Source organism: Equus caballus, chromosome 1 (assembly GCF_041296265.1).
Source record: "Equus caballus isolate H_3958 breed thoroughbred chromosome 1, TB-T2T, whole genome shotgun sequence".
Classification (NCBI taxonomy): domain Eukaryota; kingdom Metazoa; phylum Chordata; class Mammalia; order Perissodactyla; family Equidae; genus Equus; species Equus caballus.
The window spans coordinates 144,744,692-144,816,780 of NC_091684.1; the positions used below are offsets into that span (position 1 = coordinate 144,744,692).

At 41.7% G+C, this 72,089-nt stretch overlaps 1 long non-coding RNA gene across 5 annotated transcripts; it reads right to left on the reverse strand.

Moving 5' to 3' along the window:
- Nucleotides 1-318: 318 nt before the first annotated feature.
- LOC102149689 (uncharacterized) lies at nucleotides 319-28,272 on the reverse strand. 5 transcript variants are annotated; one of them, XR_011439911.1, is made up of 7 exons: nucleotides 27,972-28,272; nucleotides 27,234-27,283; nucleotides 23,986-24,162; nucleotides 21,155-21,204; nucleotides 19,884-20,680; nucleotides 16,359-16,469; nucleotides 6,500-6,723 (listed from the first exon to the last, which is right to left on the reverse strand). It is a non-coding gene; the product is annotated as an uncharacterized lncRNA (long non-coding RNA). The 5 variants fall into 5 exon arrangements; XR_011439912.1 differs by lacking the exons at nucleotides 6,500-6,723; nucleotides 16,359-16,469 and adding an exon at nucleotides 814-1,289; XR_288983.4 differs by lacking the exon at nucleotides 16,359-16,469 and having other exon boundaries at nucleotides 6,468-6,723; nucleotides 19,884-20,102.
- Between the last annotated feature and the right edge of the window lie 43,817 nt (nucleotides 28,273-72,089).

The window sequence follows — 72,089 nt, forward strand, 5'->3', positions numbered from 1 at the left end:
CGTTTTCCTCTTGTGACTACTGAGAAATCTGGTGTGGGAGAGCTAGTACTTTGACACCAGGTGAATGTAATTCCCTATCAACATTTCCCCTATTGTCCATAAATGATTCTTGCTTGAATCTACTATTTCTTTAGGGATTGCCAAGTGGTGATTTTCTAATTTTACCATTTCTTCTACATTTACTACTCAGTATTCATCCATAAAGAAGACCATACCTCACCAACTGGAGCTTAATGCCTAAAATAGAGTTATTTACCTATTTTCAGAATAAGGAGTTGGTGTAATGGCAGACTCCAATTATAACAAGTGAGAATCTACTTGCTTGTTTGCTTGCTTTCTCTTTTTGAGTATCATTGTGGACTCATGGATTTTTAGATATTCAATGAGCTTCAATCCTTTACAATCAGTTATTCATTTTGATGCTTAAGCTGTCCCAGCTTTGTGGGTGTCCCTTCAAGTTGGGTCAATATTTGAAGACAAAAAGTGCTGGAAAGACATCCTCAGAAGAAAAGCTACCTAAGAATTTGGCTGTGTCTGGTATTGGGCTAGATGTTGGGCACAAAGGGCCACATTCAGACTTGGGTTCTTCTATTGACACTTAAGACAGAAGTCTTGAAAGTCTTAGTGAATAATCAAGAGCAAACTGCGGAGTGAGCAGGTTTGCCTTTGAGTGTGTCCTCCTTCACCAGGCAAAGGGAGCAAATTGAGTCAGCCACGGCGCCCCGAGGATACAGTCAGGTAGCTGGTTCAGCAGATGGTAGCCAATGACTCAAATCTACAAATAGGTAAATCAGAACCGAGATGTGGGGTGGGTTTCAATTTTTCTGCGTGTGTTCTGTTTCAGCTGTTCTCCTAACTGCAGTTACAAAAACGAAATCAAAATGATTTCCGCATTGGAGGCATCAGAGTTGGGACGAGGTGGGCTGGAGGTGAAGGGGAATTGAGAAACACAGGTGTTGGGGAAAGAATGCTGTGTTCTTCCCTGAGTACTTATAAGCTGTGTGGCTGAGGCAAGGCAGCTGGCTCTCTTCTCTGGGCAGAGCACCAGTTCTCCATCCACAAAATGGGCCTGAGGCCTGCCTGACTGAGGCTGCGGCGATGGCCAATGGCCATATAGCAGATGTGGGAAGCGTTAGACTAATTGGAAGACTCATTATTGTTGGATAATTATCAGTAGGAGGATCCTGGCCAGTTGTCCTGTAGAATGTATCACAATTCTGAAACTGTCTGATGTTTTTCCCCTGTAGTATCATTTATCTTGTTCTTCTAGCCCTTGTATGTTCTGAAACCTGCAAGTAGGAGCAAAAGCTTGGGTAAATTCTGGTGAAGTGTTCTTTTTTTTTGTTTTTTTAAAGATTTTTTTATTTTTTCCTTTTTCTCCCCAAAGTCCCCCAGTACATAGTTGTATATTCTTCGTTGTGGATCCTTCTAGTTGTGGCGTGTGGGACGCTGCCTCAGCGTGGTCTGACGAGCAGTGCCATGTCCGCGCCCAGGATTCGAACCAACGAAACACTGGGCCGCCTGCAGTGGAGCGCGCGAACTTAACCACTCGGCCACGGGGCCAGCCCCTCTTTTTTTTAATTGAGGTTATGATAGTTTACAACACTGTGAAATTTCAGTTGTACATTATTATTTGTCGGTCATCTTACAGGTGCACTCCTTCACCCTTTGTACCCACCCCCATTCCCTTCTCCCTGGTAACCACTGATCTGTTCTCTTTGTCCTTGTGTTTGTTTATCTTCCACATATGAGCAGAATACTACAGAGTTTGTCTTTCTCTATCTGGCTTATTTTGTTAACCTAATACCCTCAAGATCCATCCACGTTGTTGTGAATGGGATGATCATTTATCATTTTTTATGGCTGAGTAGTATTCCATTGTATACATATACCATGTCTTCTTTATCCAGTCATCAGTCGATGGGCACTTAGATTGCTTCTATGTGTTGGCTATTGTGAATAATGCTGCAGTGAACATAGGGGTGCATGACTCTCTTTGAACTGCTGATTTCAAATTCTTTGGACAGATACCCAGTAGTGGGGTACCTGGGTCATATGGTATGTCTATTCTTAATTTTTTGAGAAATCTCCATACTGTTTTCCATAGTGACCGCACCAGTTTGCATTCCCACCAGCAGCGTATGAGGGTTCCTTTTTCTCCATAAGCTCTCCAATACTTGCTATTTTTTGTCTGGTTTATTATTGGTGAAGTGTTTTTGACAAGAATATTTTGAAGGCCTAATTACCTTTCAACTTAAAATAATAACAATAGGTACTATTTCTTCAGTGCTTAACTTATGTAACCCTTTCAACTACCTCTTTAATGTAGATGCTGTCGCTATTCCCATTTTACAGATGAGAAAATTGAGGCACAGAAAAGTTAAGTAACTTGCCCAAGATTACACAACTAATAAATGAAAGAAAGAGAATTTGAACCTGAGTTTTCAGGCTCCAAAGTTGGAGCTCTTAACTGCTCTGCTGGGAGAGAATACTTTCTGGAGAAACCTGTAACAGATGTCTGCATCATTTGATTCCTATAGCACAGATTGGAATTTTTAATTTGGGCTTCTACAGAGAAGAAGAACATTGGAGTTGGTGCTTCAGCCAACAAGAGGACCAAAAGCAAATTGTTCCATCCAAGATGAGGCTGTCCATATCTTTTTTTCGCCCTACAGTCACCTTGTCGAGTGGGTACCTGGAAGGTCTTGACTATCTGCCTGGAAAAGCAAAGCTGATGCTTTCTGTCATTTGCTATAATTTGGAAGACCCAAATCCATACTTCAGACAGCTTAGTCTGCCCTCCACAGACAGGAGCATCTCATTTCGGGGCAGTATCGTCCAGTGGTTACACACACAGGCTCTCCACAGAAGGTTTGGGGTTGAATGGGGCTCTGCAGCTTTACTTGTATTTTACGTTAGAAGAACTTGTCTAGGGTAGTGTTAAGTGTGTGAACTTGAGAGCAAGGCTGCCTGCGTTTGCAAGCGACACAAACAAAGCTTGGTGCATGGTAATCACTCAGTAAAGGGCTGCTATTGTTACTGGAATGAATGGCTTTCTTAGCTCAAAAGGAGGTTATGAAGAGAATCTTTGGGCTCCTCTCTAGAGATTAAGACCAAGACACACTAGGCCAGAGATTCTCAACGAAGGTTCTAATACCACCTGCTGGGTGCAGCCTAGTTCAGGCGGGATGCAGAGTATTCAGAACAAGGATGAGGAGCTCCCCTCCCTCAGCCCTGCACACGTGTCACACCTGTGTCCTGGGACAAGCTGGTGGTAATCCCCACTCCCCCTGCCAAACAGCGAGTGTCTTTGAAGCACAACTTCCTGTGGATCCTGCCTGCTGTGCCGCTCGGTGTCTTGAAAAGAGCTTTTAGTCCCACTGACCCAGCTTGAATCTCAGTCTCCCCACAGAGTCACTGTGTGACTTTGGGCAACTTATCCAGCTTTTCTGAGCCGCTTCTCCCCATCTGTAAAAGAGAGACAATACCTATCTCATGGGTCATTGTGAGCACCAAGAACTAATAATACATAAAACACAAGAGCTTGGACCTCCAGAGGGTCCCTCCTCGACTATAACCACCTGCCAAGACTGCTGAGAGCATCTGGGAGACACCCAGGAACAAACAAGTCATCTTGAGTGCTATTTTTAGCAGGCAGAGTTGAGATCTTAAAATAGTGAATTTTTTTAACTTACTTTTTTCAGTCTGCTAAGCATTTCCCCCACCAGACACCCTAAACAGAAATGAGATAGTGTGAGAATCGCTAATTTCGGAACCGGAAGATTCCAATAAAGGCACAGTTGATTCTAAAAGAGTAATTTGTTTATCCTTTTAATCTTAAAACATGTAAGGTTGGATTTTTTTTTAAATGCTCAATCTAGAGTAGTCAAATTCCTAAAGACAAAGTAGAAAGGCAGTTGTCAGGAGCTAGGGGTAGAGGAGAAAGGAGAGTTCTTTTTTAACGGGAACGGAGTTTCAGTTTAGCAAGATGAGGAGAGTCTGTGCATGGAAGCTGGTGATGGTTGCACAACAATGTGAATGGACTTAATGCCACCGAACTGGACATTTAAAAATCGTGAAAATGGTAAATTTTATGTTGTGTATTTTGCCACAGTTAAAAAAAAATGTCAAAACATGAGTGGACATAATCTTAGTTCACTAAGCCTCTGAGTCCTGACAAGGCGGCTAGATGGAGGCACATCTGGCTCCGTGTTCTAGATTCTAAAAGCGCCAGTCACAGCCGCTTTTCAGAAGCAGCTTTCCTGTGTGTGGTCCTGGGGCGCCGGCTGCGGCCGGTCTCGGGGCATTCCAGGGATCTGGACACTTTTGTTTCATTTCTAAACCTGAGTCCCGCTGAAAGGAAGAAACCTATTTGTTGAGGACTGTGCTAAAATCAGGTTGGGGAGAATTTTCAGGGAAATAGCTCCATAAATTGTGCGTAGATGCAAAACTAACAGGCACATGAAAGATTTGTATTTTGAAAACAAAACCCCAGTGGGATTCTCTCAGCAGAAAATGAAAAGGTCTTCTTAACATTCAGTTGAACTATTAGAGCCATTTTTGCTGTTGCAAGCACTAATGCAGGTACGGACACTGCCGCGGCCCCAGATTGCAGCGCCGCAAATTAGCAAGGTTTTAACTTGGCTGCAAATATCAAGCTGGCTGCTTGTCATTATGCAAAAAGGGATGGGGGTGGGAGGGGGACCAGCACCTAGCGGCAAAGCACATTATAATTGTTTAAGCAGGCCCCACAAGTCATGCATTTCAATTATTTGTTCAAAGCAGCCTGCAATTAGGAGTTGCAAACAAGGCTTTTGAATGCAAAGTCAGACAATTAAAATGTTTCATGAGTGCATTAGAGAAAGAAGTTCTGAATTAGCACTTTGAATACACAAGACCTCTTTTTCTAATCTCTAGTCTCTTTCACCCTTTGAAGAAAAAAAAAAAAAGAGAGAGTGAAAGGGGAAAGAGATGTTTTGGGTTGTGGTGGAGGTGATTTTGGTGTTTACTTATTTATATCAAATGCCTGACTAATCCAGGGAAGATCGAACCATCCTAATCGGCCCCTCCTACATTTCAACGTCTCTTGTTACTTGCCAGATCCCGGTCCCGAGCATAATGGCCCAGGTGCCAAAACCCCTCTCCCAGGGGGGTTGTAAATCACTTTAAGCATCTCTCCTCCCTCTTCCCTCACCACTCCCTACTCTGTTCTTTGAAGAAGCGGGTCTATTTGAAGCAGTGATTTGTGACTTTCCCATATTAAGGGCACAACCCTGGGCTGGTTGCACTGACACACAGGATGGGAGGAATGAGCGCCCCGGACAGTGTTGGGATCAGGGAGGAGAGAGGCCGTGTATCCTGGGGTTGCTGGTGAGCAGAAGCTGGTGGCTCTGGGGAAGCATGAAAAATACACTAACCTGCCTTCCTTCTTTGAAGGAAGACCAGCTGCTAAATTCCTTCCCCTCCCCCACACGCATCTCCACCCACACATCCCCTTCCCCACACCACAAATACCCTACTGATATTTAAATTTTATTTTATGACTTATTGCACTGTAGGGCATCTTTAAATTTTTTTAACCAGAGAGCACACTTTTAGGAGAGGGAGGGTATATCTGACATAGGGAAAAAACGTGAACATTCTTCTTTCAACCCGTTTTCCCATGAAATAGTAAGACTTCCTTGAAAGCAAGCAAGTTATTTGTGCAAGGAATCAACTGCGAGTACAAAGCAAGTGCTTGCAACCCAAAGCACTTTATGCTATTGTTCAACGTGTGAGATTAACCAGGAAAATCCAGACAATTTATGGTGAAAATGGCCAGCATATCAGTAAAATGTGTGTATGTGTCTGTGCATCCAGTTTAAGTCTGGTGAGTGGGAGCCTTAATTTATCATTTCCTCACTGTAGCTGATTTATGAAAACATCCCTTAAATAATCCTACTTATCTTCTTTTATAAAGAAAACTTTTTTTAAAAAAGTTATGTAGTTTGGGTTGGGGACAGTTCTTGAAAAAAGAAAAAGAAAGCGCACTCCCTATATGGATATTTTGAATATTACTTATGTAATTCTTTTTTAATTACTTTGCCTCCAAGCTATGACTGAGGATTCAGAGCACTGTTACAATGGCAGGTTTCTGATAGGCTTGATGAGTCCTTGTATGATCAATACATTCTGTTAGTTGGAAAATTATGTTTTTCCACGGGAAGTATTTCTATTTATGTAGGTCTATGTAAAAATAAGTTGTTTTTTCAATTAGGGCATGCATAACTAAGGATGCTGACATGATAAGTATTAAAATCATGTCATTTTAATATTTGAGATCTTTAGGTACAACAAAATAATTGCTTTGTTTTTTTAGTTGGCACGCTTTCAAATCTCTGGCTGGCTTGCTTTCTTTTTTTTACAGCTCTGACATTTTAAATTATCTTTGAAAACGCTCGGTGATAGATGGAATCATTTCAGATTGATTGGATTTTTGCCAATCTGTTTTTGAAGGAAGTGCCTTAAAAAAAAAAAGTCTTTTATTTTAAAATCAAAATAGCTACAGATCCTTTATCATAAGCTTGTCTCAGGTACTTTACAATAGAAAGGGCAGCGCGGGGCGGGCAGCAGCTGTGGGGAAGCCCTGCATAAAATCATTCTTAGGAGCAAAATGATTCTTCTCCCAAAATGCTCTGAACAACATCTGCCCAGTGGGAATCTTGAATCTGAAGGTGAAATCCGCTGAAATAAATGATAGATGATATGTTAAACTATTGGAAAATAAATTATATCAGATTTGATGATTTCTGTATTATTTCACAACTTTTGGACCTGCTCCTTTGTTTACTCATCAGATTTATGAGTACTACTTCTAGAGCTGGTTCTTCTTCTCTAAAGAGGTAATTCAATCAGATGGGGTCCCTACAAGGTGTACCAAGACAGCTGGAGTTAAACTCTAAGCCTGAAAACCAGCTTTCAGGCGTCCTTGATTTGACTGGAGGTGGGGGGGCGGGGGGGGCAGGGAAGAAAAGAAATGTCCGCCAAAATATTTCCCTCTCAGGCTACTGTCACAAGTAGATAGTCCTCCTGAGGGTGAGCAAAAAATAAAAAGCAGTTGCTACTATGAATAAGGAAGAGAGAGAGAAAAGACTTTCTAGTTTCTGCTTTTCTAGAATTTGTTTGAACTTTGAGCCTGGCAGGTAAGCTGGAGATGCAGCCAAGCCTTTTTCAGGAGGAAGCTAAGGGGAAGCCACCCCCCTGTCCCCGTATTACCGCCATTTACATCGAACGTTTCACTCCAATCCATTTCACCATCAAGAGGTAGTGGGAATCTTGCCACTAAAATGCCACCATCTCTGGAACTCAGGGCTGGAAGCCAACCAGCCCTTTGGATATCTCAGTAGGAGGCAGAGAGAAGTTTCTGTTGAAGGACACCAGTACAAACGCCTTTTATGCAAGGGGACATGGGAATACTTCAAATTATCTACCTTCAAAAGCCGAGTGTTTGAGTCGCTACCCGAGAACGGATTCCTGAGTCTGTGAAATGGAAAAACAAAGGTGTTCAGGGCTGGGTAAAGGGACGAAGGCTTTTCCCAGCTGTAGAATTCAAGGATGATGAAAGAGAGATGCAACAGAATATAAAACAAATTGTGCACTGGAGGGTGGAAAATACAGATTTGAAAGTTAAGTGTCTGGAACAAGAGAGAGATGAGTCACTGGAATTTACAAGTTACTATAGGAAACAAAGATAAAGAGATCATGAGAGGAGTAGTAACGCTGGTAGCAAAATGGCTTTTTGTTAACTGCAAAACTAGATGATGGCAGAACCTGTTCATCAACCAGGAGAGGGGTGGTAATTATGGAAGACAACAGCAGATAATAACATTTACGGAGTGACCTACAGGGACAAAATTGGGTGTTTGGCAATTATGTCAAATGGTAGCACAGATTTTTCTTCCCTTTCAAAATGGTAAATCAGAGAAAATTAGGTCTGGAGGGTGTTGTGTGTCTCGCAGGGGAGACAGCAAAGCTTGGTTTGCTCCAAGGCAATGGTGTTGCAGCCACAGGGAAACTGTTTTTCTCTGTCCCAGATAACATGTTTCTCTTATGTGAAGGTAGAAAACACATCTGGCTTTTTGAACTTGTGTTTGTGGATGTAAAATGTAATACACGGGAGGAAAAGTGCATAAACACCTGTATAAACCACTACTCCGGTTAAGTAACAGAACATTGCCAGTGCCTCAGTGTATCCTTCTCAACCCCAAATGCCTCCTTTCCCCAGAGGTACTATCCCCACTTTTATTCTAAGAATTCTTTTGCTTTTCTTTATATTTTTATTACCTATGTATCCTCCTTAAACAATATATTTTAGGTTTGTCTATTTTTGAACTGCATACATCTATATAGATAGAGATAGAAATGAATCAGGTCTGCGTTCTTTTGTTCACCATTATTTTTGTTAGATTCATTGACATTGTCGTGTGTGGGTGTGCTTTGTTCACTTCTATTGCCAGATCACATCCCGTTGTATGAATGTATCACAATTTATCCATTCTGTTGTTGGTGGACATTTTGGTTTGTAGCAGAGATTAATAGCTAATCAGCACCCCCGTTTTCTCCTGGGGACCTCTTCTTCCTGGGAACATCTGGACTACATTTCCCAGCCTACATTCCAGAAAGGTATGGATGTGGGTTCTGGCCTGGCCCGTAAGAACCTGCCATGTATGATTCTCCATGGTCTTTCCTCACCATCTAGGCTGGAGATGACCTCTGGTTGACCTTGGAAGTGATGTGTGGAAGCCACAAGGTAGAGAAACCCTGGGTTCCTGAATCACCATTAGGATGAGAGCTGCCCAGGAGAGCTCCCTGAATGGGAGCATCCACATTGGGCTATTATGGGAGTAAGAAATAAACTTTTATTGTGTCAAGGCCCTGAGATTTCATGGGTTTATTGTCACAGCAGCCAGCCTCACCTTGCTTCCAGTTTTGGCCATTATAAACAACGCTGCTATGAAGAGTCTTGAACACATATTTTACTGTGCATAGTCTGCATTTCTGCAGTGTATATACTTGGAAGTGGAGCTGCTGGGTCAAAGACTATGCGTATCTCCAACTTTATGAGATAATGCCAAACTCATTCCAAAATCGCTGACCAGTTTACACTCTCATGAGCGGTGTATGAGAGTTCCTGTGCTCTACAACCTTGCCAATGCTTTGTATGGTCAGAATTTTTACCTCCTGCCAAACTAAAAGGAATATAGTAGTATCTCACTGTGGTATAAAATCTGCATTTCCCTAATTACTGAGATTGTCCACATTTTCATGTGTTTATTGGCCATTTGAATTTCCTTTTTCTGTAGTCCCTGTCCAAGTCCCCCCCCCCCCCCCCCCGCTTTTTCTCCCCCAATCCTCCCAGCACATAGTTGTATATATATATTTTTTAGTTGTGGGTCCTTCTAGTTGTGGCATGTGGGACGCCGCCTCAACGTGGCCTGATGAGCGGTGCCGTGTCTGCGCCCAGGATCCAAACCAGCAAAACCCTGGGCCACCAAAGGCAGAGCGCGCCAACTTAACCACTCAGCCACAGGACCTGCCCCCCATGCAAGTTTTTGCCAAATTTTCTCTTGGGGTGTCTTTTTCCTGTGGTGTGTAGGATTTCTTTATATAGTCTGGATACTAAGTCTTCATTAATTTTACATATTGGTGATTATTGTCACCCATTCTGTGGCAAAAACTGTCTTTTCAGTTTTTTTATGCTGTCTTTGCTAAATATAGTTTCAATGTAGTGGAATTTATGATCTTTTCCTTTATGGTTAGTATTTTTTAAGTATCTTGATTAAGCAATCCTCCTCTATCCTGAGGTCGTAAATATGTTCTCCTATATTATCTTATAAAATCTTTATAGCTTTGTCTTTTACGTTTAGTTTTTTAATCCATCCATAATTATTATTTGCATGTTGTATGAGATAGGGATCCAGTTTCACTTTTTCCCAAATGAATACACAGTTGTTCTAGGATCATTAGTTGAAAAATTCACCCTTTTCCCACTGCTCTGCTTTGCTACCTCTGCCATATTTCGTGTCCATGTATGTAAGGGTCTGTTTTGGAGCTTTCTAATTTGTTACAGTGGTCTCTTTAGCTCTATACCAATTCCACTATATCTCAATTGACATAGCTTTATAATGCCTTAGTGTCTGGTATAGCAAGACGTCCCAAGAATTCTTTTTTTTTTTAATTTTAACTTTCTTTCCTTCTTTTTCTTTTTTTTTTTTTCAGGAAGATTAGCCCTGAGCTAACTACTGCCAGTCCTCCTCTATTTTCGCAGAGGAAGACTGGCCCTGAGCTAACATCCATGCCCATCATCCTCTACTTTATATGTGGGATGTCTACCACAGCATGGCGTGCCAAGCGGTGCCATGTCCGCACCCAGGATCCGAACCAGCGAACACTGGGCCGCCGAGAAGCGGGAAGTGCAAACTTAACCGCTGCACCACTGGGCTGTTCCCCCCAAGAATTCTTTTTTCAAAGGTATCTTGGATTTTTGAAGCCCTTTGTATTTCTATTTGAATTTTATGATCATCTTGAATTATTCAAAAATAACCTGTTGATATGTGAACTGGGATATCATTAAATCTGTAAATAAATTTAGGGAGAATTGACAACATTATGGAGTCCTCCAACTCATGAATATGGCATATTCCTCCCAATTTAGATCATCATTAATGTCTCTCACTTGATTTTTGTGGATTGATTTGTATCTAGAAACTTCCCAAAGTCATGTTAATTCTAATAATTTATCTGTAGCTTAAAAAAAATTTCTACTTAATCATATTATCCTCAAATAATGAGCTTTATTTCTTCCTTTCCAATCCTGATAACTTTTTCCTTCTTTTTCCTTCTGTATTGTCTAGGATCTCCAGTACAAGGTTTAATGGAAGTGTTCATAGCAAGCATCCTCATGTGATTTTCAATCTCAAATGGAAAGTATTTAATATTATACCGTTAGATGTGATGTTTGCTCTAGGATTTTTATAGATAGCCCTTATCAGACTAAGGAGTTTCCCCCCTAATTCTGGCTGGCTGAGAATTACTTTATCAAATGTTAAACTGGCATGCTGGTATAAATCCCATTTGCTCATAATGCATTATTAGCCTCCTCAAATATTGTTGGATTTTGCTTACAAATAATTTTACAGGAAATTTTGCCTCCATGTTTATGAGTGAGATTGGCCTATGATTTACCTTTCTCGTCTATGATTCTTGTGAACTTTTGGAATCAAAGTTAGACTAGTTTCATATGAGCTGGGGATGTGCCCTCTTTCTCTATTCTCTGGAGGCTTGTATCAAAGTGTAATTATATCTTAATTTTGTGTTTGGTAGAACTTGCTGCAGAAGCCAGCAGGGCCTAGCATTTTCTTTATTAGAAGATATTTTGTTTTGCTTTCCTCCCCAAATCCCCCCAGTACATAGCTGTATTTTTTTTTTAGTTGTGGGTCCTTCTAGTTGTAGCATGTGGGATGCTGCCTCAACATGGCCTGATGAGCAGTGCCATGTCCGCACCTGGGATCCGAACTGAGGAAACCCTGGGCCGCCCAAGTGGAGCGCACAAACTTAACCATTCAGCCACAGGGCCAGCCCCTAGAAGATTTTTTAAACTATTAATTCAATTTATGATTTTGCAGCTATTCGGGTTTTCTATTTCTTCTTGAGTCAGTCAAACTTTTCCAAGACTGTATCCATTTAATATAAAACATCAAAAATATAGGCAGAAAGTAGTTCATATCATCATTCTCTGTTAATTGTCTGAAGAATACAATTTCATCCCTCATGTTGCTTATTTGTGCCTTTTCTTTTTCTTGATTAATCTCAGCTGTGACTTGTCAATTTTATTAACCTTTTCAAACAACCCACTCTTATTTATCATTACTAGTGTATATTTCTTTTCTATTTCATAAATTGTCCCTTATCTTTATTAATTCCTTCCTGTTGCTTTCTTTGAATTTATTTTGCGATTCCTTTACATTTGTTTTTATGGCCATTATTTATCTAATTTAATACTCACTTGGTCAAAGGAAATAATAGTGACATCATCAGCTATCTCATGGGGTTGAGGAGAGATGAAATCTTGCTTAGCGTAAACTCTCGTTAGAAGTTGTACAAATGAAGAATCATGAGCTCCAACATTGAAGATGCTCATTCAGATATCATTTATTTTAAGAATAGATGAGAATAAATTCAGATGTCATTTGTTTTAAGACTTAGAAAGGAATACAGAAGTCCCTCTGCAGCTTAGGGGTTCGGTTTCTGATCATTGCTATTGTAAAAAAATTAAAATTAAGAAACTTGGGACTCAAGGTGAAAAATATGATGGGGAGGCAAAAGAGGAAGCAAATCTATAAAAGCCCACTAAATAGTAATATATTCACTAAGCTCAAATGACAGAGACAACACCTTCAATAAAGACCATCTCAATGACCTTTTACATACTTCAACTAGTAATAGTGAAATTGTATCATTGGTTTCCAGTGACTATCTCTTGTTCTGTAGAAACTTTTTTTTTTGCAGTTTCAGTAGAATACTTGTAAATTCATTATGTGTCTGTGACCATGTCTCTGTGTGTGTGTTTATAGATATGCATACTAAGCAGTCTTTTTTCCTGGGTGTTGTACTTCTCTTAACGTCTGATGCTTTTCTGAATTCATTGTTTGGGAATTATTGAGTTCACCTCCAACAAGTGCTCTTACATTTGTGACTCCACAGACACTATTGGAATGTATATATAAGCCCTTGGTTGATTGGCTGCTTCCTTCCTTCTTTCATTCCTTCCTTCCTTCCTCCCACAAACACCAACTGAGTGCCTACTATTTACTGTCCAGGCATAGTTCAAAGGACTGAGGATATAGCAATGAACAAATCAGAAGAAACCCAGCTCTTATGTAGCTTACAAATCTAGTGGGAGTAGGCAGACAACACCAAGATAAATAAATAAGATATAAATGTCAGAGGGTGATGAGTGCTATGGAGAAACATCAATCTGGTAAAGAGGACAGAGGGTGCCAGGGAGTGGAAAGTGGGGATGAGGTAAGTTTGCAATTTAGATAGTGTAATTGGGGAAGACCTCACTGGGAAGGTGACATTCAAGTAAAGGCTTAAGGAAAATGGAAGAGGAGCATATGGGGAGTCTGGTGCAGGGAACATTCCAGGTGGAGATGACAAATACAAATGGCAGGTCATGTGTCCTTGTGGACTATTATAAGGCTTTTAGTCTGAGGAAGATGGGGGGTCATGGGAAAGTTATAAGCAGACAAGTCACATGATATGACTTATGCTCTAAAAGTATTGCTCTAGCTATTATGTTGAGAGTAGGCCAAAGGAGGGCAAGGATGGAGGCAGGGAGACCAGTGAGGAGGCTGTCAGGATAGAGTCAGATTCTAAATATATGGTTTGAAGAAAGAGAGGACAGGATTTATTGATGGATCAGATGAGGAATGTGAGACAAAGTGTGAGGTCAAGGATTGCTCCATAATTTTTTGGCTGGAACGATTAGAAAGATAAAGTTGATATTAACAGGAATGGGGGCAGCTGCGGAAGGAGCAGGTTTGGAAGAGTAGATCCGGAGCTGGGTCTGAGATAGGCTAATTAAGGATGTAAAGCAACGAAGTGAGACAACTGGATATTTCAGTCCAAATCGAAGTACAATGTAGGTGGTCACTATAAATTTGGGAATTATAAGCATATAGATATTTTGTCCAGGTTTATTATAAAAACGTGTTTTCCTTCTCCATCAATGACTTTATCTCACAATGTTTTCCTCCACGTTTCCACCTTCCCGTTTTTTCTAACTATCTCGAAGAAGAATGACTTTACTCTCCTGGAAACAAAAATCTGAATGTGGCTATTAGATAAGAAACAGTTCAAATGTTCACCCTACAATATCAATTTCCTAGAAAACATATGAATTTCCCATCATAGAAATATAGATTTAAAAAGTAAACCATAGCAAAACAAATATGTAATTATCAATTATCTACAAATCCGTTATAAACTTAACTTTAGTCAGTAACATAAGGAGCAAGAATTTAGAAACTCTAAACTCTCAGGCTCATTTGGTGCCATCTCTCTAATTTCAACTTAATATCAGTCCCTGCTAACCTCAAAGTTGCTTCAAGAAGAACCTTTACATTCCTTCATCTGTCTTGCTCATGGTTTTTGCATTAGTTTTTCTTTTCTCGGCCTCCGGAGGACAAGGCTACCTGATTCAACTGTGGAGCCAAAAAAGTCTTTGGTTCTTCTCCCCCCACTGCTCACACTGTATAAAATGTTAATCACACGTGACTCACTCTTAGCTCTCACTCAATCAACACTCCAGATAAAACTCCGCCTTGCCATTCTCTAAGTCTCTTTCCTGATGTTGACCAAATCAGAAAAGTCAGAGGAAAGATCCAAATATTCTCCTGTCTCCTCATCTGCCTAATGGTGCAGCGGTGATAGCCTTCTAATCACGAGATATACTGGAAATATTTCAATATAACATCTTTCTATACTTTCTTCTCTATCTAGGTAGTCTACTTGCCTCTCCATCCATCGCTCTATGCTTCCATTTATCTGTCCACCTACCCACCCATCTATTGAACAACAATCCAAGGTTCTTTATAATTTCCAAACTGCTTTTACTGTGGTCTTCTCACAGCAATGTACGAGATAAAGGAAGAAAAATCTGTGTATTTGTGTGGCCTAGGCCCGATGAATATACGAACAAAACTGATTATGTATTTCTACTCATCCTCCCTCTAGTTTACTCCTTCTCTCTCCTTTCAGATGACCCAACCCCTAGCATATCTAATCCTGTTCTTTTTTCCAGGTTACATGGTATGTTCTAGCCATCGCCACAGACACCTTTTTAGAATTTACTACTTTATCTCCATGTCCAAAGTTATACCCAAACTCCCCCAAAAAAGATCTCTAGGGGCCTGAAATCTTGCAGGTACTAAGTCTGTCATGTAATCTTCAGTAAAAAAAAATTAAGGAAAACTGGAATCTTACTTTAATACTGAGATCCCAGTTCCCTCTGATCTCAAAGCCTTTCCATGGTAATTCTCACCTTCCTCCTTTTGTCTCGTTTTCATGATAGGTGTCACTCACCATGCCAAAGCTAATCCCTCCCCATGGTTTTGAGCCCACACCCACCTCTTCTGAGAGTTTCTCTTACCTCTTCTGAGATTCTCTCTTACCTTCCTTGCATCTTGAATCTCTCCTCTGCTGGCTCCTTTTCTCTGGTCTACAACATGTTTAGGTGTCTCCAACTCTAATACATACCTTCTGTGTTAGTTCCTGCTAGTGTCGCCATTCTTGCCACACACATTACCTGCTACTGCAACTTGCCCACCGTCTTGTCACTCCTTACCCCCTGCAGTTGGGCTCACACCTCACCACTCTCCTGACTGCTCCTTTCCAAATTATCAGAGACCCAATGCAAAGGCCTTTTCTTGTGACTCACTATCCTCAACTCTGTAGCATTTAATACCAGTTAGTTTGACAGAAAGAGCTGTTGACAGTTAAAGCAGAGTTTTGGTGGGGCAAGACTGCCAGTTTGGCAAAAACTTGGTTTACTTATGATGATCTGGTCCTTGGTATTATACGAGAAACTAGACTTGTTCTATGCACCCAGAGATGAGAATAGCCTTGAAAAGAGGTTGACACTCACTAAACTCCCAAGTGGTATGGAAGGCCAAGTTATTAACACAGCAATTTGGTAGGGGGAGCTTCTTTCTCTCATGGAATTTAGCATTCAACAAATATAGTCACAATGTGCCTTGTAAACATTAGCTGCAAGGTGCTGTAGTGGAATGGAAAGGCTGTAAAATTAACTAGACCTGGGCTTGAATCTGATTCCATTTCATTGGCTAGTTATTTAATTTTGGAGATTTGTTTAGCCTCTCTGGCTCTCAGTTTCTGTATCTGTAAAAATAAGTGTATTATCGATTTTGGAGGATACTTGTAGAATTTATCAATAATTTATCAACATATCACTGTAATATCACATGAAAGGTGCCTAATATCATCACCATTATCACCAACAAATATTTGAACACTCAGGTGTGCCAGTAGCTGACTAGGGTACAAACTGCGATTAGTGCATTCAGCCTGTGTTCAAGAAGTCTTCTGTATAGTGGGGATGGCAGAGTCAACCAGTCCAGCACCATGTAGGAACTTGCGTGGAATACGTCAGTGGCCTTATGCATGCACAGAAGAAGTACTGCTTATCTGCTTGGGGTTTCCTCTCATCTTTGCTGGACTAACTCATGCCATCCTCCACATCTCAGGTTAAACAGCCACTTTGCCTGACGCGATTTGCTGCCACGTGCTCCTGTACTTACTGTTTCGTAGTATTCAGCATGCAGGTAATTATTTGTTGAATGTCTCTTTCAGACTCTTAGCTCCATGAGGTCAAGGACTCCTCTCTCTTGTTTATTGTTGTATCCCAATGGCTTAATGAAGTGCCCAGCACATAGTAAGAGCACAAGAAACATTGCATTTTAGTTGAATTGAGAAACTAAGGGGTTTGGTGGTGCTGTATGAGGGAGTGATTGGAGATAAGTGAAAAGATTTAGGGACAAGATAATGAAGAGCCTTTTTTGCTATAAAGAGTTTGGACCTTATGTAGCAGAGAATGGTGAACCATTGAAAGGTTTTAAGGAGACATGGATCAGACTGGAGTTAACAAAAGTTCAGTTAGGTACTAATGTGATGTGTTATGGGGCGTATGTGTACATGGGTGAGGGGAAGACAGGAGTCCAAGAGTTCAGTTAGGAAGAGCTTGCTGAAGACCAGATCCTGGAGACCTAAACCAAGGCAAAGGCAGCGGGGATGGAGCAAGATGTTTGAAGGTCAGAATTAATAGGATTAGTGAACAAGTAGATGTGAGAGGGAAGGAAGAAGAAAAAGTCTAGGTTGACTTCAGGTTTCTAGCTTGTTTGGTGGATGGTGGGGGAAGAGGGATTCATCGTAATCAAAAGGTGATTACAAAAAGACGTGACATTAGCCTTAGTTTTCCCATCTGTAAAATGAAAATTTTAATATCTCCCTTTGGGGGTTGGGGTAGTATAAAGTACATGACACTGAGCAGAGACAACACTTAAGTTGGTCTCTCTGTTCCAAGCCCCCTATAACCAGGCTCTGGCAAAAAGAAGAAAAGTAGACTCAGTGGGGAAGACGGAGGTTTTGGTTTTGCAAACTTTGAGTTTTAGACCTCTTTGTGGTAGTTACATTTAGAATACACAATAGCAGTTCTTTAAACCAAAACTAGGTCTTACGATGTTGTAGGTCTCTATAGCTCTTTGTTTAAGAGATTTTTCTTAGAGAAGTCATGCATTTTTTTCCCCTTCATAGACGTTGAAACAGAGTTGCCCTGTGGAATACTAGAAAGAGCATAGACTTTGAGATCAGACCTGATAGAGAAGGAATGTCTAATTCTGACTTAGATTCATCACTCAAGAATGGAACTGATGATTGTTATCACTCAGGATGTAGAAGGATGAGATCCTTGCAGGAGGATGCATATCAGGATGCTTGGACTGCACAGCCAATCAATAAATGTTAATTTCTTTCCTTTATAGTCCTAAACCACAACACAATTTTTTTGTTTTTTGCTGAGGAAGATTTGCCCTGAGCTAACATCTGTGCCAATCTTCCTCTATTTTGTACGTGGGTTGCCACCACAGCATGGCTGATGGGTGGTGTAGGTCCACGCCCAGGATCTGAACCCACAAACCCAGGCCACCAAAGTGGGGCATGCCAAACTTAACCACTATGCCACGCGGCTGGCCCCATCAACCCAAATATTTAAAAAAAATTTTTAAGAACCACTTAAACTCCCAAAGGCTGACTTGTAGTCAGTATGCACTCTTTCAGCCAAATTTCCACTTCCTCCAGCTACACTACTCAACAAAGATTGTTTATGATAATGTGTTGACCAAAGGCAACGTAAGAGATGGAATCAAAGGCCAACTCACTAACGTTTGGGGCAAATTAGAATACTGAAATAAAAATGCGTGTTCAAATTCAAATTCAATACGAGGAGTTAAAATGGAAAGCGTAATTCAATTATCTCTCAATTACCCAGAACACAGTTTGTCACAGGGCCTCCTGACTCCCCAGCCTACTTTGCACAGCTGAGACTAGAGGGCAAATCTGAATGAATCTGCTTTGCTGCTAGTTTTGTTTGGTGACAGCATCTCTAACGTCATCCTTATTACAACGGTGCATAACTTTGCAGAAGACACACTTTTCCAGCAGGAAGAGAAGAATAACTGGCTTTTTTAAACCTAAAATCTTTAGATTTTTAAAGTTATGAACTGTTACCAATTATCACTCTTTAACCACCTATTCCTGTCTTAATCCACCGTAACCAAGGGGTCAGCTGTTTGTACATGAACTTTTGACAAGTTTAAATTCATATCATAAAAGTCAAATTAAACAATAGATGTTGCTCAATGATGCCATTATTTTTTTGTTTAAGAAACAAAGAAAAGATATATGACAGTGAGAACTATAGCATTTTCACTGGAATCGCATGTAAGCAAACATTTTGGAGCATATCACAAATAATTTACTTTGTGGTGGAATTATAATTCTGTTCCTTAGAGGAGGCATTTCAGGCAGAATTAGGCATTCTCTCAGTCAAATTAGTCGATTCTGGAGCCTCTGTTCTTTCTAAGACATTACAGGTTAAAGATGTTTTAAACATGTTTTAAACATGTTTTCTTCAAAAAAGGTTTCAAAAATCTGCGTATGTGTGTGTGCGCGCGTGTGCGCACGTGTATGATGTGTGCGGTGAGAGGCATGGCAGGCCACGGTAACAAAACAGTCCTTTTATGAGTAGATTAAATTCAGTTACTTTGAGGAAAATGAATAGTTTTTCAAAGATTAAATTAAGTTTTAAAAATAAATCTAAGCTTATAATTTCTGTGAAAAGACACTCTTGGTTTGAAATGGGGTAAATGGCCTAATTTTCTCGCTCTCGTTAGTAACACAATATCACGGTTACAATTTTATGAACTGACGAGATCCTGACATAGGAGAACAGACGTGGATTGGCCAAAAAGTGTCTAAAACTAAAGCTGCTAATTTTATTATGGCAATTTTAAAAGAGGTATCAAAAATGGCTGTTATAATTTGACTTTGTGATAAAGTAGTTGAACTTTGGTAGTAAACAGAAAAGTCTATATGTAATACTGCGCCAATCTGACCCCACTTCTTATATCTCACTGTCATTTCCTTTCTTTATAACTCGGGTGACCTCTGCCCTGGATGGCCTGGGACTTCCCTGGTTTTAGCACAGAAAGTTTCTCTCATCCCAGGCAAATAAGGATGATTAGCCATCCTATTTATAACCCTAGATATAAAGTAGTCAATGCCTCTTAAAAAGCATTTAGAATATTATCCAAAATCTCTTTTTTCAGAAGGAGAGGATGATAAACAATGTTTTTTCTTTTTTTTTTGGTGGGGGGGAGGGTTCCTAAAGTATTTGTCATTTGAATTTGGCACTTTATATCAAAATAGAAGACATAATATTTGCTTTTCAAATCCGAATATTCCTGATTTTGAATCAGGCGCGTCACTCTATGATCTGCCCCCATAACCCTTCCTCTCCCACCACCCCCGTTTTTATGATCTCATTTTCTCATGAAGTGTAGTCTGAGATACAAACTTAGCAAAGTGACTGAGATGGGCAGGCTCTCGAATGCTCTGTTCATAGAATGAGAAAACCAACATCACAGGCAGTCGGTCATCAATTCTCTGCCAAACTTGCAGGACCTCATCAACCTGAGACCCCTAAGGCGGTGAGCTGAGACTGGGCACTGAGGAGACCTCTCAGTGCGCCAACAAAGTGGTCAAATCACCTTCGCTGGTGAGTTCCAGCTCCTCGAGTTAAGACTCTCGTCCCCGTCCATTTTGGCTCTGAGCCCCAGCTGCAATTCTCTCCCTGGTTGTGCGTCCCTTTGCTCCGGAGCGAGTCCCTGGTAGGCCCTCTGTTCAAAGCGGCCGCCGGCTGGGAGTCACAGAGGTTTATGGTCCGTCATTGCTGGCATGCCCTGTTCTCCCCAGCGGCTGGAGCAGCGCTAGGGGCAAAAGGTGACTAGGTCACTTCTACTCCACCTGCTTCTGTTGTTGTTTCTTTTAAATCCTCTTAAATGGACTTTTAAGTGTGAACTTTGCAACCACGTCCTGGCCACAGAACAACCTCAGAGGCAGCTGCAGCCTGTTCAAAGAGATGGGCTCGTTGGGAACCCCGGCTCCCGATTTCTGTTCACAAGCTCTCACTAAGCTGGCAACAGGCGGTTCGTGCCAGTGTTAACTGTGTGCCTCGTGAGTGCGTTCCTTTACCCAAAGGTTGGCTGCTGGAACCACTGAAGTCTGAATTTCTCCCTTCCAGGGATACACTGGGAAGTCAGAAAAATGCCAAAGCTGGGGTGGACTTTGCAGATGAGCTAACCAGAGCCACAGCAGTTCCCTATAAGACAGGCTGCATGAGTGGCCAATTACTGAGTCACAAATTGCCCCTTTTATAGTGAAAACTGAGACAGTGTAGTGGCTCCAAGCAAGGACAGTGGAGCTAGTCTGTCTGGGTTCAGTTCCTGGCTCCCCTACTTATTAGCTGTGTGACCTTGGACTTCTCTCTGTGCCTCAGTTTTTCCGTCTGTAAAATAGAGATAATAGTAGTAGCTGTGTCAGAGGCTTCTTTCTGAGGGCTAAATCAGTCAATATCAGGAAAGCACTTAGAATAGTGCCTGACATCAACAGCTACGTAATCCTTAGCTAATATTAGTGTTATTAGTTACCAACCTAGCAGCCCATCAAATAACCTGATACGGGCCTCAGTTATTGGGATAACATTCATAAAGTTTGCCACTATGGATCCTCATTGCTGCAATGGGCTGAATAAATGTTTGTGCCCCCCCCCCCCCAAATTCATGAATTGAAACCCTAACCCCCACTGTGATGGTATTAGGAGGTGCGGCCTTTGCAGGTGATGAGGTCATGAGAGTGGGGCCCTCGTGGATGGGATTAGTGCCCTTATAAAAGGAACTCCAGAGTGTTCTCTCACTCTCTTTCTGTCCCGTGAGGATACAATGAGAAGTTAGGAGTCTGCACCCTAGAAGAGGGCTCTTACCAGAACCGGACCATGCTGGCACCCTGATCTTGGACCTCCAGCCTCCAGACCTGTGAGTAATAAATTTCTGTTGTTTATAAGCCACCAAGTCTTTAATGCTTTGTTCTAGCAGCCTGAACAGACAAAGACAGTCGCCAGTATTTTTGCTCTTCCTATGGATCCAATTCTAAATAAACATTCTACACATTTTATCTCTTTTAAACTTTATAAAATCCAGTGAAATTGGTGCTATCATTATCTCCATTCTAAACAGGAGGAAACAGGCTCGGCCAGGCTAAATATGATGCCCAAGTTCACCGGCCAGTAAGTGACAGAGCTGGGACTCACCCCTAGGTGTGATTTTTGGATGAGTTGATACCACAATGGGTTGAAATTTTAGAGGATATTATGATGGGGTGGATTTATTCTGCATCTGGGATGAATGTGACTCTTTGAGGGTTGACTGTAGGAGCTTGAAGAACAGTCCCCCAGTGACATCAGGTCCCAGTCCTTGGAGGCTGTGAACGCTACCTTACGTGATAAGAAAGGACATTGCAAGTATGATTGAATCAAGGATCCTGAGATCAGGCGATTGTCCTGAGTTATCCAGGGGGGCCCTAAATGCAGTCATAAGTATCCTTATAAGAGGGCGCAGAGGGAGACTGGCACACAGAAAAAGAGAAGGCAATGTGAGCACAGATGCAGAGATTGGAAGGATGTGATCACAAGAAAGCCAAGAAGGCTGGCAGCCACCAGATCCTGGAAGAGGTAAGGAACAGATTCTCCTCTGAAACCGCTGGAGAGAGCGTGGCCCTGTCATCCCCTCGATTTCCACCGAGTGACACTGATTTCAGACTTCTGGCCTCCAGAAGTGTGAGAGAATGAATTTCAGTTATTTTAAGTGACCAAGTTTGTGTTCGTTTGTTACAGCAGCCGCAGGAATCTAATACAAATGGTTAACTGACATTTTGATAATCGACATTTTGATCTGCCTTTTTGATAGAATTCCAAGGATGTGGATGTTGAATAAAGCTTTCTCCCTCTGCACGATTGTGCCTAAGTGAGCGAGAAGTCTGTTACACTCAGCAGTAGTTCCTAGACTTAGCTGAACACTGGAGTCACCTGGGGAGATTAAAAGTCCCTAATGCCCTGCCACAACCCTGACCAATTTCATCACAATCTCTGGAGGTGGGACCCAGGCATCACGACTTTTTAACACTCCCAGAGATTCCAAAGTGCAGCTTGTTTGGGAACCACTGACTTCAAAGGCAGATACGTCTCTCTTTCTGCTTGGACCACTGCCTGTAATTCTGGGTGTGAATTTCCGACGGCCTTCGCAGTGGCCTCACCTGGTTTACCGTGCACCTCAATCTAAATGCCTCAGAAACAAGGCCCCTTCCTTTCTGTCTGCAAACTTGCTCCCCATCCTGTGTGCCCAGTGTGCGTACGGGCACCGCCAGCTTCTCTGGGGGTGACCTTGACACTATGTGATTCCTCATTCTCTACTCCCGACCTTGCTCCCCCCACCCCCAGACAGACGTTCCTCCCATCTGAGGCCCTGGGGGGAGAGGGGAGCGTTTGAGTGGAGGGGACCGGTGGACTCAAAGTTGAAGGCTTCCCAGCCATCACACAGAGCTTCTACTTTTTAAAAAATATCTGATTAATAAAGTTCTATGAATCATATCATTTGAAAAATGAGTTCTGCCGCTTAAAAAAAACAGAAAAAGAAATGAAAGCAGTATAGTTGCATTACACACCCTGCATCTCAAACAGAAGACATATTTTCATGGGAACTGAAATATGGGGAGCTGCTTGGAATGGTAAACTTGATAACTTACTGTATCTGGCCAAGCAGCAACAGGGAAGCTGTAGGTGGAGGTTCAGACACAAAGCTGTAAGAAGTCTGAAGGAGAAGATCACATTCAAAGCCAGAAGCTACTCCTCACTACAAAAACAGGAGATACCCCTTCCTTTTCACATATGAGTAAACTGAAGCTCAGAGAGGTTAAGACACTTGTCCAAGGTCACACAGCTAGTAAATAGTGGCTCCTAGATTTGAATCTGGATCTTGCTCATCCCCAGGCCCCCAGGCTTACACTCCTAGTTTGGTCTTTCTATTTTCATCCAACCCAGTGTTTCTCAAACTTTGGTGTGTGTAAGAATCACCTGGATTGTTTGTTAAAGATGCCAATTCCTAGGCCCAGCTGCTGGGAGTTGTTACAACAGGTCCAGAGTGGGGCCCAGGCACCTATGTTTTTTTTCATCAAGCATCTCAGGTGATTCTCATGCAAGCAGGATACAGACCACGCTCTGAAAAACCTGGTGTCTGTTTCTGCAGCATTTGTGCATGGGGAAGATGCTCTTGGCTTCAAGAACCTGTTGAGGTAGAGACAATGAGAAGCCTACCCTCCATTTTCCAAAGAGAGCGACTTTGGGGGCTTACGCTGGCTGCAGGGTTGGAGGACGGGGCTTCTGCTGGCATTCCAGCAAGATCCTACCAGGGGCAGGAGCAGCTGGCTGACCCACTGGGAGCACCTGATTCCTTCCCACCCCCTTCAAAATCCCATCGAGCCCACATTCTGTAGAGAGGGGGTGAAATGATTTTAACATTATCAAGAGGACCGAATTTTAGGGTACAATTTTGCAAGGACGGCCAAATGCTGCTGCAGTGGCTGCAGTCCCCTTTGCGGCCTGCCTGAAAGAGATCATTAAGAACTCACTTATCTGTTGATCTGGCTCTCAGCTGCAGGAGCCTTCTGCTACGGAGGCTCCTCATGGCAGCTTTGAAGTCCAGCGCAAGTGTGAATTTATTGTTTTGTAAAGACCAGATTCCTGAACAGGTCATAAATTACCTTGTTAGACAAAGGCTTCTGGGGAAATGTAATGTGTTGAAATCCTTCAGTGGGTGATTATCCTAACACATTGTTGGGAGAGCAAATAACTGGCACACAGACACCAAAATCCAACAGCTGCCAACCTCCAGAGATGCTCAGCCAGACTGGGCTTTGAAATCCTAGTTAACCTTTTTCCTAGGTGAGAAAGAGGGAGAAAAGAGAGAGAGAGAGAGAATAGCAGTTTAAAAGAATTCCTTCCCATTCCTGATCGTGTTTAGAAGTCTGTTTTGGGAATCCAGTGAAATATAGCTAATGACCATTAAACGGATTTTGGTGGTATTATTCTCCTGGATGACAAGAAGATTCCATTTCATTGTTGGTTCATTGTCTTCCTGTGCTCACACTTTTCCTATCAGTCTAGGTGACCCTCCCAGACTTATAAATGGCACAACTAGCTCTGTGACACTGGTCACTGATTGGTCGTGATCGGATGAAACTTAGGGCCACCTCTCTTCTCTCCAGACCTAGTGTGAAATATCAGCCTCTGTTAGGAACCTCATCAGCCTCTCTTCTCTTCTACAATAGAGTTTTTGCTATTTCTGGCTAGATGCAGGGCCTTCAATAGACTCAATGCAAACTGAAAATAAAATCAGGTCAAAATCTCGATTGTAGTCTTTTAGAGTAATATTTAAAAATGTGATTAGAAAAGTAACAGACGCTCATTGTAGGGAATTTAGACAACACGGAAAATACACAAAAGGAAAATAAAAACTACCCCAAAGCCCATGGACCAGAAAGAGCCACTATGTACATTTAAACTTAAAAACGGGCTTCTGCCGGACCTGTTGCTTTCTAAGGTGCTTTGCCATGCAGCTAGATGTCACAGACATTTGCTCACATCATTGAAAACTCGTTCACAACATCTTCTCCAATGACTGCAAAGTAGACCTACTCCTAAGTTTGTCGGTTAGAAGAGAGTGCTAGTATTTCTCAAGTACTGACTTGGTTAAGGGCTATGGAAGATAATTGCCTTCCTCTCTGTGGGTCAAGAGCACCATTCATTTGTTCAACAAATATTTATTGAGCACCTACTAAGTGTCAGGCACTGTTAAAGATGCTAGAGACACGGCCCAAATAGGACAGACAAAAATCCCTGCCCTCACCCAGCTCCAGTGGAGGGTAAGAGAATATCCTTTTTTTAAAAATTGGTGAACTGCCTTTTAAAACTGAGGATATTGATTGTATACATCAAACCCCATCAAATAAAGGCCACTGGTGTTATCTAAAATCCTCAGGAATGAGTGTTAGTTACCATAGAATACTATGTTTCTTGTTTATACTCCATCTACCATAGGACCTGGTACACAGTAAGTGCTCAATAAATACTGGTTGAGTGAATAATTTATGAGGATGTGTGTCAAACATAACTGAAGCTGGTTTGCTTCTCAAAAGTTAGGACTTCTTCCTGGAATTCAGGAAGGGAAATAAAAGCTAAATGGCATCGTAGCTCTTCTCTGCTCAGACGTTTGTCCACGTAGGAGAGGACACACGGAATCAGCCCCGTTGGAGTCCGTTCCAAGCCTGAGATTTCTCCTCGTGGGCAGAGAGTGCTACGCTCAAGTTCATGAGACAGTCAGCGCGTGGCACCACAACACTCCCCTGGAAATGAAGGGGCTAGGTCAGTGCTACCCTGCTCAGATATTCTCAGGCGAGGAATGAGAATTGCCTTATTAATCTCAGCAGCAAAGGAAACAATTTTTTGCAGACAATTGTGAGCTTTGTGGAATGCATGAAAGTCTGCTGTCCTAGAGCAAGACATAGTATCTTGGATTCAGAGACTCAGAAACTGGAAAAAGCAGAGATTAGATCAAGTTCTTGTCACCTATTTGATTTGTGTCTGATGTCTACATTTTGACAGATAATTAGCAGGTCATATAGAGTACCTGGGAGGCACTGAGATATTACAACTATGGGTAGCTGGCTCTGAACGGTAGACCGTATGTTAACAGTCATCCTGCAGTTGGATTGCCAGATATCTGACACTTGCGAAAAATGATCATAGAAAATGTTTGAGTTTGCTTTAAGGCAGGACCTAATAAATACATGTGCATTGTGGGAACTGGAGCAGTAAATCTGTTATTTTTGCTAAGGACTAGCAAACTCTTTGAGAGCCCAGTGGAGGGTTTGCTGAACTAGAGAGGGTGGAATAAACTATGTGAATGTTATTGAACGAAATGTTAATGAAGCAGAGTTGGTTTCTATAGGTGAGGGGCTTTTGGCCTCCAGAAGGGATGCAGAAGAGCTGGCTAGTGGTTTGATGGTCAAGGTTTCCTTTATGGAAGAGGGAGACATAGTCAGGGTTCATTTCAGGTCAGTTGTACGTCAAGATCTCCCCCCACTTTTGTGCAATTTGGGCAATAATAATCAACTTCTATGTAGAAACGCCTGGGGAGTGAGAGTTACTGCAAGGTAGTCCCAGAACTGGAATTCAGGCCTGGAGCTTGTGCTCCAAACCCTTTACTCTTTACCCAGCTGTTTGAGGGCAGATCCTGGCTGCACAGGCCGGGGTTTAACCCTGGGGTTCTGCCACTTAATCTTGCTCCTTCTGGGTGAGTTACTCACCGCTCAGTTTGACAAGGAACACTTGAAGGGAAATCTTCTCTTCTGACTAGAAACCCATAGGTAATGATTAGAAAAGCAGACTTTCTTCAGATCAAATGAGTTTTAGAAATTCTATTTCTATGTTTAAACTGGTGGGAATGCACATTGACTCTAGGCCTTCTTGTACCTTTCCATGTGGCTGTTTCACAGACATCTCAAATCTGCCATGTTGAAAACATTCCCCCATTCACATCATAAATCCACCTGGGACCATCAGTGCCAGCTGCTGCCATCCCCACATCCCATTGGATGGCAAACTCCAGGATAGTCATTGTGTTGACTTCGTTCATTACTACACCATCAGTGCCTGGCAGAGTGCCTGGCACACTGCAGGCAGTGTTTGTTTTACAAACGAAGGATTGTCTCATCCTTCTATCTCTAGTTTATCCTTTTTCCAGGACCTCCACACACTATCACCAGCACTGAAGTACCATCCCATTTATTACCTACTTAACTATCTTAAACGGCTTCCTGTTGCAAGGAGGATGTATGAAGGCCCTCCTGATGTGAACTCAGCCAACCTTTCTAACCTCAGCTTCTACCCTGGGCCCTTCTCAGAGCTCTAGCTGAATAGAAACAGCCCAGTCTTCCCAGGCATGCCATACCTTCACACTTCTGTGCTTTCCTGTGCTCCTCCTTCAGGCTGGAGATCAACCTGTGAAGAACAAGAAGATGCCTATCCACACCCCTCCAAAAAACCCCAGAGTTTCTCAGTGCTGGTTAGCATCAAAATCATACTACCTTCTATATTTTTCAGAGGAGATAGTCAAGCAGAGGGGCCCCTGCATTCCCACATAAACGTGTTGTTGGAAAATGCATTTGTCAAGAGGGAAATATTTGCTTATTTGAGTAGACCTGTCAAGGTCACCTCTAAAGATGAATGAAATTTTTACTGTCCGGAAAAACAACCTGACTTACAAATGACCTGTAGGAAGCTCCTGTTCTGCTGCATTTACTCATGTCTTATCTGGGGACAGGAGCAATTTTGTAACCAGATGGAGTTCTGTCCCCTAAAGAGGGTCATGTGTCGAGATGACTTGGGGTTAGAAGTAGTGTGCTGAACACAGAGGTTGGGAGAGATTCTCCAGGAAGCTTCTGGAAGAGAGTTGAAGAACACTAGGAAGAAGAGTGGGGAGGACAAGATGCCTAAACTCTGCTCAAATCTTAGTCTTCTGGCCTGTGATCCACCTCAAGATTCGAGCTCAAGTCCATGGACGTTCTTTAGGAACATCCAGGGCTACAGAATTTGTTTCCCATGGCACCAGAACTTCTACCTTCCAGTTTCTGGTCAGCTCTCTCCCCCAACAGAAGAAAAAACCCCAAACAACACTTCTCCTCCCTACCCGAACCTGCTTCCTTCCTTCTCCTCTCAAGAAGTCCTTCTAGTTCACCAATCCCATTAGCTGAGCTCTCAGGCGGGCAGAGCCGAATCCTTTTGCTCACGCAGAGTATGTCTTTGGTCACTTCATTCGTACCCGTTATCATGACAGCAATATGAGAACTTCATTTTGTCCCTGTCTCAACTTAGGGATCCTTCTCCTAAATTGTAGGAAGAGGAGTATGGTACATATCTAGGGAAAACCTGAGCTCCCCAAAAAGGTGAGGTTATTAACCAAAGGGTCAGTTGGCAAATTCTTGGGGAATTTGGAACTCCTTCGTCATCACAAAGAGTGTATTTTTCTCAGGTTCTGAGTGAATTGGTGCTGTCTGTATGTTCTTATCCTTGAAAGCTAATTTTGCATTTTCCAGTTTCTTGGTGTGGCTCGTCACCCCTCCTCCGACTGGCCCTTCATCTCTCTTGCTCTCCCTTGGGCCACTGGATGTCAGCGAGAAGAGTCTAATGAAGACTCCTCTTTTGACAATGCGAGTCCCTGTGGGTATCTGGCAGGTAAAGAGGAGGTCATGGAAGCAGCAGCATTGCTGTTTAGTCAATATTTCCTTTTGAAGGTGTGAAAGCCCCCGCTCACCAGCCTGCCTTCGCTTGACAAATGATGAAGATAATGAAAGTGAAGGTGCAGAGCGGAACGGCCAAGACAGTCTGGGCACGTCTCTCATCACCACCTGTTTGGTGAGCTTGTGTTTATTCCCCGCCTTTGAAGGGCTGGCAGGCTGTGTGAACGTGAACTGGGCCTGGGCCTGCGAACACCCAGATCCCGGAGCAAATCGAGGTGGGAAGACAGATAAAGGAAATGCTTTCAAACAATATTGCTTTCTCTAATTAGTGCAGACAGAGAGCCCCCCGAGGAGTTTCAGGTGACCTCAGCCTTGTGAGGCGCAGGTATTTCTCAGAACCGGCGGGACCGGAAACCTTTTCACTTTGTACAGTCTGGTCTGGGAATCTTGAAAGAATCCGTTTTCTTTCGACCCACAATGCTTCTGGGTGTGTATGTGGTGGTTTGGGGGTGGGGTGGAAGATTCTATGAGATGTTCATTCTCACTGTTGTTTTGGTTTTGATCTATTCCATGCAAGAGAAGTCTGCATTCCTAGGTCCTTCTGTTTGAGACTCTACTGAGAGGCTTCAGGCTGCACTGTGCACAACCTCTTACGGTCAGGCCCTGCAAGCTTATGCTGCTTCACCTTCCCTTTGCATACCGTGGAGGAAAAATCATAATGCTCACTGTGGGCCAAAGCCTTTGTTATGCTCAGGGCTTCGGAAGATTGGATTACTACAACACTACAGAAGAGAAAACTGAGGTTCACAGAGGCTAGCAACTCTCCAAGGCCCCACAGCAGATATCTCATCTAGTCGGAACTTGCTCCTAGGCCTGTCTGGCTCTCAGCTGCCACACCACGCTGCCTCCCTTGAGGAAAGGATGGTTGATGTGGGATATGTTGGAACAATGCAGCCTCCTGAAATCAGCTTTGCCTTTAAAGACAGAAGTGACAGGGGCCAAAGAGTGCACAGGACTGGCTGGACAGGGTTAGGAGTCACATGTGTCAGGTCCTAGTTGGACTGGACCACTCCCTGACCACAAGAGCTCTAGACAACCACTGGAACTTTCTGAGCTCACGTCCTCATCTGGAAATGGAGCAAACACCCTCTGCCCTTTCCACTTTACAGGATGATTCTGAAGGAGGTTTGTGGACTGAAAAGTACTTTATGACTGTAAGGGCTTCCTGGATGAGACATTTTCAAAAAAGAGCTGTGATTACAGGAGTAACGTAGGCATATTTTGTTTTCTTATGATAGGTCCCTGATGTGTTTTTAGATATGCTAAACTTTCACAGAGTCTCATCTTCAAAAACACAGTCCTGTAAGATCCTAGGCTTTTTTATGTCTGAGTTATAACGAATAAATGAACACCAATCCTTGTAGCGGGCAGAAGCAACTTCCTTGAAAGTCTTCTCGTGGTGGGTGTTCTGGCTCAAACGCTTCCCAGTCTGGTTAGATAAAAAAAATTTAGTATGACCTTCTTTTGTATTGTTTATTGGCCAATACGTTTCATGCCTCATTTGCCCTCAAATTCACATTTTTATTCACCAGAGTATTTGCTCTGCCTTTGTGTGTGCGTGTGTGTGTGTATGCCTGTGCGTGTGTGTGCTCATGTGCTCACTACACAGTCACAGAAAACCTTTGCACCTTAAACACTAGCCAGATGATAGGATATTTATTTTTTATTTTGCCAAACTATGTGATTTCTATGCATTGTTTTAAAACCAAAAGAGGAAAAGAAAAACGATTAAGAATTTTGCTTCAAATGAGCAGCCTCTGACATGCCTAAGATGGCGAGGGTCAGTTTCTACTCCATGCAAACCTTTTAATTACATGCAGCCTGAATCGGGGCGGCCATCTCTGACCTGGAGCCTCAGACCCAGTGTCCTGCCCTCTGATGGCTGCCATCCACCAGTGCCCATCCTTGACGTGAGTCCCTAATTCTGTCGTGCCCTCCCAGCAGGCGAGGGGGCTGGAGCCGGGCTGGTTTCCTTGCAATTAATGAACAGCAAGAGCGCATAATTAGGAAACTCCTAAGGAGGACTCCCCTTATAGCGAGTGGCGAGTTCAGCTTCTCTCCCTCCTCTTGCCAGTTCCCATCCCTACAGTCACATCTCATCGAGTTTGGGAATTTTATCATTTTTATTGGGACTCTTTTTCCTAGAGTTTATTTTTACACTGCCAGAAGCTTTTTCAAATTTTAACCTCGGGAGTGGATCATTAAGTTAATCACACTTCTCTTGTTTTGTCTGTTCCTTCATCCCCCTCTCTGATTCCCTTGCATGCCTTCACAGGTAACCATTTCCACGTGTTTCTCCCGTGTGTGCGTGAGAGAGAGATACTGTGATCTTGTAAGTGGCCAGGAGCTTTCATCACTGATTCCTCCTCTGCACCGACTCGCTCAGGAGCCCTCAGTTCACCTTGGATGTGTTTTTGTTCTGTGGCAAGAGAATCACATGTGTATACACACGCGTCTGCCATTTTCACCAGGAAATGTGACCGGAGTTCTTAAAAATTCTGTCTCAATGAGTTTTTACTCATCTCTCCTGAGAACTCACCCACCTGATAGAATTTTAAGCTTTAAAAGGTACTTCCTGTGATTATTCACTCATTGAGGCAGAGGAGACTGATGCCAAGATGTGATGGAACTGGGAGGTGGAGGGAACTGAGTGACGGTAGATGAGGCTGGGAGATGAGCCACCTGGGTCTGACACTAAGTCAGTTACTAGGCCCTTGAGCAAATTTATAAACCAATCAAAGCCTCAGTTTTTTAGTCTGTGAAATGGACTTAGTATCTGCATGTTAATGTGGAGTTACAGTTAACGAAATAATGTATTGACAAGCGCCAAGGTCAATGCCTGGCGTGCACAAAAAGTCCAGTAGGTGTTGGTTGAATCAGAGCATCTTTCTTTGGAGTAATTTGAAGTTCCCTGCTGAACTCAGGTACTACAGAAGAGCCCCTTACCTGGGAGGACAGCGAAAGATAAGTACGAATTGCTGCAAGGTGTCCCTTATCTTTGCCTCAGGAGGAAGGCAGAGGTGCCAGGAGCAGCCATGGGCCTGTTCAGAGCTAGCTAACAGAGGTGGGTTGTGCAGGAAAGCAGAAGCAACGTGAAGATATCTTTATATATTGTTTCATATTGCTTCTCTATTGCTCAAGTGGGGACACAGTGACTATCTCTGAACTAGCAGTTGGGAACTTGAATCCAAGACCCAACTATGATCCTTGGTTTCCTCCCCAGTCAGAAGCAGGTGTGTGCGCGCGTGCCAGCATTGCTCAGAGGGGCAGTACAGTTCCTCACTGCATGTGACAGGCCCCGGGACTGTAGAAAAACAGCACCCCAGTCATTGTTACACCAGGCTCTCTCCCCATCCCACATGCCCCTTGGGGGAAGTGCCCAGATCTCCGAGGTCCCTTCTGGTGCCGACTCTCAGTGAATCTGTGGTACTCACCAGCATGGGTAAGAAAGCATTGTCGTTTTGGTGGGAATAAGTGGTCATTTCATTTATTTACTTCCAAATTACCTGCATGAGAGAGGGCAGGTTGACCAAAAGAAGACATAGGCTGACAGAACAGCAACCAGGGCGACTGCATTCACTTCGTGAGCCCGACTTCACTCTCTGCATTTGAGAGAAAATCACTACTGCACACCGTTCTTGTAGGACTGAACTGTGATGACATTCACTAAGGTAAAAACACAGTGCCTGGCTTTTACTGTGCGTTCAGTCAGTTTTGCAAAGGATGATAGTTTCGGTGATTATCAGGAGCCCAATATAACCTTTTTGGATAATAGACAGTACATACATCTACGGCATCATAGAGATTGTTGGCTTCTCCAGATGACACTGAAAATGGTTCACAGTCTTACCCCCTGCCTCTTACTGTGGCTTTGTACACTTTGGTGCTAAAGGTCTTTTAGGCTGGACGAAATCCCCAGACTTCTTAGCATGGGTGAGAAGTTGCTTGTGTATACTCTGCAACAAGAAAAGGGAATGGAACGAGGTTGGGAGAGCCCATGAGGGAGGCTATTCAGAGCTTTGCCTTACCACCTCCCAGAAACCTTACCACACTTCTTTGCTAGATTCAGATGCAAAATAAAGTTGTTAAATGGAACAGGAAAATGTCCTCATCATTTTTTGCGCTGAAGTCCATGATATTTACCTTCAGATCTGGATACACGGAAGGCCGCCTCCTCAGCTGCTAATGGGAGTCATGCTGGAGGGACAGCGAGCAGCCGCCTCTGACATTTAGAGAACTAGACCAGATGCTTTTAGTATATTAAAATCAGATTTTTGATTTATATTTATGTATGTTATTATCCTCTTTTTTCCTCTTAATTTTGTTCTTTGTATTTATACAGCTGCATTGTGCTCTGACCACGGTCACTGTGATTAGCAATATTTATTTAAAATTAGGGAATATTTGGCTGTGATTTCATTTCCCCCTATTTTCAGCTGCCATCGAGTCAAAGGCCCTAGTGATGTAGGCGGCCCAGGAAGAGGATTGAACCCACGAGCGCTTGCTCATTTGAGTAAGACTCTGCTCTCTATTACTACTTCAAAAAGCGAACTTCCTGTTCTCTAGGGTTTGTGTCTGCAGGTGTGGAGGTAGCCTTTCTCCCTGCCCACTCCTTCACCCAGGGCAAGGACAGCCATCACCAAACCCTTGAAGTCTTCAGAAACTCCATCGTGGGAGGGGTGGGTCTTCTCCTGCTAGTCCACCCATTCTGATAAAGAATTTCAAGGAAGAGCTTTCCCTGCTGCCTTTCCAGGGTCAGATGACACTTGAGCGTCACGAGTGAGGTCTTATCATCTCCAAGGTGACAAGTTGGGATGAAATATTCACCGGGCAGCTTTTGGATGGCTTTCTAATCACTTCTGGCTTGACACTTTGGAAAATTAAAAAATAAGAGGAGTTTCTTTTCAGGTTGAACATTTACAGCCTTGCCAAATTATCCTGTTTCTGCTTCTGGCTTCCAATAACAGCAGGCTTTGATGTCAAATGTCCACAGCGTGCTTGGGGCATGAGTGTGGTCTGTCTCCTGTGACCAGGGGTCCCTGAGGCCCCCGGGTGGACTCTCTGAGACCTGGGCACAGGGCTCCCTTTGCGCTTCTTTCCTTTGGGGCAATGATTAGGTATGTGGGTGAATCAATTTGGGCTGCTAGCCTGGGGTTGTTAAAAAGCAGGTGTTGATCATGGGAGTAATTACCAAGGACTGCATACCCCAAATGATTTACAATCTGAGATCTAAAGCAAAAAATGAGTTCTCACACCTCAGATCTGCTGCTTCGCTCCTTCTGCCTCAAACGTGCTGCCGATGATGAATGCACCTCAAGTGCCTCACCTGCCGGGAGGCGTTCTGCCGCCTGGCCGGCCGTCAGGTATCTCTCATGATCTACACATATGGCAGGCGCCACGTACTAAATCCACACAAAGGGCCATCCCCACCCTTCCCCAGCTCACAGTTTATAATGCTCAGTCTGAAATGACCTTTAAAAAGCCAGATAATATTTTATTTACCTTTTTTCTTCCATTTACTGTTAAATGTTAATGAAGGTAAGAGATTCAAATTCCTGCTAATAAAACACTTTAATTGACTCAAGTGTAACCATAACTGTAAATTGGCTACTTTGTACGAACGACCTTAGCGCTCCCTGCCCCCGACTCTCCCGCCCGTGCAATTTTGGAAGTTGGCAGCAAACACAGGCTTTGTTCTTCCTGGGCTTCATGCGCAGCCCCCCAACTCTCTGCTCCAAGACAGGCAAGCAGGAGCCACTTTGGAGCTCTCCTTTCTGTGGCATTAACTACCCTTCACCCCTCCCACAGGCTCCCTCTATTGAAATCCTTCAGATTCAAGGCCCATTGTAAGCACCACCTCCTCCAGGAAGCCCAGTTCCCTCTCATCTGCCTCCAAAGAGCCACAGCATTTTGAGACTTTCCTTGTGATGGTTCTCACTTTGCCTTTTGTTATAGTAACTTCTGCAGCTGTCTTATCTCCTTACTTGTTAGAAACCCGATGCATGGTCAGTGCTCAGCAATATCTATTAAGTTGAATTAACTGATTTTTCTTCAAAAGATTGGCACCTGAGCTAACATCTGTTGCCAATCTTCTTCTTCTCCCCAGAGCGCACCCAGTACATAGTTGTATATTCTAGTTGTAGGTCCTTCTGGTTGTGGCATGTGGGACGCTGCCTCAGCATGGCCTGATGAGCGGTGCCATGTCTGCACCAGGATCCGAACTGGTGAAACCCTGAGCCGCCGAAGCGGAGCGTGTGAACTTAACCACTCGGCCACTGGGCGGCCCCCCAGAAAAAAATTTTTGTTGCCCTGTGCCATACCAATTCTCTAGGGCATTCGCAAAACCATTTATTAAATGCTCTTTGCCTGGATTTCTTAGGCAAGTCCGCTCACTATTCAAAACTTGTAATAACTTGCTGCTTTAGAGAAAGAATTTCAAAAAAGAAGAAAATCTACACCTTGTAGTTAAAAAAAAAAGTGAGAGGAGCCTCTGTATGATCTTATGCAGGCTGATGTGGTGTGGTCAGAGAAAGAACAGGGCAGGGGTTCTCTTTCTCTGGCTGCACCTCTAAGGGCAGAGGCTGCAAGCTTAGCTATTCCTTTGCTCAGCGGAGCTCTGGTGGACCGCGCCCTCCCAGCACGTCATCTGGACCATAGTTGGGTGCGTCTGCAATCCTCTTCCAACTCCAGACAGCTGCTGCTTTGAGGTGGTAGATGGTCCGGCTCCTGGACAGCAGCATCTGTCTCCAGTGAGCTCTGGGCTGCTGGTGGAAGAGGTGGCTTCAGCCAACGACAGTATCTGAAGGAGACAGAAGAGCAGAGAGATTAAGACAATGGCCATATAGTTGCTGTGTGATCTTGAGTGAGTTATTTCAGCTCTCTATGCTTTGGTTTTCTCCTCTTTAGAATGGGGATAGTTACAATACCTACTTCATAGAGATATTTTGACAATTAAGTGATTTAAGTGCAAAGGATTTAAGTGAAAAGCTCTTGGAATAACCTCTGGCACACAATAAATAGTAAACGTTAGCTTTTGTTACTTTTCCTAGTCTAGAAGCAGAAGAATGGTAAAAAGAAAAAAAGGTGTCTTCTTTTTCATGAAAACAGCCCTGAACTTTGGAAAAGGGATTCCCTGCTCGTACCTCACCAGCTCCCTTCAACTCACCCACATTTCTTCCCTAGGAATCCTTCTACTCCAGGCCCATTTCAAGAACCACCTCTTCCAGGAAGCCTTTCCTGATGCCCCATGCCCTCTCATCTTCCTCCACTTTCCCCCAATGTTTCGACACCCATCGTGGGCATTTCTTCTCAGCATGACCTGTAGCTGCCCTCCAGTTTCTGGGGGTCTCTTTCCAATCACTTAAGTCAGTGGGCCTCAACTAGGTACCTATGGAATATGTCAATCCTAGAGCTAAACAAAGATGTTCTGCTGCTGAGAGCGAATACGTCCTTTGTTTCTCCATTCACAGGAAAACAAAAATGAATGAATAGTGTTTCCTCAACTTTAGGTTTTCCTCCCATAAATTCTACTTATTCTGTCTGCTCCTACTTCCACTTAATTAGCAATGACTGTGACTCTCAACCCTCCCTCACTAGGGGGGATGTTTGCAACCATTGGCCTCATCTGGGGAGTGTTAGCAACGATCAGTGCTTGGGCTACATCCCTGCACTAGGGGTGGGGCCTGGGCATCCGAAGAGTTTTAAAAGTTCCCCAGGTGATTCTAATGTCCAGCCAGGGCTGAGAACCAGAGATCAACAGTGATCTTGTCTAAGAGAAAGCAGATCGACGAAGAGCAAATGTAGATTAAGTATACTAATAGGAAATTTTGGAAATGGACAATCTGGCTTAGTTTTATAGTTTAATAAGTTAATATGTGCTCATGGCTCTCCATTTACATAGAAAACACCTAACAGTCCTCTTTTTGGCTTGTTGATGATTTCACAGCTCTTTTCTTTGGGGCTGCGTTGTTTCATGGCATGCTCTTGTGTTTTACCTGCTGAAATTGCTTGACTTAAGCAAATGTGTCTTCGGGTTGGCAGTCAGGCTGGCAAAGCTTTTGGAATCATCGGCTCCTGTTAGTGTGGCCTAGTTACTTTTGTTCTGTTGCCGTAGCTGCAGATGTCTTTGCTTTCATAGCCTGTTTATTAGTGTAGCCTGTTGGCCACAAGAGGGACAAGAAGAGTGTGAATGGCTTAGCACAAACACCTCCCCACTCCTGGGGAAAAGTAGAAAACACATCTTCCCTCCAAGATGGGAGAGCAGCCGCCTCTTTATACAGCATGAACAGACCACAGTAACTAGGATATTTGTCACAAACGACGGTATGGAAAATATTTTTACCTACAAAGAAATGTGGAAGAACGGGATATGCCCCAAGTTAGAGCACCATCCAAACTCTAAGATTCCTGCCAAACTAGCCTGGAGTGCTCAGCAGTTGTACTGGAGACAGACGCAAGTGAAGCGTTGTCATGGGTCCTGTGTGAAGGTTTAGGTAAATTCAGAAGAGATATGAAAAGCAATTCACGTATTGGAATAAATTCAAGCATTAGGCTCCAACTAATTTTATCAGGAATTTAAGGAAAGCTTTATGGCCCATTCATACTTTTTTGTATTTGTAGAGAAATAGTGATAGTTTTCAGTTAACAGCTTCAATTAATCAATTCCCAAACATTTTGTGCCTTTCACTAAATAAATACTTATGTGTGTTCCCACAGCTAGTTCTTATAAGTGAAATTCCTGTTGCCTAGCACTCAGCATTCACTTGTTCTTGCTCCAACAATGAGAAAGACTCAATCAAGAGTTAGGCCTGATCATTAATTCAAAAATATCTATGGCATCTACTTAGCCCTCTTGTAATACACCCATTCACATTGCTAACCCAGGGCTCAAGAGCCTATCTTTCCATCTTTTAAAATGACGGAAAAGTTTGCGAGAGTTTGATTTCGGAATCCTGGTTAGGAGAGACACCTATAGCAGAAGAGCGGTGGGAGGGGGCTCAAGGCAATCATCGCGATAACTGGTTTGCTTGTTTCTGTGTGCTGCTTTAATGCCTCTGTGAGAGAACCCACCTCCCCGCCCCCCCACCGCCCTCGCCCCCCGCAGTGAAGCGAGGAAACAAAGCCTGGGAATGCTATTGTGTGGTTTTATCTGCCTTCAATCTCGCCCTTACTACCTGTAGCTTAAACATGACAGGAACAACCCTATAAAATGAGCTTCTTGGGGTAAGACAGGAAGAAAAATGTCAAGAAGCCCCCCTCCCTCCACCCTCTTCTCCGTCTGTGTTCATATATTCCTGCTTTAGGAGTTTTTAGCCCTCTAGACAAAATGCTCTGGGCCTCTTATTGGTTTAATAAACAGACCAAACTCTTGAGGACAAAAGAGGACAAACCTGCCCACTGAAAATTATGTGACTTGGGCTCTTAAAAAGCTGGTGTTCGACTAGCCGAATAGAGCATCCTGAATGGAATAAATTGATCGTGTCCCTCACCACCCTCTTGTCTACACAGCTCTCAGGGCCTGTGAGACCAAGTGTTTACCGTCAGCAGCAACCCCAGGCATGCAGGATCGACTGGTATCTTGCTGGGAAAACATTTTAGAGGTTTGGTGGCTTTGAGGAGTAATATATCTGAGGTTAACGCTTCCTGGACTTTAGGGACATGAGGTTTTTTCAAAAGGGTTTTGCCTTCAAATATGGAAAATAGGCCCTTTGTGGTGAGTGTGCTTTTCCTGGTACAAAGACTGAATTTGTAAACATCTGTTTGTGGAAAAGTTGCATGTTCTCAACATCATGGCATGATCTTCTAAACCAATACATAAATGGATCTTTAGTGCACATAGAAATCTTTTGCATTTGAATATAAAAATCCATTGAGGGAGGGAGAGGGGAGAGAAAGAAATGGGTAAATAAATACAAAAACTCTTAAGAGCTTCTGGGCTGGTTTCAAGAACGCCCCACAAAACAGGTTTTCATGGTTGCATGGGGCGGTGTGATCCCATTCAAGTTTCTTTCCTTTCTTTAGAATTTCTGAGGAAGCTGTTGCAAATGGCTTGGGGGCTGTTCCTAAAATAGATTTGAGAGATGAAAAAATGAGAGAATGCATAGACAATCTGAGACAAATGATCAGCTCTGATACCGACGCTGAGATTGTAAGATGACTGCTGTGCCTTGCCAGAAATGAATATTCAGGACGCCCCTGCTGGGTGCCTTTTCCTATTTGAACCAACTACTCTTTGGGCCATGATTCACTTGTTAGCAAATTAAACACTCTTTGCACACAGCAGAGCAACTTTACGAAGTCGGATTTTGAAGTGCAAACATCTTTTCTGCTCTGGCCACGGAACCTGTCACAATCTTCATCGGGAACTGAATTAAGTTTAAAATATCATCAGAGGGTGTTGATCTCTCTTGGGCCTGGAGCTGTCCTCTGTACATCCGGCATTTTTCTGTTGACACTGCATATCACTTAGCAACAGGCCTGAAAGGCCCTATATGCATTGATTGCACACTATTGTCTTTAAAGGGTGGAAGTGTTAACTGAATAAACCCCCCGGGTGACCGCACGGTCATTCCTCTCAAGTTGATAATGTGTTTACATCAAAATATTGTTTATTCCATTCTCTGATCTCCTGATTTTTGCATCTCTGGCTGAAGGAATACAGTTAATTCCCTACATGGTGGAGAACCCAAATCTACTCTCCTGACACGGACCGATGAGAATGGTTTTCTTCCTACTTCTCCTGATAAAGCATTAAATGCATTTGACAGCTAACTGCAGACGATAACGCCAACTTTCTCTTGTGGTTCTCAGAGGATGGAGAAGTTACAAGCCTGCAATTGCCCCATAAAGAGAAAATATTCCCTTTGGTCTGTGAATGGTTCTGAAATAAACGGCAGGATATGTTACATGGCCGCGAAGATGTTAAGGCTTTAAAATGGATGGCGGGCTCTGACATCATCTGAATGAGAAGGAAATATGGCCTAACCAAGGGGTGTTTTCAGAATGAATAAAATTTCAAAGTGGAAATTCTTGCTTGAGAGGCAAGAGGAGAACACATTTTTGCATCAATAGCCATGGCTGAAGCAATAGACTAGACCAGTGGGTCAAACAGGCATTTTAGCTCAGACCTCTCCCTTTTACAATGATGTATTTCAGAGACCTTCCACCGAGACAGCGTTCTCACAAACGTCTCAGACAATGAGGGCATGTCAGCTGAGGGATTGTACATGTAGGCAAAGACCAGATTTGTGGGTTTGGCGCCCACCTGCGTCAAATCATGTAGTGGAGACAAAGTGTGGCTACCTGCTCTCCAGCTTCTAGTTTTGAGAAATCTGTTTTGCTCCTTTGTGAGTTTCCACCATACTACATCAAGCTGAAAACGGAGAAAGATAGATCAATATGTCTTGAGAAATATGCCAACAAGGCAAGCGACTTCAAAATCGACCTACTGATTATATTGCCTTGGCATGACTTTCTATCTGGTATAATAGTGCCAAAACGTTCTTTGGTAAATGTTAAAGTTTTTTCTTTCCACAGTCCTCCTCATCAAATAGGAAACCTACTTAAAATTAAGAATCAAATTCTATTAATGTTTCCCCTTTGATAAAAGCCTCAGGCCTTGACTCCATGCCTTGATAGAAAGAAAAATGCAATCCCGGACTTTTGGACATAGATCCATATGAGTAGGGAGATGAGAATGAAAGGGGAAAAGATGGAAACCGCCATGGATATTCTCGTTAGCCAGGAGGAGGTGCGGGAATACCTTCATTATTAGAAGTAAAAATATTTTAAACTAATGTACAAGTTTTTAAGTGACACCCATCTCCTCCTGCACCCCTGTGTCCCGGAAATGTCTCGTATCCTCTCTGCAGGTCTAGTCACCTTGGCCTGGTTCAGCTACTGAGCAATCTTACTTCTATAAACATTTCACTGCTACCAGTTGGATTTTTCACAGCATTAACTTTAACTACATGGGTGTTTGTAATGGAATAAAATTTTAAATTGATGTTTTGCTGTATTGCTGGTGAAAGAAGTGGACCTCGAATGAGATAGATGCGTGCCTCATTTCATGGGAAAATTATTATCTCATGGGCCAAGTTTAAGTTGTAGGCGCCTGTACCTTCCCTGAGAAAGTCTTTAAAAATACACATCAACAAAACCCCTACTTTTTGCATGAAATTCCTCAGCAGACTTCCAACACATATTCATTTAAAATTGATTTTAAATATGCACAAGCTTGAATCAATTGAGTAGAAAATAACAGGTTTCAACTCGAACATCTGCACAGACCTCACTCGAGTGAAATGACTTTGTGGAGAACCCAGGAAGTAAGTTGGAAGAATTTGCTCACTGTCCCTTTCAAGGGGCTTGCCACTTCCTTTACATTGAAATGCATTTAAGGACAAAGCTCCTAGCTTCTGCCCCGCAATCAAAGGCTTCCTTTATAAGAGGCGGATTATTTAATTGTGGTTTAGAGTACCCCACAAATGGCACAGCCACTTTGAACTCAGTTGAGTGGGTGGTGGTGGTTTGTAAAAATCATTGCATTACCTGACTCCTAAATTTCAAAAAGAGGGCTAGGAGCAAACGTCACTTGCATGGCAATGAGTTCTTTCCTACAGGACCCATGCCTCCATATAAAACATCTTCCTTTTTCTCAAAATTTTATCCTATCTAGATCTAACGATGTTGATATTAAAATAATAATAGGGAGAAGGCTGGAAGACTGGGGGCCCCTCTTTATAGTTAAATGTTATCTGCTTAGACTAATATTGCAATTGCCACCCACTGACATAATTTGTTTCACAGTCACAGCTTGGCAGCATGAATCAAATGTTGACATTCTAATTTCATGCACACATGGGCGTTTGGCTGAGCAGGCCCGCAGCCTCCAGACCATTCTCTCTGTACCTGTGTAAATCAGGCAGACAAGGCGCGCTCTCAACAGCCTGCCTGCGAAGTTGCTCTCTTCTGTTGAGAGAACTTCTGAGCTTGCTGCTTCTCCTCAGTGTTTGTTTGTTTGTTTTGGCCTCCCACCTTGCAGAGCGTCTCACAAACACTCTTCCTCCTGTTGGCAATGGGATTTTCTTTTTCTTTTTTCCCCTTTTAATTGCAATTTTTAGAATTTTCCTTAGGATCTCAATTGGCAGGTGATTTTCCTCATTGCTTTCTAAATCAGTCACGAACGCCTCTTTGAGAAAACACCAAGGAGAGTAAGTAGGAATGAGAGGAGGCACATGGATGACGGGAAAGAAGAGAGGCTGGTTTCCCTTTGTTATGGGCTGGATTATGCACCCCCAAGTTCAAATGTTGACTCTCCAACCCCTGGTTAAAGATGAGACCTCTAAAGAGGTAATTAAGGTTATATGAGGTCAATTAGATTAGGGCCCCACCATTAGGACTGGTGTCCTTATAAGAAGAGAGAGACACCCCAGGGAGGCACGCATCCAGAGAAAAGGCTGTGCAAGGTCTTAGTGAGGTGACCCTCTGCAAGGCAAGGAGAGAGGCGTCAGGAGAAACCAAACCTGCGCACACCTTAATCTTGGACGTCCAGCTTCCAGAAGTGAGAGAAAATAAATTTCTGCTGTTTATGCTTCCTGGTCTGTGATATTTTATTATGGCAGCCCAAGCAAACAAATACAGTCTCCCAGTTAAGGGCCAAGCTTCCTGTGAGTGCTCTGCTGTTGACCCCGTGGCTTCTAGAACCACCTGAGCCCATGGCTCCTCCACTAGACATTATCAGTATGAAGAGAGTTTTAGGTCCACAGCCATCAAAAACTTGAATAAAACCAGCAGAGCGTTTCAGGGCAGCCCCTGTTTGACCTTCTACTCTGGAAGGATTAATGGCTAGCCTTTTGTGTTGGGAGAGGATGCTCTGACCATATTCGGCCTGATACGGGGGAGTGTTGTTTCCCAGTCCCGTGCTCGTACTTGGTCCTTGTAGGCTGTGAGTTAGCAGGGAGTGGCAGGGAGTCAGCGATAGGGGTGATACTGTTGGCTGAGGCACAGAGTAGAGCAATTCATTTATACAAGGATGCACCCATATCTATGTCTGTGGTCCAATTGTCTCACCTTTGTCCAGCTTTGCTTTCGTTTTCGTGGGGTCAGTTTTTCCTACTAATGGGATGTTTCCGAAATGAGCCCAAACCCATGCTCAGTGGGAAGTTCTTCCCACAAATTATTTGTCACTTAATCATTTGGTCACCAAAGACTTTTACATCCTCCTTGCTAGCCATGCGTTTTGCATGGGAGCACAAAAATACTCCAAAGACTTTTGTCCCCCTTAAAGAGTTGATACTCCGGAATCTGTCCCACATAGAAATGTTGAAAACTATAGTATTTTTCACTAAAGAGTAAGTCATGTAATCTGGAGAAAATTGGGGACCCCGCTTAAGTGCTGTCTTTGGGATTTGTCATTTCCTTTCCTTGGGCTTTAGTGTCTTTACTTGTAGAACAAAGGTTAATCTCTCTGATCCCTTTCAGTTTAAAGATCTGATGATTCTTTTATTTTAGAAAATAAAATATGTCACAAAAGTCCCAGAGAACAAGGAATGAACATCAATGATTCAAATTCAGCTCAGCTCAACAAAAACATACTGAGTTCTGCTGTGTGCCAGGCACGATGCTAAGTGCCGAGTCCTCAGAAATGAATAAGATGTAATCCTCAACCCCTAAGTAGAAAGGGAAAATTGAAATCAAACTTCAGGGAAGGAAGAAAGTCTATGACAACAGAATTATTGTGTAGCATCTTGTATATCTGTTTAGTGGCAAATGTTATTTATTAAATTTAACTTGGTTTATAGAGGAATATGGAGCGAGTATTAGCTTGGCCCGTGGGAATAAAACTTAATGGCTGTGTGGGGACCTGGAATTGGCCACCCCAAGATATGTCTCTTTGGCATCAGGATTATTTGAGGCTGATTGCTTTTGATAAACTGGGACAGGGAAGGAGGCTCTGAGGAATGAAGCTTGCCCTTCCTTAGGACACATTTACATTTGTAAGGTAAATCTCTATCTGTAAAACGTGCCTCCCTCTCTGTACTAGGAACAAGAAAGGCGATGACCTTCTCTCTAGAAACTCTTAATCAATACCAAAGGCAAGGACTTAAATCTGCATTTTATTGTGCTAGTCTGGTAACCTCCTGTAACTGACTTCCCTCCCCCTCCCAACGTTGGCATCTCCTTAAAGATTAAGCATCTTTCTTTAGGCTGGGAACCTATTGCAGCGCTCATCTGTGACCCCCCGCCCCCCAGCCCGAGGCAACACACCTGCCACCCCGTGGCGTTCACTGGGACGGCTGACCTATCTGTCTTTCCATCGAGTTCTGTGCTGACAGAGCGGCCTCGTGACTATTGTAAAAGGGACATTTCAATCACATGTGAAACACCCCGTTTGGGGGCTATATAACCACTATGTGCACCCCACTTCTTCGGTGCCCTTTCTTCCTTTGGGAAGAAAGGCCCTGGGCCATGGTTCCTCATAAAGCTTTATTTAATTTTCTCTTGCTATTCTGTCTCATGTGAATTGAATTCGTTCTCCGGCCAGACGAACCCCCATTTGGGAAGAGGAAATGTCCTCCTCCCCTACAGCTGCTAATTAACTGTATGACCTTAGAGGAACACATGGCCTTTCTGGGTCAAGGTTATCTTCTCTTTTAAATACAGGGATTGGACTATATTTTGTAAGGTCTCTTCCAGTACTAACAGTCTATAATTATGAGACTGTGAACTAGCTAAACAAACAATACTCTTAAGAACCCCCAAATGTAGAAGAAATTGACTGAACTCCTGGAAACATGTTTTCCCTCAAATTTCTGACATAACTTGGTATGATCCTATCTTCATGTTACCAAGACATATTTGTGAGTCAATAAAAAATACCCAAAAGACTAACTTACATGAGTGGCAGTAACTAAAGTTCTCTGAAGGAATTCATCACTGTTGAATTCTCTCCTTTCCACCACCCCAAACTTTGTATTCCTTTACCTCTTGGTTGTTTAAAGCTGTATTCTGAATTTTTTGTTGGCATGGTGCTGCCATAGTCATCTTCTTAAATTGTGCCTGCACACTCCCTTGAGAATGTACAAGGGCTTATCAGATTGAACTCAAGCGTCTGGAGTGGTGGTTCAAGGCAATGAAACTTGTGATTTCCCTTTCTGATTTAGAATTGTAACCCCCCCAAAAGAAACTGATCTCATCAGACCGGGGCTTCCTCATCCCCTCCCACACCATCACTCAAAGCTTTTTCCATCTCCAAGCCCCTCTTTCCTCCCTATACTTCCCAGGAGGTCCAGGTTCAAGATTCCACCTCCTTCTTGAACCGAGGTCCCATATCTAACTCCACAAAAGTTTCTTCCTCTTTCACTCAATCCAACATTCCTTTACATAGTTTAGCTGCCTCACACGTGCTTATATATTTCCTTCATATGCTTCTCTGACTTATCTATGAATCATCTGGATTTCTTCTGTCAGCCAGAATGGAAAGTCTTCCAACACGAACACCATGATTTCCATGTTTTTTTTGCACCTCCCATGATGTGTGGCTAAGTACACAGTGATGTTCAATAAATGTTTATAAAATTCAATTAAGAAAATCTGAAAATGGTGTTTTGATTTATTTTTAGTCTAGCTGAATTTAGTCTAATCAACAGTGTTTTCTCATTACTGTAGCTGTGAAAGAGGCATGATGACCAGCAAAAACCTGGGGTTTTGAGTCAGATCCATGTCCAGGTCCCAAATCTGTTAATTTACTTTGTGAATCATGAAACATTTATTAAGCAACTACTGTATGGGAGACGGGGGGCTGGATGATGGACAAATAGATAGAATATAGTCCCTGCATTTCAGAAGGTCAGAGTCTAGGAACTGTATTAATTTCTCTGAGCTTCAGTTTCTTCAACTGAAAATGAGAATGGTAACTATTTCACTGGATTATTGTAGATACTTCTATAATTAGTTTCATCTTCTTCCCTTTTCCTTATTTCTTAAGGGCTTTAAATTAAGAAATTGATTCCTTAATGGTTCTATTTTTTTTCTTCTTTAAATGACTCTGTTGTGTGTTCATTTTGTTCTAAAATTAGCCATGAATCTGAATCTACTTACATTATTTTTAATTTTTGATCATACATGGCCACATAAAAAATGAAAAAATGAATCTAGGCATTGATTCTGAGACTGACCTTAATAATCTCACTCATCAACGATTAGATTATCTTTGTGCATTATCTTTTTACATGACTTCTTTGGAGGCCCAGCCTCTGGAAGATAACCTTTAAAATTCAGAGAAATAAGAAGTATGCCTCAAATATGAATGATCCGTCCCTGATATGGCATACTTTAAGTTCAGACTCGGATTGGTGAGCTATCAGAATGCAGGTGCCTTCCAGAAGGAGCTGAGGGGAAAACAGGCCATAACCTAGGGATCAAGTGTTGCCGAACGGGTGGTGTGATCAGTGAGGCCACATTAGGAGTCAGAAAAATCCACCTTGTCTCTGAATTCTTTGACCCCAGCCTATATTTCTCTCTTGGAAGAGAAGTGCTGCTGTTATATTAGAAAAGAACCTGGTCAGGGTCGGCCCCGGGGCCGAGTGGTTGAGTTCGCACACTCTGCTTCATCAGCCCCGGGTTTCGCCGGCCCAGGGTTTCGCCGGTTTGGATCCTGGGTGCCAACATGGCATTGCTCATCAAGCCATGCTGGGGCGGCATCCCCACAGCTAAAAATACACAACTATGTACTGGGTGGCTTTGGGGAGAAAAAGGACAAAAATAAATTAATTAAAAAGAAAGAACCTGATCTATCTACCATGGTTACCATTTGTCCCAGAGGAGAAGCCGTGGAACCAGATGCTGTGCTACAGAGCCTCTTTCTATGTCACCAAGAGGCATGGCCACGCTCCTCTAAGATGCTGGTTTGGTGAAGAGAAGTTCCACTTGCCTAATCAACCAACCATATTGTTGAATTTTACCCTAAATATTTGCTGAGGGTCTTTGAACTTTGATCTGTGGTACACGCAACAAGAGGTCAAACTTGGACAAACTGGGAGAAAGGCCTGACTTTGTGATGAGTTGAATTGTAGCATGTTTAAAAAGTGATGCAGTGATTCGGTTTCCCCATGTCTGGGATGAGGAGGTTGGAAGGATTCTTCTAGGACCCATCCTCAGTGATCCTGAGAGTATAACATCAATGAATGAACGTTGCTCCAAAGTACCTAAAAAGGGGGAAGAAATTGACGGATGTTTCAAAGGATGTTTTCCTCATATTTACGTGACGTAACATATAGGGTTAGTACTAATACCACTAAGACATTTGTAAAAATATAAAAATTCAGATCTTTACTAATTGCTATGATTCTCCGCCAGGTACCTCACCTGTGGTGCTACCAGTCTCTCTCTTTCAAAGGAAGGTCCAAAGGCTACCCCTCCTCCAGCAGGAACTGAAGCTCAATAAACGTATGTTAAATGATGAGTGAGGACTAAGAACAACAAAACCTATAGAAAATTTCATGATCTGTAAATGCTATTTTTTTTTCATTATTAGCAAACTTCTACTCTTCCTTTCAACATAGCTCAGTCATCACCTCCTCAGGGAAGCCTTCCTTGCTTGTCTGCCCTATGTCAAATCTCCAGTTTTGTACTCTGACGGCGTGATAGGTCTATTACTTGTAGAATGTAATAGCATTGTACTTTTGCTGTTTGGTTTGTGAGGTTATTTGATCTTGTCTCTCACCCAACTAGGCTCTAAGCTCCATCACATAAGGCCCCAGCTCACTCCTGTATCTCTAGTGGGCAGCACAGTGCCTTGCCACTTTGTGGGCATGCTATACTAACTATATTTATTGAAGGAAGCAGAGAAAAGAACAAAGAAAGGAATAAAAATATAAGTATTTTCAATAACCTGAACTAGAGTGGCAGAATAGTGCCCAGCTGGATTCAGATGGCTTGCCTTGGATGAATCAGTGAAAACAGTTTGTGCTATTATGGAGCCTTTCTGTGTTTAATGAAATCTGAGAGGAGATACAAAGTTGCCTGTCATTCTTTAGGTTGAATTTCTAGCCTTCGATTCTTCCAAAAGTATTTTAGGCTTTTACCGGTCTCACTGTTCTTATGAGTAAGGACAGTATCAAAACAGATTATCTAAAGGAAGCACACACAGCATTCCCCACCCCACCCGCAGCCCACCGCCCCCAGCATCTGGGTTGGGCTTCATGTTTCCTGGCAACTCAGGCAAAAGCGGAAACACGTACTTTCACACAGTTTTCTTTTTCTGACCAAAGAAACCATTCAGATTCATCAGCAGATATATATTTTCCTGGCACCAAACTCAAGCAGAAATTTCTGAGAGGGTGGCTCACCCTGTCAGAAAAGCGTGTCCGGCAGACCTATCGAAGAAAGGTCTGTCCAGGGGCTGGCCCCGTGGCCGAGTGGTTAAGTTCGCGCGCTCCGCTGCAGGCGGCCCAGTGTTTCGTTGGTTCGAATCCTGGGTGCGGACATGGCACTGCTCATCAAGCCACGCTGAGGCAGCGTCCCACATGCCACAACTAGAAGGACCCACAACGAAGAGTATACAACTATGTACTGGGGAGCTTTGGGGAGAAAAAGGAAAAAATAAAATCTTTAAAAAAAAAAAAAAAAAAAAGAAAGGTCTGGCAAGCAAGGGTTAAGATGACATTACAATCAAGCAAAACTCTTCCACCTTTTGAATTTTGCTTTAGGCAGTCACTTCTCTAGAGAATACCAAACCAAGGTCATCCCAAGAGGATGGAGCTCTTTCGCTTTGGTTTAATGCCTTGAGTTTCCTTGACTTCTTCCAGGCTCTCCAAGCCCTCAGGACTGCTTCCAGTCTTCTGTGCAATGAAAACCTGAGGCTAAGAGTGAAAACGACCCCCTGCAGCCCTTCCTTCTACCGAACCATGAATACTTGTCTGCTGTTGACATCTGAGTATTTCCTGTGACACCAGTATATACTATCAGTATCTTATTAAGCAAAAGGAAGTATGTTTTTCCTCTTTGCTCTGTTATTTATTTATCCACCATCTGGCTGGATCATAAGATGAAGTCTGGAAGTAAATTTTTCCTTCTTCTTTATGCTAATGAGAATCTGGCAGAGGGGTGGAATAAGCCAGGGGCTGGATGAAATCTCTAGATTAGGTGAAAGGAAATCAGTGCTTCCCTGATGTGGCAGGTGAGCCACCCAAAGGCAACTTGCATAGTTAACAGGCAAAGGTCTACACCTGGGATGATGGGGAGCCTGATGTGTTCCGGCTTTCTGCTGCTCTGCCAACTGGTTTGTGGAGAGGCGATATCTCGCATACTCTGCCACAGTGGCACGAATGGGGCTTCTCAAGCATCTGGGCTGTCAGTGGGAGCCCATGGGACATCAGAAGTGAAGAAAAGGCAAGAACAAGCTGTGACATTAGGCAAGGGGATGTGAGGATTCCAAATTAAATCCAGATAAATTCACTTTCCTCCTTTCAAATAATTTTTACCTCAATTGGGTCAAATATACAATAAGCGGACTATGAAATGTTATAAATTAGGCCCACCTACTAGGTCAACAGAAACTAAAAAGGCCTAGTGCTACATTTAAACAACTTAATGCCAATTATTTCTTCTTTGCTGGGAATCTTTTCCGTGCTTACAAACGGGAAAAGGAGATAGAACAATCTGAGCCGATAAGGAAGAAATCCATATTGCAAGGAGGGAAATTTAATAAGCCTTTTGGTCTGTTTTTAATTATTGTCTGTTGTTTAGGAAGTAAACTGATCTTTGGTCCTGCTAACATTCTTTTAACTTCTCTTGCCCAAGGTCATGTCCAGTGGCCACCCTGGGAGATTCTAACTATGTCAATGCCATTTCTTGCACACTGGGAAAGGGCGAAGTTCTTTTTACTTAAGGTTATTTTAGCCCCCTTAATTTATCATTTTGAAATGTACCTTTTTGAAATGAAGCCTCAGATCATAAGAAAAATGAGCAAAGACTCGCATTCACCTGGTATGTGGCTAATTGAGAGGGATCTATTCAAATGAACCCACCTTTACTAAGCAGAATCCTGCCAGCTGGCCATTTAAACTCAATCACTATCTATAGAACTTGGTTACAGCAAATTGAAAAACACACATGCTGGGGAAATGCCATCAAGGTGTTCCAGACACCTCAGGTGAGTCCTTGACATGTTTTCCAACTTGGGGGTGGCCCCCACCTTGATGCCATTTGACAGGTATGATCCCTGGTGAAGCCAATAAGAGTGAAATGCATCTTTAAGAGAGGATTATCCTTCTATCAAGGCAGAGTTTCTCAAGTAGAGGTAATCTTACCACCCTCCAGGGAACACTTGGCAATATCTGAAGAGATTTTTGGTTGTCACATTGGGAAAAGAGTGCCAGGGATGCTGCTAAACATCCTACAATGCATAGGACAGTCCCCACAACAAAGAGCTATCAGCTCAAAGAGAATCTTCCTCCCAGTGTGTGGGAACATCAGATCCTTCTGTACCCATAAACAGGCCATTCTCACCCTAAAAAGTATTTCAGTGATGTCTTCAGCAACAATTGTCACTCCTCCCCGAAGGTTCTAGTGCTCCATGAGCACTCCAGACAGTAAATGCAGACTTTAAATGATTGATTAAAAAAAAGAGAGGAGCCTTCTAAACCATTTGACTCGTCCTTGTCCTTAATCTTGATTTGCCCCGTAGGTTACTCTTATCATAAAGACAGTACGAATGACTGTCTCAGCGCCTTTCCTCATTAACGCTGCTAGAATTTGATGAGTAGCTCTTAGGAACTGTGGATTTTTTGGCAAGAATTATAGCCCCTATTTATTTTGGAGGACCCGTGCAGCTTTCTAAGTAAATATATGTAGAAAATTCCCCCCAAAATAAACACTACAAGTAATTGCCTGATGTACGAAGTTGACATTTTGGCTTTGTGACTTGCTCTGATATGTAAAAATCTAATTTTCTCCATGGAATGATGCCACTGCAAAATTGTGAGTAAATTAGAATCAGTGGTTTACTTAGAATTTGAGTAATAGCTTCTGTTATGATGTATCAATATTTATTTACAGTTTCTTAAATTGACTCAAATCCACCTGGCAAGTGTTAAGTACATGAGTAAATATGGCAGCCGAGTGATAGAGGCTTGAGTTTTTTCCTTCTGAGCTCATGTGACAAAAGTCCCTTTGAGAATGTATTTGATGATTGAAGTTTTGGGATCTTGTGTATACTTTTTCTGAAGTGACAGGAAATAAGTTCATCAGGTCTATAATAAATTCAAAGTTTATCTAAATCAAAAATTCTTACTGCTTTACCATCTCCTCATTGAGACAAGACGCTGACAAGAGCCCTGAGGAGTGCTTCTTTGAACATCAATTTCTATATCTAGATCTTCTCAATCGGTATACATGGCATTAGAATGTCATAGCAAATGGCGAAACCATTGGAAAAATCTACCTCTTGGATGTACATTTGTAATAATAAAAAAAGTTTCAAATTAGATGTAGCAACATCTCCAAATAAATACTTAACAAAAAGTTGCTTATTAATTGCCATCCCAAAACAGAAAACAAGGGCCTTTGCATGTTTAGGTTAGTCTGTCTTAAGCTCTGGTTAACATTCCAAAATTAATTTGAGACCTCTAAAATAAAAAACACCCACTTTGAGCTTTTATAAATTGGCAATTACAAAGGCCATGTGTCTGGGACTACTTGCAATCATTTTTATGGCTGATTTACAAGTAGAATACATTGTCTTGGATATCAGTGTTTCCTTCTTTTAAATTTATTTTGAAGATAGGATGTGAATAAGTGTATGGGGATGCTCATCACGGAACTGGCTATATGATAAACAAAAGATAAACAAAAAAACATTTGACTAAATGTTCAAAATTGTGAAATTAAATAAATTTCATTATATCCACATGATAGAATATTATGTAGCCACTAAAAATGATGATGTAAAATGATACGGATGTGTAACAATGATGATGAACTAACTAGTAAGTAAAAAAAACTGGTTAGCAACAGCATGCGTAATATTGTATAACTTTTGATATGTATGTTTGTGGTAGGCAGCCTCTAAGATGGCCCCCAGTGGTCAACACCACCTGGTATTCATGCTCTTGTGTGATTTCCTCATCCTCCACACTGGATAGAGCTGACCAGTGTAACAAATAGGACATGGAGTGTGGCTTCTAAGCAAGAGTATACACAACGTTTCAGCTTCTGAATTGCTTCTTGTATCACTCTCTCTGGGGGAAGCCAATTGCCACATCATTGAAGTTACTCAAGCAGCCATGTGAGAGGTACAAATAGCAAAGAACTGAGGCCTCCCGCCAACAGCCAGCACCAGAGCAGGGGTGTGAGTGCGCCATCTTGGAAGCAGATCTTCATAAAACCCCAAAGAAGTCACCTTAGTTTCTCTGACTCTGCCTCCATTAGGGACAAGATTCATCCCCATGTTTCTCTATTGAATGGGAGAGACAAAGGACCAGCTGGAAGTGTTTGGGTTGAGAAGATGCCCATGAGACATGAGGGGTCACGAAGAGCCTTGCCTGATAAAAATCTCTTCCTCCCAGCCTGCCGCCATTTGAGGCATCAAATCCCTAGCAAGCCCCAGCAAAAGATGCAATGTTCATCCTCTAGAAAGGGGAATAGTAAGCCCTTCAGCGTCCATTGCCAGATTGGTGTAGAATCATTTATCAAAAGTTTCAGAAAGTGTATCAGGGAGTTTTCCTGGAAGCCCTGGTTTGTGAGGTGCATTTTGACGGGACAGAGGCAATGGTATAGTTTGTTGCAACCAAACTTCCCACAAAGCTTGGACTGAGAGAGTGTAAAATGTAATTGAAGGGGGGCTGGCTCTGTGGCCGAGTGGTTGGGTTCGCGCGCTCCGCTGCAGGCGGCCCAGTGCTTTGTTGGTTCGAGTCCTGGGCGCGGACATGGCACTGCTCATCAAACCACGCTGAGGCAGCATCCCACATGCCGCAACTGGAAGGACCCACAATGAAGAATACACAACTGTGTACCAGGGGGCTTTGGGGAGAAAAAGGAAAAATAAAATCTTTAAAAAAAAAAAATGTAATTGAAGGCTCTCACTGAAGCGATGCCAAAAGGAAGGACACATTGAAAATGCTGCACTTAATATGGTGAGACGTGGACCACTTCCTTTTTGGACTTGACTGAATATGGGATGTAGTATGAGTTAAAACTACTTATTGTGGGGGGAGATAATCGTGGGTAACCCCTTTGTTGTGCCTTGGCCTATTTTACTTTTAAAGCTGCACACAGCCAAATCCTAATTTTGAAGTGTCTCTATGATATAAGCTAAATCCTCAGTTTCTGTGGCATTTTTATGACAGTCTTGACTTTTAAAGTGGAACCAAATTTTATTTGGAAAATGAGCCAACCAAGCATGTCTCTGTTAACAAATTGAGCTTTGATGCTCTCGATCTGTCACTCTCACGTCTAAGGTTTCAGTAGTTTAAGATGGATAGAGGCCTGGGTACCCAGCACTAACATAGAGTTGGAGTGGGGGAGTATGAGGATGGGGCATCTAAGGGAGGAAAAGTAGATTGTCACACAGATCATGTCATACAAGTGAATCAGGAGACCCCGATGTATAAATCCAGGCTACCAACTTCAGAGGACAGTAGAGATGTGGAGAAACGTGTTGATTACTTATATGTGGAAGGGGTCCTGAACCTTAGGTGCTTTGTTACTTTGCTGAGCAGAAAGGAGTCTTACGTCCATAGGAATTGTGGTTGGAGGCTGAGAAGTCCAAAATAAGCCTCCCAGTGGCACTCTTCCTAACCTGCCGTGGAGTTTACCAGCCTCTGGCTCCAGTATAAGTGGGTGGTCAGTGCAACGCTGGACTCTGGTAAGACACTCAGATGTTGCCATTTGCTCCGGAAGACAGCTAGTCTGTTTTTTGCAAGAACAGTTGATGATGCACATGTTTCTTCTCAATTGTAAATAATTCTTCTGTGTTTTTGTTTTAAAGTTGGGGTAGGAGGAAGGTGGGAAATATAAATTTGTTGCATGAGGAAATGACTTAAATACAGACATGCCTCCCTCCAATCAACAGGACGTTTTGTTGAAGAGAGCAATTGGTAACTAAACCCTTTTAAGTAGCTATAAAAGTTTCTTTATATTGACTGAATTACTTTAAAGGCTGGGTTTATTTCGGTAGAACTGGATTGATAAGAATTACAGTATAGAAACTGGACTGCCTTTCGGAGTAATGTAAATTATAAATAAACATGCAAAGACTTAACGATAACGGTAAGAAGAACAATGCATTCAGAAAGCAAATAGAAAGATGTTGGATTAAAGAGAATGAATTGAACACGTATATTTAACTGTAATCCCTCCAAAACTCCTTTAAAGTGGTATTAAAAAATATACTTTAAAGAATAAACAACAAGGACAGTGAGTATATGAAAGGAGATGATTGCAACAAAATTTTGGAGGCTGGAAAGCAGAAGGACAGTGATAAAGGTATCAAGTATCTTTTGTACATCATTTCAAATCTTCACAGCCTTAGGCAGGGTGAGAGCTGGCAGATATCTATCCAGGGCACTCTGGGCCTTTCTGAGTGATGCAGAGTCTTTCCAATGCCTGGGGACATAGCAGAAAGAGAAGAATCTTCTGAGGAGCAAAAAGAACTGTCTAGCAATCCAAAAGTTTAGCAGTCTGGCTTTAAGCAGACATAGATCTCCTATAGCTAAGACATGAGTGGCTGGGCAATAAAGCACAAAGAGATCTTTAGAGTCTCTCCAGTGCTCAGATCCCAAGGCCTGCTGAGGAGAAAGCTCTAATCCCTTCCTCAAAACAAAACATTTGGGGCCAAGGCGAGTGAATCTTGCTAAAGCTGCAACAAAGTCCAACTACAGAATAAATGGACTCAGGCCCCCCACACTTGTGGACTGACACATGAACCGGTATACCCTTTACTGGAGGTAAATATTAGGGCATTTTCTACTATTCTTTAACACACAATTAGTGGCATACAACTAAAATCGAAGAGATATGTGAAGAAGCAAGAAAATAAGAACTGTGGTTAAGAGAGGTCAATAGAAACAGACCTATCTGTTCCAGATGTTGGAATTATCAGACTGGGACTTTCAAACAAGCAGGCAAAAATATGTTAAAGGATCTAGTGGAAAAGGTGGCCAACATCTCCTTGAATAGATGGAGAAAATCGGCAGAGAGCTGGAAACTATAAAAAAGAACCAAATGAAAATCTTACAAACGAAAAAAAGAGATCAGAAATGAAGAATTTATTCAATGTGTTGCACAGCAAACTGGACACAGTAAAGGAAAGGCAGGTCAATACAAGTTATGCAAATTCAAATATAAAGAGAAAAAAGTGAAAAAATGAAACAGAGGACCCAAGATCTATGGGACAATATTAAATTGTTTAACAGACAATTGATGTCCTAGAAGGAGAAAAGGAATGGGGCAGAAGAAATGTAAAGAGGCAGTTGTAGAGATTGTTCCAAAATGTATGGAAGAGACCAACTCACAGATTCAAGAAGGTCAGAGAAGCCCAAGCGGGATAAATACAAAAAATCTAAACCTAGGGATATCAAAGTCAAATTCTTATGAAAACCAAAAATAAAGAAAAAATCTTGAAAGCAGCCAGAAAAAAAAAAAAAAGACACATTATATAAAGGGAACCAACTATACAAATTGGAGGTGACTTTGTAGAAACAATGGGGCCAGGAGACAATGGAAAGTCATCTTTAAAGTATTGGAGGAAAAAAAAAAATCTAGAATTATTTTTAAAAATTTAGAATTATATACCAGTGAAAATATTCTTCAGGAATGAAAGCAAAATAAAGACATTTCAGACAAACAAGAGATGACAGAATTCATCTCCAACAGACCTTCACTGAAAGAAATGCCAAAAAAGGGTATTCATTACAATAACAGATGGAAGCCCAATTTTGCAGGAAGAAATGAAGAGCATCAGAAAGAATAAATACATAGGTAAATGTAAAATTTTTTATTATTGTATGTGAATTCAATGTCTTTAATAACAATGTAATGAAGGTTTATAATATATGTAGAAGTGAAAACCATAGCAAGAGCACGAAAAGGACAATAGAGAGGAAAAATGGAACTTCTTAAAGGCAATATTGCCCGTGAAGTAGTATAATAGTATTTAAAAGTAAACTGTGATAAGTTAAAGATACATATTGTAATTTCTAGAGCAATCACTAGAAAAAAACAAACAAAACCAAAAAGAGGTTTATCATAAAGTCAAGAGAAGAGATAAAATATGGAAGTATTCACAGTTTACTCAATAGAAAGCTGGAAAAGAGAGAAGAAAAAGAACAAAAGTGGAGACAAATGGAAAATGAATGCCAATGTGGTAGACTTAACCCAATCATATTAACAATTACCTTGCATTTAAATGGAATAAATGTTCTTAATGAAGAAGTCAAGATAGGGGGCTGGCCCTGTGGCCAAGTGGTTAAGTTTGCGCACTCCACTTCGGCGGCCCAGGGTTTCACTGGTTCGGATCCTGGGCATGGACATGGCACTGTTCATCAAGCCATGCTGAGGTGGCGTCCCACATGCTGCAACTAGAAGGACTTACAACTAAAAATATACAGCTGTGTACCGAGGCACTTTGGGGAGAAAAAGGAAAAACAAAACCTTTAAAAAAAAATAAGTCAAGATAATCAGACTGGATTAAAAAAAGCAAAGACCTAACTACACTTGGTTTACAAGAAAAAAACAGTTTAAATATAAAGACGCAGATAACTGAAAACAAAAAGGTTGAAAAATATATTCAAGGCAAATTGTGAGCATAAGAGGAAATCAATACACATTCTACAGACATTAAAATGTTAATAAAGGTTATTTGACACAACTTTATGCCAATATATTCAATAACTTAGATGAAATGGAAAAATTCCTTGAAAATACAGTTTACTAAAATTGTTAAAGGAAGAACTAGAAAAAAATCTAAAAAATCTCTATGTAAATTAAAGTAATTGAATTCAAATAAATGTCTTTGTATTCTTCAGATAAACACCCAGAAGTGGAATAGCTGGATCATATGGTAGTTCTATTCTTAATTTTTTGAGGAATCTCTAAATTGTTTTCCATAGTGGCTGCACCAATTTACATTCCTACCAACAGTGCATGAGGGTTTTCTTTTCTCCACATCCTTGACAATACTTATTTCTTGTCTTATGATAATAGCCATACTAACAGATGTGGCATGATATCTCATTGTGGTTTTGACTTTGCGTTTCACTAACAGTGATGCTGAACATCTTTTTATGTGCCTGTTGGCCATCTGTATGTCTTTTCTGGAAAAATGTCTATTCAGGTTCTCTGCCCATTTTCTAATCATGTTGTCTGTTTTTTTGTTGTTGAGTTGAATTCTTTATATATTTTGGATATCAACCCCTTGTTAGATATCTGATTTCCTGATCATCAGAAGAATACAAAAACACTGTTCAAAAGGATATATGCACCCCTATGTTCATCCCAGTATTATTTACAATAGCCAAGATATGGAAACAACCAAAGTGTCCATGGATGGATGAATGGATAAAGAAGATGTGGTATATATATACAACGGAATACTACACAACCATAAAAAAAATAATGTTGCCATTTGTGACAACAGAGATGGATCTCGAGGGTATTATGCTGAGTGAAATAAGTCAGAGAAAGACAGATACCATATGATTTCACTCCTCTGTGGCTCTAAGCTAAACAAAACCAACCAACCAACAAGACAAAATAAAAACAAACTCACAGATACAGAGAACAGATTTGATGGTTACCAGAGGGAAAGGGGCTTGGAGGGCGGGCAAAATGAATGAAGGGAATCAATTGTATGGTGGTGGATGGTAATTAGACTTTTGATGGTGATCACTGTAGGATATATAGATGTCAAATTATAATGTTGTACACCTGAAACTTATATAATGTTATATACCAATTTTACCTTAATTAAAAAAAAATCTTTCCCACAAAGAAAATGCCAGGCCCCGCTAACTTTACCGGGAAATTCTATCAAAATTTTAAAGAAGAAATTAATATCAATCTTGCACAGACTCCTTCAGAAAATAGATTTCTCAACTTGTTTTATGAAGCCAGTATAAGCCTCATAACGAAAATGACCAAGACATTATAAAAAAGAAATATAAAATACAAATACAAATATAAAATATGAAAAACAAATATTTTTCATGAACTTAGCTGTAAGTATTCTTCATGAAATATTCAAAAAATTGGATCTATCAATATATTAAAAAATAACATATCATGACCAAGTAGTGTTTGTCCCAGGAAGGGAAGGTTGCTTTAAGATTCAAAATTATCAATGTAATTTACTACGTTAACACAATAAGGGAGAAATATCATATGATGATCTCCAGAGAGGCAGAAAAAAATCTGATAAAATTCAGCACTCATTCATTAGAAAAAGTACATACATAAAACTAGAAATAGAAGGCAACTTGGTCTAGTAAAGGGCTCCGAGATTGATGGTATTAGGTACCTCTGGAAGTGGCATGAAGATAGGATTAAAAACAGGAAGACATTGAAAGTTTGTTGAAAAAGCGGTTAGCCTTTAGATCTCCTCACCAACTCCGTGCATTAGGATGACAGCCTCACCGCTGGCCCAGCAGAAGTTTTGAGGTTTGTTCTCCGTAGTGAGAAGACTGAGGCCTGTGGGGAACTGGGCACAACTGGGGGTGGAGATTTAGTGAAAATTTGTGTGGTGAGTTTTAAAACCTAACCTCTCCCTCTTCAGCTCTTTTCACTAATTTTATTCTTAGAATGCTGACAGCCAGCTTTAGATGCTAGGCAAGAGATTAGAAGATTCTACTCTAAGAATCCAGCTGGCCTAAAAGAAAAGTCCTAAAGATACTGGCATCAAAGTTTCCCTCCCCCCCCCAAAATGGCCCAGTCAGAGTACCATTTATGGTATTCTAATAAAAACCACAGTCAGCAAATCTCACGCATTTGCACAGATTTTCCAATCAATTTTCTTAATATCCCACTATTAAATATGAAGAAACAGTTAAGGACTAGTAAACTGAGGAAGCTTATAAAGTGAATGACAGAAACCAAAATAACAAACAGAAAACAACTGGGAAGAATAGTGGCTATGCAGGAAGACGAAAACTTAAGAAAAAAAAAAATCTTATTAATATCCTCTGAGGTAAAAGAGGACTCATGAAACAAGAAGAGGGTGTTATTTTTTTTTAAAAATGATTAGAGAATAAGAAATATATTTTTGAAATTAAAAGTATTATATGTAAATGAAAACTCAATAAAAAGCTGGAATATAAAGTTGAGAATCTGTGGAAAAAAAAGAAAAAACAAAAACAAAAAATGGAGATGAAGTAAATGAGAGAAAATGCAAGAAAATTATGATCCTACATTTGAATAAGAATTTCAGAAAAGAATGGCAAAAATGTGGCATATCATTGTGAAATTTCAGAATATTGAGGATAAAGAAAAAATCCTACAGGCTTTGAGAGAAAAAAATAAAAACAAGTCACATATGAAGACTCACGAATCAGACGTCACACCACCATCAGAAGCTAGAAGACAGTGAAATGATATCTTAAAAATTCTGAGAGTATGTGTTTGCCCACCTAGAATTCTATAACTAACCAAACTATCAGTAACGAAAGAGGGTAAACCAAGGGCATTTTCAGAACTTCAGGGGCTCAAAAACATTAATATTTGCAAAATTGGTTCTTTTTTTTTTGCTTCAAAGAATTGATTTGACTTTGAAGCAAAACCTTATTAATTTTAAAATTACATCTGTCCAAATTAAGTAAATTTCCTGTTATATCAACTCACTATTATTAACATTGAATTCAAAGGAGTATTGCCTAAATTGAAAAGCAATTCTAAATTTATCAATATTAACAAAGTGATGTTTACATTGTTCTTATAGTTTTTGCAGCCAATTTACCTAACACTGTTGATCACAATTGAAACAGGCACCTTGACTTATGTTTTAAAAAATCTGTGAAAACATTAATTTGCTATATGAAAAATTTCAATTTCAACATAAGTTCTTTTTCTTTCCATAGAACTTAAGTTTAAATCATTCCTATGCAATATGGTATAGTTGAGAAAACCTAACTCACTCCCTTTTTTTAGTTCAATTATTGAATGTGGTAAACACTCCTTTTGTTTCAAAGAAAAATCTTAAACTGGAGTTACCAGAACTGTAAATCTTTATAAAAGTCGTTCACAACTCAAGCAATGAGTGTCAATAAAGACCACGTGATCGCTTAATTCATTGTCTTCTAGTTCTTTCAACAATTCCATAAACTAGTGATTTATGGCACTTACATACTGAATGATTTGAACAACTATTTGCGATACTTTTCACAGGAAAGCTCAGCAAAAATATTTTCAATTATGTGTCACACAATGGGAGGAAACAAAAGGGAGTCAGTCCCCTGTTTTAAAATTCTAAGTCCAAATTTTTGATCTAACATACCTGGCCCATCATCTGTCTTGTTAGAAACTAATTTTTTCATGTCTAGCTGAAACTCCTCTTTGGCATTTGGAAAACATCTAAAACTACCTACCCATTGAGTCTGATTTTTTTTTTTTAAGGTTATGAATAGACAACATTTAAGTTACTTTGGAAGTTCTTCAAGATAAAAGTATACCCAGCGTGTTAACTGGGTAATGTCTCTTACGTCATATAACTTATCTAAAGCTACAGAAAAAAAAAAGTACATGTCATTTTTCCAATTTCAAATCAGTTGATCTTTGACCTTGTTAGAAAGGTCTTCCATTCTATAGAATCTTATCGCCATTCTATAGAAATCTTACAGATTAAGTCTGGTGACTTAATCGACATTTTTCACAAAATATCTTTTAGTCTTTTCCTCATAATTTTCTAACAAAATTTCCATAACTGAAATAATTTCTTTTACCATTTCTCCATCTAAAAATGATTTTCTTCTTTTCGTAAAAGAATTCAAGTCATTTTAGAGTTGGCCAAAGTTACAAGCTCAGATCATGTTAAAAATTGTTTGACACATTTTTGTTGGATGTTTAATTCTGGTTTCATATAACTAATTTCTTCCATTTTTTTTAGCTGTTGAGAGGAAACATCAAATTCACTGAGTGTTTGTTTTTAATGGCTCTTAGTGTTGTCCACTTGGTTATCTTTATTTTTTACGTAACGGGTTTTTTGTTTTGCTCCATAGCAGCCACGTGCAATGGCCATATGCCTTGAAATCTGGAACATACCTTCTTCCAGTCTGTTGTTTCTTTAATGTCCAGTTTCTGCATGTCCACTCAATTCCACATCAGGATGATGTCTTCATTTCAAATTTTAAAATTTGTCAATACTTTTTTTTAAACTAGAAGCATAATTTAATTACACTATAATTAAAATAAGGATTTCAATTTAATTACCAATTATGATTTACACAGGAATCACTATAACTTGAGCTGTCTGCATTTTATATTCAAATAAACACATTACAATGTTACATTAGTACATAGAAAAACAATCACTTGAGCTGAATCAATCTGTCCACTGGCTGGATTAGCAACGTATTTCTGTATAATACTAGAAATGATGTCAGTGCCCAATACACACACTGCAATATGATAATAGTATCTTATGTGATGCAACAAAGTGGAGGCCTACCAGTATGATGAAGTTGTGTTTAACAGAAAAATATTTTACACTGCTTCCACTTTTACGTTTAAATCTAAATTAGTTAAAGTTAAGTATAATCAAAATTTCAACTCCTCCGTCGCAGTCGCTGCATTTGAAGTGCTCAGTAGCCACATGTGTCTAATGACTACCTTATTGAACAGCACAACTATAGACAGCAAGAGAATGAGAACCTGTTAGGGTACCAGGCAATTTGTTAGGGACTTTCAAAGATAGGATCTCAATTACTCCTCAAAACAGTCCCACGTGTCGTTATCTACATTTTGCATAAAGAAAGAGGCTCATTGAGGTTCAGTGACTTGCACAAAGTCAGACAGTTAATCAGTGAAGGAACTGGTTAGTCTGAACCCAAAACCCTCGTGTGTAAGCCATGATGACACGGCCATTGCTCAGGTATAGTGATGTATATATACGACCACTCAGGAAAAACAGGATGCTTTTTCCTTATCTCCCGATCCCCTTGTAAATTTTCCAAGCCTGTAATTGTTGTGACAATTTTGTATGAGTAAGTTTACTCAAGAAATATATATAGCCTCTTATGGTCCAGGTACTATTCTAGTGAACAAAAGCAGAGTCCCCACCTTCATGGAGTTTACCATCTTATAGGAAAGGAACAGAAAATTACAGAACAAAAACAAAAACCAACACTTTCAGTGAGATAGTTCTCTCAAAACTAAAATTTGTGAGCTTGCTTAAAGTGAAGCTCTCCAGGTGATGATGCTTTTTGAGATTTTTAGAACGAGGATAGGCTATCTCCTCTGACCACAGTGATTCTGCCAAGGGTGGTCACGCAAATAGTTGCTTAGTAGGAGCTTTTGTTATTGGATGGGAAAGAATTGCCTCCAATTCTGGGTAATTATGTTCGTTCCTGTTTGTCCACTGTTATCCTTGGGGCTAACGTGGTCCAGCATCTCAGTAGAAGTGGGCAACGGGGCAAAGGGGCACATGGTGAAACTAGAAGGGCAGTTTCCTCCCAGATGGAGAACATCAGACTGAAGAGGGGACTTTGTGTTCTTTCTAGGGAAGCACAGTTGGATCACCCTATATGAGGATACTGGCTCGATCAGTAGAACCATGATCTTACAATGTGCTGTACCTATGGCTTAATTTCAGACTATTGCAAGAATTACAAGAAGGCGAGTTTCCTTTGTCTGAGTGGAGCAATCAGTTACATAAAACTACCGCCCATGGTTTAGGATGCAGCTAGGAAGCACTGGGGCTGGGTCTTCAAGAGTAGAGATTTAGGGGCCGGCCCAGTAGCGCAGTGTTTAAGTTCGCACATACCGCTTCAGTGGCCCAGGGTTCACTGGTTCAGATCCTGGATGTGGACATGGCATTGCTTGGCAAGCCATGCTGTGGTAGGCGTCCCACATATAAAGTAGAGGAAGATGGGCACGGATGTTATCTCAGGGCTAGTCTTTCTTAGCAAAAAGAGGAGGATTGGCAGCAGATGTTAGCTCAGGGCTAATCTACCTCAAAAAAAAAAAAAGCGTTGATATTTATGCAAATGAAAGGATTTTTCTTAAACAGCCTCAAGGGAGATGACTCTTACAGAGTATTTTAGAGTTCAACCAGTTCATTGTACAAATAAGGAAACCTAAAATTCGCAGAGGTTAAGTGATTAATCCAAGGTCATACAGCATATTCATTCAATGAGACTGGGACCTCTACATTTTCTTTCCAGCTAATGAATTGTGGGCGAGGAGAGGAAGAAGAGAGGAGGTGGGAGGGAGAATCGGAGGAAGCTAAGGATTGTGGGTGAAGCGGGGTAAGGCTGGGGTTTAAAATCTACTCCTGTCCTTTCTACTCTGACGTTAGGCAGGTTTCTTAACTCTGCTGAGCTTCAGAATCTCATCTATGAACTGGGGATGACACAGACCTCCTAGGGTTGCGGTGAAGATTTCATGAGATGATGCATGTGAAAATGCCTCAACCTTTTGAAGATAAGACTTTTCCTTTACTCACTATCTCAAAATACCACTTCCTTTTATTGGTCTTCAAACCATCCATTTCAGACTTGGAGCTCCCCTGGCCCCAGCCTTAAGCGTTCTGGATTGGTGGATTGAACCCGGCCACCCTGTACCTGCCCCAACCTCTCCTGGGACTCTTTGTCTCCCAAGACTCCCCCAGTTTTTCCCCAGGGCCCGTTCCTATGGTCACACCCTGTACCAGCCTCTTCCTTGTAACCCTCCATCTCTGGCCCATCCTAATTGGGGTTCCAACAATAGGAAGCCTTTACAAGTATTTGGATAGTGTAACAGGCTTCAAAGTGCTTTCTGGCAGACATTCTCCCCTTTGATCCTCACAACAGCCCTGCAGGGGACACAGGGCAGCTGTTATCATCGAGTTTTACCATTAAGGAACCTAAAGTGCAAAGAGGCGAAGTGATTTGCCCAAGGCCACAAGCTGGAGAACTGCTTGGTGTGCAAAAAAGAACAAAAGCTTTGGGATCACGAAGTCCTAGGTTCAAGTCTCAGCTTTTGCCCCTTGCTAGCTAGCAGTGTGGCTTTGGGTACAGAGCCTTCCTGAGCCTCAGTTTCCCCATCTATACAATGGGGATATTTGTTGTGTATCCCGCAGGATTGCATATTTTGTATATGCAGTACTTAGTAGACAGCAAGTATTCAGCAAGCCAAACCAGAATCCAGTGCACCTCACCATCTCTCTGCACTGTTTCTCAACACTGCTACAACTGGAAACAAGCTCTTGAGTCTCTGAACTGCAGGAGCATTCGTCGTCTTTGCTTTAATGCCTCAGAAACTAACTCTGGCTGACAAACAACAGATAGGATTTTGCCAAGACACTGTTAAGGTCACAAAATGAAAGAGCTGAAAACTCACTTCCTGGGAAGGAACCATGGCAGCCCCAGGGATCTCAGCAGCCCCTTGGGGACAGTCATTGGATGACTCACTGCCAACTCTCTTTCTTCCCCGTGTGTCTCTTGCCACTCAAAATCTGAACTTACAGAAGAGGAGACCTGATTGACCTAGCTTGGGTCATGTGCTCACCATGTGGGCAAGTGGGCAGGGATGGTTGGCGGCCCACTGGAACAATTTGGAATGGGGCAGTGGCAGTTTCACAAAGGGAGAAATGCTCTCAAATAAAGGATGTTCATTACTTAGTCCTCTTGTAACTCTCAAACCAACTGTCCTGTGTGGCTGGTTGTATTCATTTGTGCTTCTGTCTTAACATTCAACTAGACCATTAGTCCTGGGGCGTGGGGAGGGAGTGGGTAGGGGGACACCTCTGTCTTATGCTCAGATTTAATATGGAAGCCCAGAGACTGGCCCAGTGCCTTGCATATAATTGGTGCTCAGTAAAAATCAGATGATTGATAGATTTTGTTGATTTTGTTATCGTCCTTCGTCTTTCCAGTCCAAAACTCAAATTAATTTAGATCTTTCCTGACTTGTCGCAGCTCCTAAACCTCAGAACTCCTACCTACATGCAGCCATCAATGAAGCAATCAATCAATAACAATTCACCGAATAAGCTTGCTCACATGACAACAGACCCTTCAGGCCTCACCACTTCCCATCACGACCCCTGGGTGAGGTGCCAGGTGTCTTGCCAAAGGACTGATTAATAAGTCATTGTAATTGAAGCTGAGTACAATTAATTGCATAATTTTGAACTCTTCAAGTTTAATTCCACAAAAATTACATCACAGAATTGGGGCATGATGAAGTATTTCTAGCAAAAGGAGTAAACAGAACTTGCGTCCGCACTCTTCATATTTGTGACATGTTATGCACATACCAAACATGGCTCTTGCCGCTTACTAAAAATTTGCCAAGCTCAAATACATACATGAATTCCTAAACCCATAGCCCACCGTTGAAAAAACTAGACACCCTTGTCTTAGTCAGGCCCGACCTTTTGCTAATGTTGGTGACACCCTCTTTAAATCTAGCCTGGTTTTATTCTTCGTGTAGCCACAGACCCCAGATAGGTTCATATCTTCTTCTTCTTTTTTTTAATCTTATTTTTTCTCTCTTTGCAGTTCCCTTAAATTTGTTCTTTCAAATGGTTATTAACTTCCTAGAGGACATGTCAGAAAATAGCTGATGAATAAAAATAGCCCTGTCCTCCCTTGACAAAACTTTCATCCGATTGAGCAGGCAGGATTTTCGTGAAGAAAATCAGAGAAATTAATTAATTAACTGTAACTGAATTTCACCTCTTTAACCTTAACTCGTGAGGAAACCTGAGCTAAATAAACATCTGACCATTCAATCTCTTCCACTTAAGGTTAACTTGAGTTTATTATTCAGGCTACTGCCCTTGTGTATTAGGCAATGCATAAATTACGCATACTAATTACCCTGGATGGGGCACCACTTTAATGAATTCTTTTAATTAAACTGCAACACAGTGGTTTTGCACAGGACGGTCTATATTTCATCCTTAAACTACGTTAACCTTCATCTTTGTCTGGGCAGCTCACACGTCCAACCGGAGAAGGTCTGAGTTTAATTCATCTAAGTACATACAATCAGCAACACCTCCCTGACTATCATAGGAGAATTTGAAAAATGTTTCTCTTCTGCTTCGAGGTTAAGAAATTAGATGCCTCTGTGAAAAGTTATGATTCTGCTGGGGATACTAAGGTGGGGAAAAAAAGGCAAAACAAAGCAAAATATTGAAATGATGGCATCAATCAGCATAGCACTGTAGTTGTTCAAGTATAAATAATAGAAGTCATATTAACAACGGCCTTACTAATATGTGCTCCTAAGCAAGGGGCACACTTTACTTTGTGATCTTTATATTACAGAGTTTATTACCTGCTTCTAGGTAGTAGAATTGACTGCTTTGGGTTTTATCTTCCTAATATCTGAAGAGGGGAAGTGGTAGGGGGAGGAAGGGAGAGACCCAAACAGCCAAAGGGCTATGTAGATACCAGGAACTCTGATAATCCCTAACTTAGTCAACACATATTGAGCATCTACTGTATTCCTAGCACTGTGTCTGGTGCCAGAATATCATGGTGATTGAGAAATGATCTATTTGCATTTTTTTTTTTAAAAAAGGAACATTTTCACATACAAGTTTGTACTTACACAGACAAATTCGAGAAGATACACAAAAAACTTTCGCGAGAGTTTGCTTTTGGGACGTACTAGGGATCTGAGTTGGGAAGGAAAGGTACTTATTCTGTATGTTTTCCTTCTCCTCCTCCTCCTTCTTCCACCTTTTCCTCCTCCAATTCAAAAAACAAAAAAACAATAAAAATATCAAGAGAGTTCACAGTCCACTGGGAGAGACAAACATATCCCAATTTAATGTGGTAAGTGCTATGATAGGTGAACATGTGGATTATTCTGGCAACGCAAAGGAGGGATCAACCAACTTTGTTGGGTGGAGTCAAGGAAGGCTTCTCAGGGGAGGTGGCCTTGAAGTTGGATCTTCAAGCATGAGCGTGAGAGTTTTTCAGGCTGGGCGTCAGCTCTTGAGTAATGGAAGGAGAATGATAGCATAAGATGATTCCATCCACCCTAAGATTGTTCTCTCTCAGAAATTCTGTCTACAGATATGCTCCTGCAGGACTTTCCTGATGACATATGTAAATGGTGTTTAAATCATTCTAATTTCTGACAAGATGATTGAGAGTGATACTTTGTCTATGATCCTTAAGAAAAGTTACTCACTGAAAAACAATCAGATATGCCTGAAATTCTAACTTCAGAATTACTCCAACAGTCCTTGTAAATTTTTCACCAAGTCCTAATTTAAATTGAAATTTTATACAAAAGCAACTGACCTGTGGGATACAACCAGTCTTTATCTTGATGAGAAAGATCAAGAATATAGGGTATTTTCATCAACAAAACCTAGCTGTTCATATCATATCATTACATTCAGAAATGGAATTCTCACTCTTTCCTGACTTCCACCTTATAGCTACACTAGAGGAGAGATGGGGAAAGTGAAGACCAGGATGGTCTCAAATTCCATATTTTACCATTGATGGAGTTCTTTGGGGCAACAAATTCCCTTATTCTGAGACCATTAAGGAGCTGTGGTATGGACTGGGTTGTTTCAAGTCCCACAAAGGAATCCTGCCTCCAAGCCACAGCAAGTTCTGGAAAGAGGGATTTGGTAGAACTTGGCTCTCTCCACCTCTTAGGAGCTCCATGTGCATATACAACGACAGGGGAACAGGCTCGCGGATTTATCTCATCACTACCCTGATGCTGGTGTGATCAATACCTTTCAGTTGTTTACTGAGCCACAGCTATGCGCCAGATGTAGGGGATACCAAGATGAATGTCACCTAGTTCCTGCTGTCCAATAGCTTATGAAGAAAAGAGACTCACAGACAATCCACTGTAATATAGTAGAATGTGCTCCGCTAGCAAGCTGAGCCAAGCAGAGAGCAGGAAACCAGGACTCTGCCCCGTGGAGCTGGGAGGGCTTCACAGAGAGCCTGAAGACCCCTAACTGGAGTGCAAATATACCTTTGAAATGGGAGATATTCTGAACTGCTTAACTCCTCTTTTCCATTTTAGACCAAAGAAGCAGAAGAAAGAGAGGATGGCTGACACGGATGGGTAGAATATAAAGGGAGAGAATCCTATAATTGGTAGATGGCTGACCCCAAAGGGGAGATTTTTCTCTCCCCGATCCTCTTGGCAAATTTAGGAAGCCCCACAACTTGTTGAATAATCTATGATGAAAACCAGGCTCCAGGGTGATTTTTCATGATGACAGTGATGGCTCTGGAGTTACACAACCCAGTTCCTCTTTGGATGTGCACTGTGACCTTGGGCAAGTCACTTAGCTTCTCTAGCTCTCAGCTTTCTTGCCTGCAAAACTTGGATAATAATAGGACCTACATCACGGGGTTGTTGATGGTGATTAAATGAGATAATGCATGTAAGGTACTTAGCAATGTGTGGGCACCTACTAAGTAATGAGAAAGTGTTAGCTATTATTATAATTAGTATGAGTAAGGTAAGTGCATCTTGGACTCTAAGCAAGAGGGTTTTATTGCCAAATTTTCAAAATGAATCAAGGAATCTTTCCAAAGCTGATAGAATGTAAGCGTGTGAGTTATCGTTAACGCTATAATCACAGGGGCATGTAAATCTGCAAAATACATACATGCACGTATTCATTTCAGTTTAGAAACCAAATTACTGCTACAGATGACCCATTTGAAAGGCCTGAGGTGAATTCTTAACCACCACAGAATGCTATTTTTATTGATGGACTTAAAAGCTGAAAGGAAAGTGTCCATCCTTTCTGACCCTGTGGATTCCTCAGAAGGGAACCGTCCAGCACAGAGGGGAAGTGTGTGCTTGCTCTCCAGCGTGCCCGTGAGAGAGGGCAGATCCCAGATAGCAAGAGCAGCGCTACGGAGGGAAGGCCCTTGCCTCCAGGAGGGCGCACTCAGCCACAGAGGTGACCAGGAGGCAGCCACCTGGGGCCACCCACTCCCCAGAGTAACTCCAGGCCTTGTGCTTTGATCTCTTTGTGTTTCTCCTGGCTTCCCCATGGTGTTTTCTGCCCCAGGCTTTCCATATGCAGAGTGTCTTCATGCTGTCCTCCTCCTAGGGAACATATGTTGTGACATGCCATCTGGCCTTTCTGCATCTCCCCAGCGGCCATGGTATAAAAACCTGCCTGTTTGGCAGCTACAAGTGCCTGCAGTCCCTTTGGTCTTTTTCTTGGGCTGAGAGTTTTTCATCAATTGGTGTAATTAGGAAGAACTAAAGCAAGTGTATGGATTTAGGACTACATTAGGACCATGAAGAGAGCCTCACCTTGGAAGAGGAGCTACGTGGCCAGGCCCAGCCGCAGGCTCCTGGGCAAATGCGGTGCATGGGCCAGTGGAACTGGTCTACCAGTTTACAGCTGGGCACAGTGTCACACAGCCTTAAAGTTCAAGCTGTGTGAGGGAAGCGTGGTGCGTTGGTCATGTTTACTGACATCCAGAGCCTGGCTGAGGGGCAAGGAGGCAGCTTGCTGACAGAGCAGGTATCTATTGGCTCTCTGTGATGGAGAAAATACCAGAACTGCTCCCATCCTGGGGTCGGCATCATTTGGGTTGCTTCTCTTTGAACAGAGTAAGAATTGCCAGTTGCTGAATGGCAGTTATTTCTGGAAGGCATGGACGGAGAAGGCAAAATCAAGCTCCAGAGAGTTGAAAATAGAAGATAAAATTTGAAAGTGTAAATTCCTGTATGTACATGCAATGGAATGCTGAGCAGCTAGAGGAAAGGATGAGGAAATGCTTATGCACTGATACAAAAAGAATTCCAAGATGTCACAAGCAAAAAGAAAAAGGAAGTTGGAAAATAACAGTGTATAGACTCTTCTACCATTTGTGTAAAAAGGTTAGGGTGAGGCAGGTGTGTTTGTATCTGCTCGTATATGCATAAGAGTGTCTGGAAGGATACATAAGAAACTAATAATAACGCTTATCTATTTGGGGGTGGCAAGAAGAACCTGAGCTGATGGGGGACAGCATGGAAGGAATTTTTACTGTATACTTTTATTTATTTTAACCTAATTTTCAAATGTAGTACTCCTTCAAAACAATAAATAAATTGAAATATCTTTAAAAGTTTCAAAAGTGACGTTATAAAACACATTGACAGGCCAATGGAGATCGCATACTAGTAGATTTATAAATACGTTTTTATTAGTTTGTTTTCATGCACATCTTTCCACATAAATAAGGCTATTTGAGTTCCAGCAATATCTTCCATAGCTGATTATCATATGATGGAATAACTTATGCGTTGCATATTTTACACCGAGCATTTTTCCATCAAGAAAAAAACCCAAAATAAATATAAGTTGTATTAATTAACAAATTCAGGGTTTGAATATAGTTATGCGGTTAAAAACTAGAAGGGACATTAATCCTATGTCCTTTTTTCTGTGATTCAACTAACATTCGTTGAACAAGTAGAATGCACTGTTGACAGTTTGCTATATAGTCCACAGTTTTCACTGCACGAAGCTGAGTTTGGGTAGTATATAGATCATGCTACATCTAGACAAGAAGAGGTGGGGCTCAGGGACTTTCCTGAAAGATTCTTTACTTAGTTAGTTTGTCCAGGAAGATTATCAATTGGTTCTTGCAGGTTCGAGGTTTTTATTTTCTAACAATACCTCATGGGCATTAGGAAGATGACCAGGATGCTGCTTGGGATAAGCTATATACTATTTACATACTAGCAGAGCCAAGGATATTTATGTTCCTCATGCTCTCTCTCTCTCTCCCCAAAACACACAGATCTAAGCATAGGGCTTCTTGTAATAAATCCATTTCTGCTTCTCTAAAAAATTATGGAAATCCTTACTGTAGTGACTTTGTACTGCGTAAACTTAGCTAAATTGGAACTCATTTTCCCAGGATTCCTTTCCCTATAGGGTTCCAGGTTAGGATTAGCCATAAGAGAAATTTGCATGAGATTTGGAAGGCAGAAATGAAGTAGTATTAACTTTTAGGCCTTGAAGGTTGGTTTTGGGTGCTAGGCACTGCAGTAACTCGATAGGTTGTCGTGATTTGCTAGCTCTTCTCGTGGGTGTGGGTTGTACTTGGGCCCACAGCTCCTATGGCTCCCACCAGATTTCCTTCTTCAGTTTGTCCAAGTCTTGGACTAGGTGCATGTGCAGCTCTGTGACAAAACATACTAGATTTTTCCTATAGGTCATCCACATCATTGAGGATGGACGCCTGGAGAGACAGATGCAGGTTCCAGTACACCTTCCTGGCTTCTTGTTTTCCCTTGTTCTCCACTTCATGGTCAAGTCCTCTTTCCCAATTACCAACCCAGCTGAGCATGCCAAATTCAGACCCAACACCAGACACAGAGGCCACAGCCTGGCATAGACTTCTCCACTTGCTCCTACAATTGCATAAGGTCTAATCCCTATAATGAATGCTTTATCCTATATCTCTTATAGCGATTCTGCTTTCTGATTGAACTCTGACTGATGCACTACCCAAAAATGTCCAGGGACGTGTCTTAGTGTTGTCATTCCTGACAGCACAGCAAACCTAGGCATTAGTATCTCCATTTTGCAAGTAAGAAAGCTGACCCTAGAAAGAAAAGTAAGCCACAAAGTTGAGAACCTAACTCTCATTCCAAAAGTCCTATCTTTCCACCATACTATATTGCCTTGGCTTTCCAAGTAAGAGAGAAACATAGTGCAAAAGAACCTTGTCATAATAACTGAAAAATCAGCCTTCCAAATAGACTAAAGAGAGCGTTCTCAGCTCCTAACTCAGAACACTGGGGCTCCAAATGGCACTTGCATTGTGATCCAAAGCAAAAGTCGAGAACAAAAATGCTTCGGGCGTCCTGAGGTTGAGGAGATGGGTGACATTAGCCTCATAACTTTCTTAGCTATTTCGAATGAATGCAGGGATGAGAGTTAGCCACGCGGTACTCAATACTATGAACTGAGGAATTTGGATTCATTCTATACAAAACCAAAAAGTCTTCTATAACAATATCCACAAATATCCTCAAAGACTAAGAGTATCAAGTAATGTTTGGAAATAGGGGTTTTTGAATGCTGTTTGCTGGTTCCGGCTCTCCTTAGAAACATACATATACAAAGTTTATGTGTATATACCTACACTGTCACTGGGTTATTCTAAAATTTTCCATCATCCAAAATTACCATAAAATGTGATTTTAAAATCTAAATTGATGTTGGCTATGGAAGATGAAAGTCATTGCCAGCTGGAAAATGTAGAGCAAAAAGAGAAATTCTCAGTTCCATGTATTAGTTGAACCGTAGCAGGGAAAGTGTTAGGAGACAGCGGGTCAGTTTGGGAATGAGCGATTTCAGAAAGCCC